Source organism: Oncorhynchus tshawytscha, linkage group LG25 (genome assembly GCF_018296145.1).
Source record: "Oncorhynchus tshawytscha isolate Ot180627B linkage group LG25, Otsh_v2.0, whole genome shotgun sequence".
Classification (NCBI taxonomy): domain Eukaryota; kingdom Metazoa; phylum Chordata; class Actinopteri; order Salmoniformes; family Salmonidae; genus Oncorhynchus; species Oncorhynchus tshawytscha.
This window is the reverse complement of record NC_056453.1, coordinates 44,898,980-44,971,068: the sequence shown is the minus strand read 5'-3', so window position 1 is coordinate 44,971,068 and position 72,089 is coordinate 44,898,980. Positions and strand designations below refer to the sequence as shown.

The 72,089-nt window shown below is 45.4% G+C and overlaps 1 protein-coding gene across 1 annotated transcript; it reads right to left on the bottom strand.

Annotated features, from left to right (window-relative positions):
- Window positions 1-37,456: 37,456 nt before the first annotated feature.
- Window positions 37,457-63,855, bottom strand: LOC112237545 (isthmin-1). Its single transcript, XM_042305790.1, has 6 exons — window positions 62,580-63,855; window positions 58,367-58,591; window positions 53,635-53,950; window positions 43,377-43,520; window positions 41,354-41,443; window positions 37,457-39,821 (listed from the first exon to the last, which is right to left on the bottom strand). Exons 1-6 carry the CDS (start codon window positions 62,718-62,720, stop codon window positions 39,304-39,306), a joined length of 1,434 nt encoding a protein of 477 aa, XP_042161724.1. The 5' UTR covers window positions 62,721-63,855; the 3' UTR covers window positions 37,457-39,303.
- Window positions 63,856-72,089: the final 8,234 nt, after the last annotated feature.

The following is a 72,089-nucleotide window of genomic DNA, read 5'->3' as shown; positions in this document are numbered from 1 at the left end:
ACAGAGAGAGATGCAAACACACACACAGAGAGATGCAAACACACACAGAGAGTGATGCAAACACACACAGAGATGCAAACACACACAGAGAGAGATGCAAACACACACACAGAGAGAGCTGCAAACACACAGAGAGAGATGCAAACACACACACACAGAGAGTGATGCAAACACACACAGAGAGAGATGCAAACACACACAGAGAGAGATGCAAACACACACAGAGAGAGATGCAAACACACACAGAGAGCTGCAAACACACACAGAGAGAGATGCAAACACACACAGAGAGAGAAGCAAACACACACACACACACAGAGATGCAAACACACACACAGAGAGAGATGCAAACACACACAGAGAGAGAGATGCAAACACACACAGAGAGAGATGCAAACACACACACACAGAGAGTGATGCAAACACACAGAGAGAGAGATGCAAACACACACAGAGAGAGATGCAAACACACACAGAGAGAGATGCAAACACACACAGAGAGAGAGAGAGATGCAAACACACACAGAGAGAGTGATGCAAACACACACACAGAGAGATGCAAACACACACAGAGAGAGAATGCAAACACACACAGAGAGAGATGCAAACACACACACACACAGAGTGATGCAAACACACAGAGAGAGAGATGCAAACACACACAGAGAGAGATGCAAACACACACAGAGAGAGACGCAAACACACACAGAGAGAGATGCAAACACACACAGAGAGAGAGAGATGCAAACACACACAGAGAGAGATGCAAACACACACACAGAGAGTGATGCAAACACACACACAGAGAGTGATGCAAACACACACAGAGAGATGCAAACACACACAGAGAGAGATGCAAACACACACAGAGAGAGATGCAAACACACAAACAGAGAGAGCTGCAAACACACACAGAGAGAGATGCAAACACACACAGAGAGAGATACAAACACACACAGAGAGAGAGATGCAAACACACACAGAGAGAGATGCAAACACACACAGAGAGAGATGCAAACACACACAGAGAGAGATGCAAACACACACACAGAGAGAGCTGCAAACACACACAGAGAGAGATGCAAACACACACAGAGAGATGCAAACACACACAGAGAGAGAGATGCAAACACACACAGAGAGAGCTGCAAACACACACAGAGAGAGATGCAAACACACACAGAGAGTGATGCAAACACACACAGAGATGCAAACACACACACACACAGAGATGCAAACACACACACAGAGATGCAAACACACACACAGAGATGCAAACACACACACAGAGATGCAAACACACACAGAGAGAGATGCAAACACACACACAGAGATACAAACACACACAGAGAGAGATGCAAACACACACAGAGAGAGATGCAAAGACACACACACAGATGCAAACACACACACACACAGAGATGCAAACACACACACATAGATGCAAACACACACACAGAGACGCAAACACACACACAGAGATGCAAACACACAGAGAGAGAGATGCAAACACACACAGAGAGATGCAAACACACACACAGAGATGCAAACACACACACAGAGATGCAAACACACGCAGAGAGAGATGCAAACACACACACAGAGAGATGCAAACACACACACGAGAGAGATGCAAACACACACAGAGAGTGATGCAAACACACAGAGAGATGCAAACACACACAGAGAGAGATGCAAACACACACACACAGAGAGTGATGCAAACACACACAGAGAGAGATGCAAACACACACAGAGAGAGATGCAAACACACACAGAGAGTGATGCAAACACACACAGAGAGAGATGCAAACACACACAGAGAGAGATGCAAACACACACACAGAGAGAGCTGCAAACACACACAGAGAGAGATGCAAACACACACACACAGAGAGTGATGCAAACACACACAGAGAGAGATGCAAACACACACAGAGAGAGATGCAACCACACACAGAGAGAGATGCAAACACACACAGAGAGCTGCAAACACACACAGAGAGAGATGCAAACACACACAGAGAGAAATGCAAACACACACACACAGAGAGATGCAAACACACACACAGAGAGAGATGCAAACACACACAGAGAGAGAGATGCAAACACACACAGAGAGAGATGCAAACACACACACACAGAGAGATGCAAACACACACACAGAGAGAGATGCAAACACACACAGAGAGAGATGCAAACACACAGAGAGAGATGCAAACACACACAGAGAGAGATGCAAACACACAGAGAGAGAGATGCAAACACACAGAGAGAGAGATGCAAACACACACACAGAGAGTGATGCAAACACACACAGAGAGATGCAAACACACACAGAGAGAGATGCAAACACACACACAGAGAGAGCTGCAAACACACACAGAGAGAGATGCAAACACACACAGAGAGAGATGCAAACACACACAGAGAGAGATGCAAACACACACAGAGAGAGATGCAAACACACACAGAGAGAGATGCAAACACACACACACAGATGCAAACACACACACACACAGAGATGCAAACACACACACAGAGATGCAAACACACACACAGAGACACAAACACACACACAGAGATGCAAACACACACAGAGAGAGATGCAAACACACACAGAGAGATGCAAACACACACACAGAGATGCAAACACACACACAGAGATGCAAACACACGCAGAGAGAGATGCAAACACACACACAGAGAGATGCAAACACACACAGAGAGAGATGCAAACACACACAGAGAGTGATGCAAACACACACAGAGAGAGATGCAAACACACACACACAGAGAGTGATGCAAACACACACAGAGAGATGCAAACACACACAGAGAGAGATGCAAACACACACAGAGAGTGATGCAAACACACACAGAGAGAGATGCAAACACACACAGAGAGAGATGCAAACACACACAGAGAGAGATGCAAACACACACAGAGAGCTGCAAACACACACAGAGAGATGCAAACACACACAGAGAGAGATGCAAACACACACACACACAGAGATGCAAACACACACACAGAGAGAGATGCAAACACACACAGAGAGATGATGCAAACACACACAGAGAGAGATGCAAACACACACACACAGAGAGTGATGCAAACACACAGAGAGAGAGATGCAAACACACACAGAGAGAGATGCAAACACACACAGAGAGAGATGCAAACACACACAGAGAGAGAGAGATGCAAACACACACAGAGAGAGTGATGCAAACACACACACAGAGAGTGATGCAAACACACACACAGAGAGATGCAAACACACACAGAGAGAGAGATGCAAACACACACAGAGAGAGATGCAAACACACACACACACAGAGTGATGCAAACACACAGAGAGAGATGCAAACACACACAGAGAGAGATGCAAACACACACAGAGAGAGATGCAAACACACACAGAGAGAGATGCAAACACACACAGAGAGAGATGCAAACACACACAGAGAGAGATGCAAACACACACAGAGAGAGAGATGCAAACACACACAGAGAGAGTGATGCAAACACACACACAGAGAGTGATGCAAACACACACACAGAGAGTGATGCAAACACACACAGAGAGAGATGCAAACACACACAGAGAGAGATGCAAACACACACACAGAGAGAGCTGCAAACACACACAGAGAGAGATGCAAACACACACACACAGAGAGCTGCAAACACACACAGAGAGAGATGCAAACACACACAGAGAGAGATGCAAACACACACAGAGAGAGATGCAAACACACACAGAGAGAGATGCAAACACACACAGAGAGAGATGCAAACACACACAGAGAGAGAGATGCAAACACACACAGAGAGAGATGCAAACACACACAGAGAGACACGTGACGATATACAAATGTAAGCAAGGTTTGAAATTATTACATTTTAGTCAAATATATCTGTTTGGGGTTCTTGCGGTCAATTTGCAGTCTAGAATTTATTTGTAATTATGTTGTGGCCCTCCGACCATCCGCTCAAGAAAAACATCATCCCACAGATGAATCTAGTTGTTTTAGTGTTTCACCATAGTGAAGGAGTAGGCTCAGGTTTTCTGGGTCTCTATGTTTTTGGTTGGACAGGTTTCTACATTTCTTTCTTAGGTTTTTGCATTCTTCATCACTGTACGATAATTTTTGGTAGGAAATATTCTCTTACGTCTGAGTATTTGTCCCCTGGAGCAGAGTGAGCACAGCCTGTCCTCTCTGGGCAGCCAGGTTTGTCTGTGATGACCGGTCTCTACAGCCAGACTGTGCTCACTGAGTCTGTACCTAGTCAGTGTTTTCCTCAGTTTTCTATCAGTCACAGTGGTCAGATAGTCTGCCACTGTGTACTGTACCTCTCTCTCTGTCTCTCTCTCTCTGTCCCTCTCTCTCTCTCCCCCTCCCCCTTTCTCTCTTACTCTCTCTCTTTCTCTCTCTCTCTCTGTCCATCTCTCTCTCTCCATCCCCCTCTCTCTCTCTCTCTCCGTCCCCCTCTCTCTCTCTGTCCCTCTCTCTCTCCCTCCCCTTTTCTCTCTTTCTATCTCTCTCTCTGTCCCTCTCTCTCTTTCTCTCTCTCTCTCTGTCCCTCTCTCTCTCTCTCTGTCCCTCTCTCTCTCCATCCCTCTCTCTCTCTCTCTCTCTCTCTCTCTCTCTCTCTCTGTCCCTCTCTCTCTCTGTCCGTCTCTCTCTCTCCCCCTCCCCCTTTCTCTCTTTCTCTCTCTCTCTGTCCCTCTCTCTCTGTCTCTTTCTCTCCGTCCCTCTCTCTCTCTGTCTGCTCTCTCTCTCCATCCCTCTCTCTCTCTCTCTCTCCATCCCTCTCTCTCTCTGTGCCTCTCTCTCTCTGTCCGTCTCTCTCTCTCCCCCTCCCCCTTTCTCTCTTTCTCTCTGTCCCTCTCTCTCTCTCTCTGTCTCTCTCCGTCCCTCTCTCTCTCTGTCTGCTCTCTCTCTCCATCCCTCTCTCTCTCTCTCTCCATCCCTCTCTCTCTCTGTGCCTCTCTCTCTCCCCCTCCCCCTTTCTCTCTTTCTCTCTCTCTCTGTGTCCCTCTCTCTCTCCGTCTCTCTCTGTCTCTCTCTCTCTCCGTCCCCCTCTCTCTCTCTCCGTCCCTCTCTCTCTCTGTCTCTCTCTCCCCCTCCCCCTTTCTCTCTTTCTCTCTCTCCCCCTCCCCCTTTCTCTCTTTCTCTCTCTGTCTCTCTCCCTCCATCCCTCTCTCTCTCTCTCTCTGTCCCTCTCTCTCTCTATCTCTCTCCATCCCTCTCTCTCTCTCTGTCCCTCTCTCTCTCTCTCCCCTCCCCCTTTCTCTCTCTCTCTCTGTCTCTCTCTGTCTCTCTCTCTCTCCATCCCTCTCTCTCTCTCTCTCTCTCTCCGTCCCTCTCTCTCTCTCTGTCCCTCTCTCTCTGTCTCTGTCCCCCTCTCTGTCCCTCCCCCTCTTTAACAGTATATTTTCTCTCCCCCCTGGTGTTGTTTGATCTGAACCAGTTAGGAGATGATTTGTGTCTGAAGTTCTCCCGAAGGAAATATTCACCTCGTCCACAACAACGACGACACAAATACACAACAACAACGACACAGACTTTGAGCAGGACAGTCCGCAAATAGACTGATAGTGTGACCCCTGACCTCTGCACTGAGAGAATGTTATGGCAGTTCCATACCAACAGGGGATAGCCATACGTCCCAATAATTTGTCATTTACCCCAAAGTGTGCACTCCTCCCCACAAATTTAAAATCATTGGATTGGTGTAAACATGGGCGAGAGAGTATCCACCATTTTGTCTTGTACCAGTCCATAATGGGAAGTGAACATGTCACACAAGGACAGATTGTTGGGACACTGGGTGGGCCTCTGTCTTCCCTGCCAGTCCAATACACTGAGAGAGTGGGGGTCTTATCCCTACCAGTCTGTTACGCACGCCTCTATGAAGAGGGAACGCAACACCTTGCTACAACTAAACTCTATGTGAAGCGAAAAAGGTATGGACTGTAGGTGCAAGTAAGAATGACAACAGGCAGAATGTGGTACCGTTTACAAGGACTTTATTCCTTTACACGGTAATATGGGGAAAAGGGGCTGGACGGAACCAAAGCAAAGAAAGTAAATCTCAAAGTCCCCCCCTCTCCTATTTTACCTGCCTACCCACTACTTACCTAATTTAGCACCACCTGGTGCCCTAACCAAAATACAAGGGGTGGTCCACCCAGGTCTTACCTAGTGTGTCTAGACAGTGAATATACTACGGGTATATGTATGCCCGCGGGCCTCTTGCCTAAGCACTCCCTAGGTGCCTTCCCCTTCCCCCTGGGAACAAATGAAACAGAATATTAAACAATTTCAAACAAACTAAGAAACAAAAGGATGTCAAATAAGCTCTATCTGAGCAACAAACTCACAGAACATACCACTTTCCAGCAAAATCAACCTCTATCACAATCAATCTCAGCAATCCCTACCTCCAGCAAAATCTCTACCTCCAAAAAGATATCTTCCCCCCTGAACAGAACACTGGCTTTTATATAGTGTCAGAAGGAATGGGTAATTGGAGACAGCTGCGTCTTGACGAGGGGGCGGGGTCAGCTCTCCAATTAGCCCTGGAGTCGACCAATCAGCTGCTTGAGGGATTTCAGGAAGCCATTTCCTGAAATAAACACATGCAAATACACAATCTACAACACATAATCTGGGGAACGTAACACAGTCCAATACACTGAGAGAGTGGGGTCTCATCTCTACCAGTCCAATACACTGAGAGAGTGGGGTCTCATCCCTACCAGTCCAATACACTGAGAGAGTGGGGTTCTCATCTCTACCAGTCCAATACACTGAGAGAGTGGGGTTCTCATCTCTACCAGTCCAATACACTGAGAGTGGGGTCTCTACCAGTCTAATACACTGGGAGAGTGGGGTCTCTACCAGTCTAATACACTGGGAGAGTGGGGTCTCTACCAGTCCAATACACTGGGAGAGTGGGGTCTCTACCAGTCCAATACACTGGGAGAGTGGGGTCTCTACCAGTCCAATACACTGAGAGAGTGGGGTCTCTACCAGTCCAATACACTGGGAGAGTGGGGTCTCTACCAGTCCAATACACTGAGAGAGTGGGGTCTCTCTCTACCAGTCCAATACACTGGGAGAGTGGGGTCTCTACCAGTCCAATACACTGAGAGAGTGGGGTCTCATCTCTACCAGTCCAATACACTGAGAGAGTGGGGTCTCATCTCTACCAGTCCAATACACTGAGAGAGTGGGGTCTCATCTCTACCAGTCCACTACACTGAGTTATAACAAGTTATAATATTCCTAATATAAGTCTTCACATATTTTAATATCTGATCAATTAGTCTTCAAATGAATGAATTGTTCTTTACCTCACGTTAGTCTCATTCCAAACATTATAAATTGTTTATCTGCACAAACCCAGTTTTTACTATGAATCGTCCATACATTAATTGTCTCAGTAAATAAATGATTTAACTAAATAATCACAGAAATGCATAAACAAACAGTAGATATGGTTACAAGGAAATGATAGGTGTTGTTTCCTAGTGGGCTAAGCCGATATGGCGACTTGGTGGACACAGGGAAGTGGGACTGAGAAGGGCGGGAATGACAAGAGTCACTACAGAGTGATAATTATAACAATTGAAATGCTAATCCTTTGCAACGCTCACTCATTTGGGAATAATTGCAATCAATATATATTTACGCTCAGTGTGTCGTTGTGATCTCTGTTGGAATCGTTCGTCTTTCTGTTGGAAAGTTCATCTGATCGTTTCTCGTGGTTAGACTGAATACCTCAGAGTAACATTCAGAAATGTTCTTATAGAATAGATGTTTCGGTGGTTGGTGGTCTTCGCGTTCAATGCTGCAGACTAGTAATTAGTATCGAAGAGTTGCTCTTATTCTGTCGGAATCGCTAGTCTCAGAGTTTCAACGACCGTTACAACCTTAGCTTCTACTGAGATTTGTGTGATCTCTACTCAACCTGGGCTCCCTCAGCTGACAGAGGTAGGCATGGTCTGAAGGGATTTCCTTTTATTCCTGTTATAGTAACAGTAGAAAAGGGCTGTCCCATGACGCCAGATCGATGTCTGTGCTCATGGGGGCAGGCCAATGACTTAGTTATTAAACTTTAAACAGAAATACAATTCTGAGATAACAGAACCTGGGTGTAAGAGGGAGAGAGGGGAAAGGCACTCACTATACCCAAAGAGGGCCACGTCATGATACATTAATGAATGCATCTGATTTAAATAAATGACACATTAATGAATGCATCTGATTTAAATAAATGACACATTAATGAATGCATCTGTGTCCGTTGGGACCATGACGTGATCTACTAAACTCATTTTACTTTCTGTAGGAGCAGAATTTCACTCTCCTCTCTCGCTCGCCTCTCTCCTTCCCTCCCTCACTCCCTCCCTCGCTCTCCTTCCCTCCCTCCCTCATTCTCTTTCCCTCCCTCTCTCCCTCCTTCCCTCCCTCTCCCCTTCCCTCCCTCTCTCTCTCCTTCCCTCCCTCCCTCTCCCCTTCCCTCCCTCCCTCTCTCCTTCCCTCCTTCTCTCCTTCCCTCCCTCGCTCTCCTTCCCTCCCTCCCTCACTCTCCTTCCCTCCCTCTCTCTCTCCTTCCCTCCCTCCCTCTCCCCTTCCCTCTCTCTCCTTCCCTCCCTCCCTCTCCCCTTCCCTCCCTCCCTCTCTCCTTCCCTCCCTCCCTCTCCCCTTCCCTCCCTCCCTCTCTCCTTCCCTCTCTCCCTCTCTCCCTCCCTCTCCCCTTCCCTCCCTCTCTCTCTCCTTCCCTCCTTCCCTCTCTCCTTCCCTCCCTCCCTCCTCTCCTTCCCTCCCTCTCTCTCTCCTTCTCTCCTTCCCTCTCTCCCTCTCTCCTTCCCTCTCTCCCTCACCCCTTCCCTCCCTCTCTCTCTCCTTCCCTCCTTCCCTCTCTCCCTCTCTCCTTCCCTCCCTCCCTCTCCCCTTCCCTCCCTCCCTCTCTCCTTCCCTCTCCCTCTCTCCCTCCCTCTCCCCTTCCCTCCTTCCCTCTCTCCTTCCCTCCCTCCCTCACTCTCCTTCCCTCCCTCTCTCTCTCCTTCTCTCCTTCCCTCTCTCCCTCTCTCCTTCCCTCTCTCCCTCACCCCTTCCCTCCCTCTCTCTCTCCTTCCCTCCTTCCCTCTCTCCCTCTCTCCTTCCCTCCCTCCCTCTCTCCTTCCCTCCTTCCCTCTCTCCTTCCCTCCTTCCCTCTCTCCTTCCCTCTCTCCTTCCCTCTCCTTCCCTCCCTCTCTCTCTCCTTCCCTCTCCTTCCCTCCCTCTCTCTCTCCTTCCCTCCTTCCCTCTCTCCTTCCCTCCTTCCCTCTCTCCTTCTCCCCTTCCCTCCCTCCCCTCTCTCTCCTTCCCTCCCTCCCTCACTCCCTCCCTCACTCTCCTTCCCTCCCTCCCTCGCTCTCCTTCCCTCCCTCTCTCTCTCCTTCCCTCCCTCCCTCTCCCCTTCCCTCCCTCTCTCTCTCCTTCCCTCCCTCCCTCTCCCCTTCCCTCCCTCCCTCCCTCTCTCCTTCCCTCCCTCCCTCCCCCCTTCCCTCCCTCCTTCTCTCCTTCCCTCTCTCCCTCTCTCCTTCCCTCCCTCCCTCTCCCCTTCCCTCCCTCTCTCTCTCCTTCCCTCCTTCCCTCTCTCCCTCTCTCCTTCCCTCCTTCCCTCTCTCCCTCTCTCCCTCCCTCACTCCCTCCCTCGCTCAGTAGGGGATGATCATTAGTCTCCTACGGAATGTTTCCCGTTTCTACATCAGTCACCTCTGTCGTGTCTTTGGCTATGCCGGATTAAGTGATATGACATGCTTTTCTTATTCTTTTTATTTTTTTATGCTATTCTATAAAATCGTTTCTCCGTAATGAATATTACCTGATTGAGCTAATCATGTAAATGTAATTAACTAGAGAGTCGGGGCACCACAAAATAATATTTATAGAGCTGCTATCTTCCGAATAAACTCTTAAAGACCTAGTAATATTTTACATCAATAGCAGTCAATATTAATCGTCACCTTATTTCAGTCTCATCTGAAAGTTGTAAATTCTTGGTTATCTTCACGAACCCTGGCTAACAAGTTGAAACAAGTTGAATCAGTAATACAAAATTAGGTTTAATTATTTATTTACTAAATACCTAACTAATTACACAGAATTACATATACACAGAATGAATCATACCTTGATTACAAATTACATCATAAAGGAAAACGTCCCTAGCGGGCGGAACAGATATGACAGCTGGTTACACAAAGAAAAGGGGCTGGGTTTGAGTGAAAGAGCGGGATGACTGTGGGACACAGGGAGAAGCTGTGCTATCATAAATACAGTATCTGATGCATTCTAAATTACCGCCCATTTGGAAAAGGGAAAATACAATAACTATTTACTCTGAGCTGCGCTTCGGTAGGTTGGTGGTAGATGGAAGGCCATGTTGCCCAACTGGGTCCTTTGCCCTTTGAAGAATGTCTTTGCTGGTAAATTGGTTACGTTGTAGTAACGTTGTTGTGTGGTAGATGGTATACTCTGTCTATTCCTTCCTAACCTGCGTTTGCAGCTGCTGTTGCTAACTCAACGGCTAGGAGGTATCACTTCTGTAGTGAATAAGAGTTCAAAGTTCATACCATTCGCAACCAAAGCTCACGCTGATGTTGGCTTCGTTCTGTAGTTATTATCTGAACCATTCTGACATAGGACCGTCGTCCTACATCCTCAATGGCTTATATAGGAAGGGAGAGGAGGGCGTGTTTGAAATGTTTTATAACCCATGACTCTTCACAGGGGCGGGCCACTGATTGAGCAGAGCCCTAACCTTATGAAAACCCAATTCTCACATTTTAGAAGCTAAAATCACATTTCATCCCATCACGAATAATTTTATATTCAAACATTTAAATTGAACAACAATTCCACGTGAATCCGATAACTCTGATGTGTAGACTTTCCACTGTAGAGTTTATATCATGCTATCATTGATGAGAATGTCTCAGATGACAACCAAACTGACATCATATTCATTAAGTACCACCGCATATGTTCAATTGGTCGGATTACCAGAATATAGTTCATTTCCCCACCTTCTGACGTTCCCAGAATGTCTATGTTAACCAAGACAGAGAAGTGTGGGGGGGAGGTGGGGAGGGAGTGAGACGGGGGAGGAGGGATGGATGGAGGGGGAGGGAAGGACGGGGGGAGGGAAGGATGAGGGAGGGATGGATAGAGGTAGAGGTTGGGAGGGAGGTAGGGAGGTAGAGGGATGGAGGGAGGTAGAGGTGGGGAGGGAAGGATGAGGGAGGGATGGATAGAGGTAGAGGTTGGGAGGGAGCTAGGAAGGTAGAGGGATGGAGGGAGGTAGAGGTGGGGAGGGAAGGATGAGGGAGGGATGGATAGAGGTAGAGGTTGGGAGGGAGGGAGGTAGAGAGATGGAGGTAGAGGGATGGAGGGAGGTAGAGAGAGATGGAGGGAGGTAGAGAGATGGGGAGGGTGCATGTGTCCCTTTATAGTGCACTCCTTTTGACCAAGACCTGTGAATAGAGAATCGTGTGCCATAGGGCTGTAGTCTAAAGTAGTGCACTACATTGGGAATAGGGCTGTAGTCTAAAGTAGTGCACTACATTGGGAATAGGGCTGTAGTCTAAAGTAGTGCACTACATTGGGAATAGGGTTGTAGTCTAAAGTAGTGCACAACATTGGGAATAGGGCTGTAGTCTAAAGTAGTGCACTACATTGGGAATAGGGCTGTAGTCTAAAGTAGTGCACTACATTGGGAATAGGGCTGTAGTCTAAAGTAGTGCACTACATTGGGAATAGGGCTGTAGTCTAAAGTAGTGCACTACATTGGGAATAGGGCTGTAGTCTAAAGTAGTGCACTACATTGGGAATAGGGAGCCATTTGGGTTGCTGCCTGGGCAGTACTCCTCCTCCCTTCTCAAGGCTTGGTTTCTTCTAATCCTCTAAACCTGCAGATCTGGCGTCCATTAGTCTGGTCTGACATTTCACTATATAGTCCCGTTGTCCTTGTTCTCATTGTGTCTCCTCACATTGCCTGTTAACCACTAAAAACAACTACTCTTTTTTTCAATGGAGCGGTTCTGTTTTGTGTTGAGGTTTTCTTTTATGTCGCTCTCATAAACTGAGATGGGTTAGCTGAGCAGAGCTGGCAGAGGGAAAGGAGCGAGGGACAAAGAGGGGTGTGAGAGATGGGAAAGTGAGGGAGGAACAGAAAGGGAGAGAGAAAGAAATCAAGAGAGTAAGATAGAAAGAGAAATCAAAGTTTATTTGTCACATGCGCCAAATACAACAGGTGTAACCTTACAGTGAAATGCTTACTAACAAGCCCTTAACCAACAGGTGTAAACCTTACAGTGAAATGCTTACTAACAAGCCCTTAACCAACAGGTGTAGGTAGACCTTACAGTGAAATGCTTACTAACAAGCCCTTAACCAACAGGTGTAGGTAGACCTTACAGTGAAATGCTTATTTACAAGCCCTTAACCAACAGGTGTAAACCTTACAGTGAAATGCTTACTAACAAGCCCTTAACCAACAGGTGTAAACCTTACAGTGAAATGCTTACTAACAAGCCCTTAACCAACAGGTGTAAACCTTACAGTGAAATGCTAGAAGCCCTTAACCAACAGGTGTAAACCTTACAGTGAAATGCTTACTAACAAGCCCTTAACCAACAGGTGTAGGTAGACCTTACAGTGAAATGCTTACTAACAAGCCCTTAACCAACAGGTGTAGGTAGACCTTACAGTGAAATGCTTATTTACAAGCCCTTAACCAACAGGTGTAGGTAGACCTTACAGTGAAATGCTTACTAACAAGCCCTTAACCAACAGGTGTAGGTAGACCTTACAGTGAAATGCTTACTAACAAGCCCTTAACCAACAGGTGTAGGTAGAAATGCCTTCCAGTGAAATGCTTACTAACAAGCCCTTAACCAACAGGTGTAGGTAGACCTTCCAGTGAAATGCTTACTAACAAGCCCTTAACCAACAGGTGTAGGTAGACCTTACAGTGAAATGCTTACTAACAAGCCCTTAACCAACAGGTGTAAACCTTACAGGTAGACCTTCCAGTGAAATGCTTACTAACAAGCCCTTAACCAACAGGTGTAGGTAGACCTTCCAGTGAAATGCTTACTAACAAGCCCTTAACCAACAGGTGTAGGTAGACCTTACAGTGAAATGCTTACTAACAAGCCCTTAACCAACAGGTGTAACCAACAGGTAGACCTTCCAGTGAAATGCTTACTAACAAGCCCTTAACCAACAGGTGTAGGTAGACCTTACAGTGAAATGCTTACTAACAAGCCCTTAACCAACAGGTGTAAACCTTACAGTGAAATGCTTACTAACAAGCCCTTAACCAACAGGTGTAAACCTTACAGTGAAATGCTTACTAACAAGCCCTTAACCAACAGGTGTAAACCTTACAGTGAAATGCTTACTAACAAGCCCTTAACCAACAGGTGTAAACCTTACAGTGAAATGCTTACTAACAAGCCCTTAACCAACAGGTGTAAACCTTACAGTGAAATGCTTACTAACAAGCCCTTAACCAACAGTGCAGTTTTAAGAAAATACCTAAAAAAAGGTAAGAGATAAGAATAACAAATAAATAAAGAGCAGCAGTACGGGGGCACCGGTGGCCAGGTAATCAAGGTAATATGTACATGTAGGTAGAGTTTTTAAAGTGACTATGCATAGGTAATAACAGACAGTAGCAGCAGTGTAAAACAGGTGGGGACCTTACAGTGAAATGCTTACTAATGCAAATAGTCTGGGTATGCATTTGATAAGCTGTTAACCAACAGGAGTCTTGTGCCTTGGGGTAACCAAGCTGTTTAGAAAATCTTTGACATAGAATAACTAAATAAAGAGCAGCTCCGGTACCACAAGGTAATGCTGTGTGGACTAGCAGAGGTAATAACAGTCTATGGGTGGCTGCAAATAGTCTGGGTCCCCATTTGACACCGCCTGGTATAGAGGTCCTGGATGGCAGAAAGCTTGGCCCCGGTGACGCTGTGCACTACCTTCTGGGTGGCACCTTCCTCTGACACCGCCTGGTATAGAGGTCCTGGATGGCAGAAAGCTTGGCCCCGGTGACGTATGCACTACCTTCTGTAGCACCTTCCTCTGACACCGCCTGGTATAGAGGTCCTGGATGGCAGAAAGTTTGGCCCCGGTGATGTATGCACTACCTTCTGTAGCGCCTTCCTCTGACATCGCCTGGTATAGAGGTCCTGGATGGCAGAAAGTTTGGCCCCGGTGATGTATGCACTACCTTCTGTAGCGCCTTCCGTTCAGATGCCGAGCATATGAGAAAGTGTAGCTTTGGTAAGTACATGCCAGCTACAGTAGTACAATACCACAGTATAGCAGTATCTCACTGTAGTGTCTGGGGTCTACGGTCTGGGTGTACGGTCTGGGTCTACGGTCTGGGGTCTACGGTCTGGGGTCTAGATTCTGGGGTCTAGAGTCAAATCAAATCAAAGTTTATTTGTCACGTGCACCGAATACAACAGGTGTAGACCTTACAGTGAAATGCTTACTTACAGGCTCTAACCAATAGTGCAAAAAAGGTATTAGGTGAACAATAGGTAAGTAAAGAAATAAAACAACAGTAAAAAGACAGGCTATATACAGTAGCGAGGCTATAAACAGTAGCGAGGCTGCATACAGACACCGGTTAGTCAGGCTGATTGGTGATGGGTGGCGGGACACAATGCAGATAGCCCGGTTAGCCGATGTGCGGTAGCACTGGTTGGTCGGCCCAATTGTGGTAGTATGTACATGAATGTATAGTTAAAGTGACTATGCATATATGATAAACAGAGAGTAGCAGCAGCGTAAAATAGGGTTTGAGGGGGGGCACACAATGCAAATAGTCAGGGTAATCATTTGATTACCTGTTCAGGATTCTTATGGCTTGGGGATAAAACAGTTGAGAAGCCTTTTTGTCCTAGACTTGGCACTCCAGTACCGCATGCCATGCGGTAGTAGAGAGAACAGTCTATGACTGGGGTGGCTGGGGTCTTTGACAATTTGTAGGGCCTTCCTCTGACACCGCCTGATGTAGAGGTCATTGATGGCAGGCAGCTTAGCCCCAGTGATGTACTGGGCCATACGCACTACCCTCTGTCGTGCCTTGAGGTCAGAGGCCGAGCAATTGCCGTACCATGCAGTGATGCAACCATGGTGCAGCTGTAGAACCTTTTGAGGATCTCAGGACCCATGCCAAATCTTTTTAGTTTCCTGAGTAGGAATAGGCTTTGTCGTGCCCTCTTCATGACTGTTTGGACCATTCTAGTTTGTTGTTGATGTGGACACCGAGGAACTTGAAGATCTCAACCTGCTCCACTACATCCCCGTCGATGAGAATGGGGGCGTGCTCGGTGCTCCTTTTCCTGTAGTCCACAATCATCTCCTTAGTCTTGGTTACATTGAGGGATAGGTTGTTATTCTGACACCACCCGGCCAGGTCTCTGACCTCCTCCCTACAGGCTGTCTCATCGTTGTCTATGATCAGGCCTACCACTGTTGTGTCATCTGTAAACTTAATGATGGTGTTGGAGTCATGCCAGGCAATCGTTTTATGGTCTGGGTCTAGAGTCTGGGTCAGGGTCAAAGGTCTGGGTCTAGTATAGTGTTTCAGACTGAAGGACAAACCATGATCTTCCTTCCTTCTTATTTTCATCCCTAAATACCCTGCTATTATTTTGGGATCATCTGTTAATCATGAGTTAAATGCCCTCTAGATGTTGTCACCCCCTGCGCCATCATCCTCTAGTTGGCTATTCCTTTCACCTGAGTCGACATCAAACTCTTTCCTTATGAGGATAGATGTAGAAGAAAAGCCTGCGTTCCTAATGACACCCTATATCCCTTTAAAGTGTACTATTGTGAATCAGGGCCCCTCGGGGATATGGTCAAAAGTAGTGCACTATATAGGGGTAGGGGTCATTTGGTACGCATTCTAAATGTGTCTTCCAGAACACATGTTTTGAATTTCCCCCAAAACTTGAAAGGCATTCTCATCAAACGAAGCTGAAAAACAATAATTTGGGTTCTGAGTTCTGCTACAGGGAGAGGAGTTCTCTGCTTGGTCCTCTTTACCCTCCCCTCTCTCTCCTCCTCCCTTCTCCTCCCCTCTCTCCTTCTCCTCCCTTCTCTCTCCTCCTCCCTTCTCTCTCTCTCTCCGGTCCAGTTAATATGCTAGTCTGTCTTCATACGTTGGTCTCTGTTGACTTTTTAGTTTCCTCGTTCTGTTGCTGCGGTCGCCGCCAGCACGCTTCACAAGTCGGCAGTGTTTCCTCCATCCCCTCCGTGGCTGGATGTCACACACACACACACACACACATTCTCAGTTTTATACTATTTACATCAAACTTTATTTGTCACATACGCCAAATTCAACAGGTGAAATGTACCGTGAAATGCCCTTAACCAACAATGTAGTTCAAGAAATAGAGGTAAGAAAATATTTACCAAATAAACTAAAGTTTAAAAAAATGCTTTCAAGTAAGACAATAAAATAACATTAAATGAGGCTACAGTTGAAGTCGGAAGTTTACATAAAGTTGAGTTGGAGTCATTAAAACTCGTTTTTTCAGTCACTCCAATAATTTCTTATTAACAAACTATAGGTTTGGCAAGTCGGTTAGGGCATCTACTTCGTGCAGGACACAAGTAACTTTTCCAACGATTGTTTACAGACAGATTATTTCACTTATAATTCACTGTATCACAATTCCAGTGGGTCAGATGTTTACATACAACAAGTTGACTGTGCCTTTAAACAGCTTGGACAATTCCAAAAAATGATGTCATGGCTTTAGAAGCTTCTGATAGGCTAATTGACATCATTTGAGTCAATTGGAGGTGTACCTGTGGATGTATTTCAAGACCTACCTTCATTCTCTGGTGCAAAAAGTGCAAATCAATCCCAGAACAACAGCAAAGGATCTTGTGAAGATGCTGGAGGAAACACGTGAAAAAGTATCTATAAATAAAAAGATTACGGTTTGCAACTGCACATGGGGACAAAGATCATACTTTTTGGAGAAATGTCCTCTGGTCTGATGAAACAAAATAGAACTGTTTGGTCATAATGACCATCATTATGTTTGGAGGAAAAAGGAAGAGGCTTGCAAGCCGAAGAACACCATCCCAACCTTGAAGCACGGGGTCATGTTGTGAGGGTGCTTTGCTGTAGGAGGGCCTGGTGCACTTCACAAAATAGATGGCATCATGAGGGAGAAAAATTGTTATATATTGAAGCAACATCCCAAGACATCAGTCAGGAAATTAAAGCTTGGTCGCAAATGGGTCTTCCAAATGTACAATGACCCCAAGCATAGTTCCAAAGTTGTGTCCAAATGGCTTATTAAGGACAACAAAGTCTTGGAGTGGCCATCACAAAGCCCTGACCTCAATCCTAAAGAAAATTTGTGGGCAGAATTGAAAAAAGCGTGTGCGAGCAAGGAGGCCTACAAACCTGACTCAGTTACACCAGCTCTGTCGGGAGGAATGTGTCAAAATTCACCCAACTTATTGTGGGAAGCTTGTGGAAGGCTACCTGAAACGTGTGACCCAAGTTAAACAATTTAAAGGCGATGCTATCAAATACTAATTGAGTGTATGTAAACTTCTGACCCACTGGGAATTTGATGAAAGAAATAAAAGTTGAAATAAATCATTCTCTCTACTATTATTCTGACATTTCACATTCTTAAAATAAAGTGGTGATCCTAACTGACCTAAGACAGGGAATCTTTACTAGGAATTGTGAAAAACTGAGTTTAAATGTATTTGGCTAAGGTGTATCTAAACTTCTGACTTCAACTGTGTATGCAGGGGGGTACCGGTACCGAGTCAATGTGCAGGGGTACAATAAACAGCTAGTAGCAGCAGTGTAAATACTTTGTAAATTGTCTGGGTGGCCACTTGATTAATTGTTCAGCAGTCTTATGGCTTGGGGGTAGAAGCTGTTAAGGAGCCTTTTGGTCCTAGACTTGGTACCGCTTTATGTGTTAGCAGAGAGAACAGTCCATGACTAGGGTGATTGGAGTCTTTGACAATTTTTGGGGCTTACCTCTGACACCGCCGAGTATATAGGTCCTGGATGGCAGGAAGCTTGGCCTCAGTGATGTACTGGTCCGTACACACTACCCTCTGTAGCGCCTGATGGTCAGATGCCGAGCAATTACCATACCAGGCGGTGATGCAACCCGTCAGGATGCTCTCGATGGAGAACTTTTTGGGACCCAAATCTTTTCAGTCTCCTAAGGGGAAAGGGTGTTGTCGTGCCTTCTTCACGACTGTGTTGATGTGTTTGGACCATGATAGTTCGTTGGTGATGTGGACACTAAGGAACTTGAAACTCTCAACCCGCTCCAGCCCAGTCAATGTTAATGGGGGCCTGTTCGGTCCGCCTTTTCCTGTAGTCCACGATCAGCTCATTTGTCTTGCTCACATTGAGGGAGAGGTTGATATCTCATCATTGTCGGTAATCAGGCCTACCACTGTTGTGTGTTCAGCAAACTTAATGATTATGTTGGAGTCGTGCTTGGCCACGCAGTTGTGGGTGAACAGGGAGTACAGAAGGGGACCAAGTTCCAACTCCTAAGGGGCCCCAGTGTGGCAGACGTGTTGTTGCCTACCCATACCACCTGGGGGCGGCCCATCAGGAAGTCCAGGATCCAGCTGCAGAGAGAGGCATTTATTCACAGGGTCCTTAGTGATGGGCTTTGTGGGCACGATGGTGTTGAACGCTGAGTTGTAGTCAATGAATAGCATTCTCACATTGGTGTTCCTTTTGTCCACGTGGGAAAGGGCAGTGTGGAGTGCAATAGAGATTGCGTCATCTGTGGATCTGTTGGTGCGGTGTACAAATTGGAGTGGGTCTAGGGTTTCTGGGATAATGGTGTTGATGTGACCCATGACTGCCTTTCAAAGCATTTCATGGCTACAGATGTGAGGGCTATGGGTCGGTAGTCATTTAGGCAGGTTACATTCTTGGTCACAGGGATTATGGTGGTCTGCTTACAACATGTTGGTATTACAGATTCGTTCAGGGAGAGGTTGAAAATGTCAGTGAAGACACTTGCCAGTTGGTCAGCGCATGCTCTGAGTACCGGTCCTGGTAATCCGTCTGGCCCTGCGACCTTGTGAATGTTTACCTGTTTAAAGGTCTTACTCACATCGGCTGCGGAGAGCGTGATCACACAGTCATCCGGAACAGCTGATAATCTCATGCATGTTTCAGTATTACTTGCCTCGAAGCGAGCATAGAAGTTATTTAGCTCGACTGGTAGGCTTGTGTCACTGGGCAGCTCTCAGCTGTGATTCCTTTGTAGTCTGTAACAGTTTGTTAGACGACGTCCTCGATGCACTTATTGATAAAGCCAGTGACTGATGTGGTGTACTCCTCAATGCCATCGCAAGAATCCCGGAACATTTTCCAGTCTGTGCTAGCAAATGTGATAGCAAAACAGTCCTGTAGTTTAGCATCTGTAGTTTAGCATCTGCTTCACCTGACCACTTTTTTATAAACCGAGTCACTGGCGATGCCTGCTTAAATTTGTGCTTGTAAGCAGGAATCAGGAAGATAGAATTATTGTCAGATTTGCCAAATGGAGGGCGAGGGACACATCTCTGTGTGTGGAGTAAAGGTGGAGTAAAGGTGGTCCAGAGGTTTTTTTTACATTTAACATGCTGATAGAAATTAGGTAAAACTGATATATGTTTCCCTGCATTAAAGTCCCCGGCCACTAGGAGCGCCGCCTCAAGTGTTTTCCTGTTTGCTTATGGCGGTATACAGCTAATTTAGTGTGGTTTTAGTGCCAACCTCGCTCTGTGGTGGTATGTAGACAGCTACGAAAAATAAAGATACAACTCTCTAGGTAGATAGTGTGGTCAACAGCTATGATGAGATACTCTACCTCAGGCAAGCAAAACCTCAAGACTTCCATAGATATTGTGCACCAGTTATTTACATAAATGCATAGGCCCCTGGAGGCTGCTGTTCTGTCTTGCTGGTGTATTATGTAGTGTTGTGGTGTCTCTCTCTTTATGTAGTGTTGTGGTGTCTCTCTTTATGTAGTGTTGTAGTGTCTCTCTCTTTATGTAGTGGTGTGGTGTCTCTCTCTTTATGTAGTGTTGTGGTGTCTCTCTTTATGTAGTGTTGTGGTGCCTCTCTCTTTATGTAGTGTTGTGTCTCTCTTTTATGTGTCTCTGTCTTTTTATGTAGTGTTGTGGTGTCTCTCTCTTTATGTAGTGGTGTGGTGTCTCTCTCTTTATGTAGTGTTGTGGTGTCTCTCTCTTTATGTAGTGGTGTGGTGTCTCTCTTTATGTAGTGGTGTGGTGTCTCTCTCTTTATGTAGTGTTGCAGTGTCTCTCTTTATGTGTGGTGTCTCTCTCTTTATGTAGTGGTGTCTCTCTTTATGTAGTGTTGTGGTGTCTCTCTTTATGTAGTGGTGTGGTGTCTCTCTCTTTAGTGTCTCTCTTTATGTAGTGTTGTAGTGTATCTCTTTATGTAGTGTAGTGTTGTCTCTCTCTCTATGTAGTGTTGTCTCTCTCTATGTAGTGTTGTCTCTCTCTTTATGTAGTGTTGTAGTGTCTCACTCTCTATGTAGTGTTGTCTCTCTCTTTATGTAGTGTTGTCTCTCTCTCTATGTAGTGTTGTCTCTCTCTTTATGTAGTGTGTCTCTCTCTTTATGTAGTGTTGTGGTGTCTCTCTCTCTATGTAGTGTTGTCTCTCTCTTTATGTAGTGGTGTCTCTCTCTCTATGTAGTGTTGTCTCTCTCTTTATGTAGTGGTATAGTGTCTCTCTCTCTATGTAGTGTTGTGGTGTCTCTCTCTCTCTATGTAGTGGTGTCTCTCTATGTATGTAGTGTTGTCTCTCTCTATGTAGTGGTGTCTCTCTCTCTCTATGTAGTGGTGTCTCTCTCTCTATGTAGTGTTGTCTCTCTCTTTATGTAGTGTTGTGGTGTCTCTCTCTATGTAGTGGTGTCTCTCTCTTTATGTAGTGGTGTAGTGTCTCTCTCTTTATGTAGTGTTGTCTCTATGTAGTGTGTGGTGTCTCTCTCTTTATGTAGTGTTGTGGTGTCTCTCTCTTTATGTAGTGGTTGTGTCTCTATGTAGTGTTGTCTCTCTATGTATGTAGTGTTGTCTCTCTCTTTATGTAGTGGTGTCTCTCTCTCTCTATGTAGTGGTGTCTCTCTCTCTATGTAGTGTTGTCTCTCTCTTTATGTAGTGTTGTGGTGTCTCTCTCTATGTAGTGGTGTCTCTCTCTTTATGTAGTGGTGTCTCTCTCTTTATGTAGTGGTGTCTCTCTTTATGTAGTGTTGTAGTGTGTATAAACCCGCCAGCTGTATGTTATCAATGTCGTCGTTCAGCCACGACTCGGTGAAACATAAGATATTACAGTTTTTAATGTCCCGTTAGTAGGATATACGTGCTTTCAGTTCATCCCATTTATTTTCCAGTGATTGAATGTTAGCTAACAGTACGGATGGGAAGGGCAGATTAGCCACTCATCGCCTGATCCAAGGCACCCTGATCTAATGCCTCTAAATCTCCGTTTCCTTCTCCAGCGAATCACGGGGATCGGGGCCTGGTCTACGGTATATCCGTTGCATCCGACTCATTGAAGAACTCCTCGTCCAATTTGAGGTGAATATTCCCAGTTCTGATTTCCAGAAGCTCTTCTCGGTCATCAGAGACGGTAGCAGCAACATTATGTACAAAAGAACGCTAAAAAAATAGCATGATTGGTTGAGAGCCGATAAGACGGGTTGTTTTGATTATATATATTGAGATGTATTGATATATATGGAGGTGTGTTGAGGTGTGTTGAAGTGTGTTGAGATGTGTTGATATATATGGAGGTGTGTTGATATATATGGAGGTGTGTTGAGGTGTTTGATATATATGGAGGTGTGTTGAGATGTGTTGATATATATGGAGGTGTGTTGAGGTGTGTTGAGATGTGTTGATATATATGGAGGTGTGTTGAGGTGTGTTGAGGTGTGTTGATATATATGGAGGTGTGTTGAGATGTGTTGATATATATGGAGGTGTGTTGAGGTGTGTTGAGGTGTGTTGATATATATGGAGGTGTGTTGAGGTGTGTTGAGGTGTGTTGATATATATGGAGGTGTGTTGAGGTGTGTTGAGATGTGTTGATATATATGGAGGTGTGTTGAGGTGTGTTGATATATATGGAGGTGTGTTGATATATATGGAGGTGTGTGTGTTGAGGTGAGATGTGTTGATATATATGGAGGTGTGTTGAGATGTGTTGATATATATGGAGGTGTGTTGAGGTGTGTTGAGATGTGTTGATATATATGGAGGTGTGTTGAGATGTGTTGATATATATGGAGGTGTGTTGAGATGTGTTGATATATATGGAGGTGTGTTGAGATGTGTTGATATATATGGAGGTGTGTTGAGGTGTGTTTATATAAATGGAGGTGTGTTGAGGTGTGTTGATATATATGGAGGTGTGTTGAGATGTGTTGATATATATGGAGGTGTGTTGAAGTGTGTTGAGATGTGTTGATATATATGGAGGTGTGTTGAGGTGTGTTGATATATATGGAGGTGTGTTGAGATGTGTTGATATATATGGAGGTGTGTTGAGATGTGTTGATATATATGGAGGTGTGTTGAGGTGTGTTGAAGTGTGTTGATATATATGGAGGTGTGTTGAGATGTGTTGAGATGTGTTGATATATGGAGGTGTGTTGAGGTGTGTTGAGATGTGTTGATATATAGGAGGTGTGTTGAGGTGTGTTGAGATGTGTTGATATATATGGAGGTGTGTTGAGGTGTGTTGAAGTGTGTTGATATATAGTGAGGTGTGTTGAGATGTGTTGATATATAGTGAGGTGTGTTGAGGTGTGTTGAAGTGTGTTGATATATAGTGAGGTGTGTTGAGATGTGTTGAGATGTGTTGATATATAGTGAGGTGTGTTGAGGTGTGTTGAGATGTGTTGATATATATGGAGGTGTGTTGAGGTGTGTTGAAGTGTGTTGATATATAGTGAGGTGTGTTGAGGTGTGTTGAGATGTGTTGATATATATGGAGGTGTGTTGAGGTGTGTTGAGATGTGTTGATATATATGGAGGTGTGTTGAGGTGTGTTGATATATAGTGAGGTGTGTTGAGATGTGTTGATATATAGTGAGGTGTGTTGAGGTGTGTTGAAGTGTGTTGATATATAGTGAGGTGTGTTGAGATGTGTTTTGTTTGTATCTGTAGATGGTGTAGATAAACAAATCGTAACAGGGAAATTTCATCCGACCCATCAGCCCCCTTTCTTGTCTTTTGGGGCTTCTTGAGATGCCAGTGACATTGTAGAACCATAAACAGCAGCCCTATATCCACTTTATTTAAAGGATAAGGAGTTCAAACACAATAGATTCATAAACATCTCACCCCTGTCTTCCCTTCCTGTCTTGTCCTGTGGGTGTGGGAGGTTGTGGGGAGCTTCTAATCCAGCCTAGTGCAGGAGTGATCTTTTGCCAATGCAGTCTGAAGATGTTCACAGCTGGAGGATGCAGTTGATCAGTAAGTAACACACACCCTCAGTTTCAGCCATGCATCTGTGTACAGAGAGACACGTCTCAGTTTGGCATGGAGCAGGAAAATACAATACAGAATAAAACATTTAAGAGAAAAACAACTGGAAACAGTGTAGCAACAAAGAGATCCAACCAGAACGCCTTGTGATTTATAGATGGCTTACATCTGTGGAAAACAGGTCCTGCAAACAGCCCACATATTCATAGTTGGCAGACAGCTGCAGTTATTTTCAGGCCACATACATATTTTGTTGACATCTAATTTGAAGACGATGTTGAGGTATTTTCACGCTCAAAGGGATTTATTGGCATGGGAAACATTTGTTTAAATCGCTCAAAGTAAGTGAAATAACCAGAAGAATCTGAAATTAACATTAAACATTACGCACAACAGTTTCAAAAGAATAGAGACATTTCAAGAGTTATATTATGTCTATATACAGTATTGTAACAATGTGCAAATAGTTAAAGTACAAAAGGGAAATATCAATCAAGATAAATATGGGTTGTATTTACAATGGTGTTTGTTCTCCACTGGTTGCCCTTTTCTTGATGTTTTGTTATTTAGCTAGGCAATTCAATTAAGAACACATTCTTACTAACGAGGCAAAAGGCCTCCTGCAGGGACGGAGACTGAGGAATAAAATGTAGTACAAAACACACATCACGACAAGAAACACTACAACACTACATAGAGCGACACTACAACACTACATAAAGAGAGAGACACTACAACACTACATAAAGAGAGAGACACTACAACACTACATAAAGAGAGACACTACAACACTACATAAAGAGAGACTACAACACTTCATAAAGAGAGAGACACCACAACACTACAAAGAGAGAGACACTACAACACTACATAAAGAGAGAGACACTATACCACTACACAAAGAGAGACACTACAACACTACATAAAGAGAGACACTATACCACTACATAAAGAGAGACACTACAACACTACATAAAGAGAGACACTATACCACTACATAAAGAGAGAGACACTATACCACTACATAAAGAGACAACACTATACCACTACATAAAGAGAGAGACACTACACCACTACATAAAGAGACAACACTATACCACTACATAAAGAGAGAGACACTATACCACTACATAAAGAGACAACACTATACCACTACATAAAGAGAGAGACACTACAACACTACAAAGAGAGAGACACTATACCACTACATAAAGAGACAACACTATACCACTACATAAAGAGAGAGACACTACAACACTACATAAAGAGAGAGACACCACACCACTACATAAAGAGAGAGACACCACACCACTACATAAAGAGAGAGACACCACACCACTACATAAAGAGAGAGACACCACACCACTACATAAAGAGAGAGACACCACACCACTACATAAAGAGAGACACCACACCACTACATAAAGAGAGAGACACCACACCACTACATAAAGAGAGAGACACTACAACACTACATAAAGAGAGACACCACAACACTACATAAAGAGAGAGACACTACACCACTACATAAAGAGAGAGACACTACAACACACACCACTACAAAAGAGAGAGACACTATACCACTACATAAAGAGACAACACTATACCACTACATAAAGAGACAACACTATACCACTACATAAAGAGACAACACTATACCACTACATAAAGAGACAACACTATACCACTACATAAAGAGAGAGACACTACAACACTACAAAGAGAGAGACACCACACCACTACATAAAGAGACAACACTATACCACTACATAAAGAGAGTCACCACACCACTACATAAAGAGAGAGACACTACACCACTACATAAAGAGAGAGACACCACACCACTACATAAAGAGACAACACTATACCACTACATAAAGTGACAACACCACAACACTAGAGACAACACCACAACACTACATAAAGAGACAACACCACAACACTACAGAGACAACACTATACCACTACATAAAGAGAGACACTACACTACATAAAGAGAGACACTACAACACTACATAAAGAGAGACACTACAACACTACATAAAGAGAGACACTACACCACTACATAAAGAGAGAGACACTAAATAAAGAGAGAGCTGTAATGAAGACAGTGTGTGTTATGTTATGCAGAAGGAAGACGTCCCTGAGGGGTGTGACGCAGAGCTGGAACGTGCTGCGACCTGCTGCTGGCGAAAGGCAGTGACAAGAGAGACAGGACCCTGATACAGCAACCCAGCTGAGGCTCAGACACACAACACTAAAGGCAGGCAGGCTCTAAGGAATGAGGCCAGCATTGAATGGCTTTCTGTAAGACAATGACTACAGCACAGAGGGTATGTTCTCTTTCATCACAGGGAATGGTCAGAGGGCCCCACCTGCACCAACTGTGTGTGTGGGTGTGGTGTACATTCTCAGAGAAATGACTCAGACAATCCAAAGATAAAGAGTGTGAGCCATGTTATGTTTCGGGGGCCACCTTCCTCCCCCTTACAGAATATCACAATCCTATCAAAAAGGACCAGCTGCGTCTCATACTGAATGGATCTAAATGGGAGTCTTGTACGCTGGGCCTTCTTGGGATGGTTTTGTTATTGATGATTATCCCCAGATTAGAAGGAAGGTGAATAGCAGCAGGTGATTCAAAACATCCTGGTGTAAAATACCTTTCAACAAATTATAATGCCAGGAGTTACACCCTTGTTATTGTGCCTCACTGATATGCTGTTACATCAAATTATTATGGCTATATACTATCTAATTGAACCTCTAGAGTCGGTGTCCGCGCCCCTTAGCATAATACTGTAACGACTCTGGGTTTATAAGCTAAGGATATCGATTCTGCCGCCCGCTTTTGTGGCACAGTCGACAGCGCGCTGGACTTCGTCGCCTGTTTCATTATGTTCGTCAGTTTAAGAGATACGTTTCTTTGTACTAGATCCATTGCCGATGTCACATGTATGGACTCCTGAGTGGCGCAGCGGTCTAAGGCACTGCATCTTAGTGCTAGTCGTCGTCACTACAGACTATGGTTCGATTCCAGGCTGTATCACAAACCGGCTGTGATTTGGAGTCCCATAGGGCGGCGCACAATTGGCCCGTAGAGTCCGAACCGTTTTTGCTCGTCTTGGGACCAGTCTGAAGACATTATAGCCTATCAGCCAACTTCTCTCTGCAGCGTCCCAACAGTTTGGGCTACACACTAACATGACCCCTCTGTGGAGGGGAACATGTCAGTGTTGCTCTAGAACTCCCACAGGCCCCCCAGGCTCCACAGAACATGACCCCTCTGTGGATAGGTGAGAGACTCACCTGTTTTGTTCACAGGCCCCACAGGCCTCACAGGCTCCACAGAACATGACCCCTCTGTGGATAGGTGAGAGACTCACCTGTTTTGTTCACAGGCCTCACAAGACCCCCATGAATGTCCCTCAGTACCATTTCAAAATGAGTGAAAGTATATATGGAGACTTTTTTGTACCAAAAATATGGGGTTAAATACATGTAAAAATATATATATAATTAAACAAACTATTGTGTCTCCTGATATAGGTCAGACACTTCAGAACAAACTGTTATTTTATTTGGGGGGGGGGGGACTATCTCTTGTTAAATGTAGTAAATCTGTAATTCAATACGTCCATATGGGCTAACAGCAGTAAGGCCAAAAATATGATTTTCATGAAATAATTTTGTATAGATTTTTGATACTTTAATGGGTTCTTCAAATTCAAAACCACATAGCTAAATTATGACCTTAAAACAATTCCATATAGCTTAGCAGAACTCCCTCCCCCGGCTTAGACTATGGGTTAACCACTCAGGCCCAGGGCGGTGTGGTATAAGGCCGATATACTGCGGCTAAGGGCTGTTCTTATGCTCCATGCAACACAGAGTGTATCCTTAGCCGTGGTATATTAGCCATATACCACAAACCCCCGAGGTACCTCATTATAAACTGGTTACCAACGTAATTAGAGATGTAAAAATAAAGGATTCTGTCATACCTGTGGTATACGGTCTGATATAACACGCCTGTCAGCCAATCAGCATTCAGGGCTCAAACCACCCAGTTTATAATAATATATACGTACATTGAGTGGACAAAACAATAAGGACATAACAATGAGTTACATCCTCCCCATTTTGCACTCAGAACATCCTCAATTTGTCAGGGCATGGACTCTTAATTAAAATATTAAAAACTAACCTTTATTTAACTAGGCAAGCCAGTTAAGAATAAATTATTTTTTACAATGTCGGTCTAACGGGGAACAGAGGGTTAACTGCCTGTTCAGGGGCAGAACAACAGATTTTTACCTTGTCAGCTCAGGGATTCGATATAGCAACCTTATGTTTAGAGGCCCGACGCTCTAACCACTAGGCTACCTGTCGTCTGCCTCTACAAGGTGTTGAAAGCTTTCCACAGGGATGCTGGCCCATGTTGACTCCAATGCTTTCCAACAGTTGTGTCAAATTGGCTAGATGTCTTTTCGATGCTGGACCTTTCTCACACGGGAAGTGTGAAAAGCAGCGTTGCAGTTCTTGACACAAACCGGTGCGCCTGGCACCTACCACCATACCCGTTCAAAGGCACTTGCCCATTCATCCACTGAATGACAAATGCACAATACATGTCTCAAGGCTTAAAAATCATTCTTTATCCTCTTCTCCTCCTCTTCATCTGCACCGATTGAAGTGGATTTAACAAGTGACATCAATAAGGGATCATAGCTTTCACCTGGATTCACCTGGTCAGTCTCTGTGTGGATTTCATGTCACATGTCGACAGGCACAACAAACATTAAAGCATAAAGATAGGATGCACGTTTTCTCTGAAATGCTACTTCATGTTTTCTTATTTAAAAAAATGTATATCACAACAACTGCATTGACATATTGCATCCTCTATTACTGGGCTGAATCCTAACTTGAGATGAGGGGCTTTGGCACAAAGATCGACATTAAACAATGATTTAAGCTAAAGTTTGAGTGTTGCTAGGTGTTTCTGACTTGAGTGTTTCTAGATGCATCCCAAGTCAGCATTCAACCATTAACTAATCAGAGACCATAATAAGCACACCCAACACTGGTAAATGAAGGGACAGCTCAATAAATACTTTAGAAAATAGATGCAGCTTTGTTTTACACCGGAGATATTGGTCTGGAGAGCAGATCCATAGGACAGAGTGGAGGGCAGATCCATAAGGCAGAGTGGAGGGCAGATCCATAGGGCAGAGTGGAGGGCAGAGTGGAGGGCAGATCCATAGGGCAGAGTGGAGGGCAGATCCATAGGGCAGAGTGGAGGGCAGATCCATAGGGCAGGGCAGAGTGGAGGGCAGAGTGGAGGGCAGATCCATAGGGCAGAGTGGAGGGCAGAGTGGAGGGATCCATAGGGCAGAGTGGAGGGCAGATCCATAGGGCAGATCCATAGGGCAGGGCAGATCCATAGGGCAGAGTGGAGGGCAGATCCATAGGGCAGAGTGGAGGGCAGATCCATAGGGGCAGATCCATAGGGCAGAGTGGAGGGCAGATCCATAGGGCAGAGTGGAGGGCAGATCCATAGGGCAGAGTGGAGGGCAGATCCATAGGGCAGAGTGGAGGGCAGATCCATAGTGGAGGGCAGATCCATAGGGCAGAGTGGAGGGCAGATCCATAGGGCAGAGTGGAGGGCAGATCCATAGGGCAGAGTGGAGGGCAGATCCATAGGGCAGAGTGGAGGGCAGATGGAGGGCAGATCCATAGGGCAGAGAGGGGCAGATCCATAGGGCAGAGTGGAGGGCAGATCCATAGGGCAGAGTGGAGGGAGTGGAGGGCAGATCCATAGGGCAGAGTGGAGGGCAGATCCATAGGGCAGAGTGTGGAGGGCAGAGTGGAGGTGGAGCAGATCCATAGGGCAGAGTGGAGGGCAGATCCATAGGGCAGAGTGGAGGGCAGATGGAGGGCAGAGTGGAGGGCAGATCCATAGGGCAGAGTGGAGGGCAGATCCATAGGGCAGAGTGGAGGGCAGATCCATAGGGCAGAGTGGAGGGCAGATCCATAGGGCAGAGTGGAGGGCAGATCCATGGGCAGAGTGGAGGGCAGATCCATAGGGCAGAGTGGAGGGCAGATCCATAGGGCAGAGTGGAGGGCAGAGTGGAGGGCAGATCCATAGGGCAGAGTGGAGGGCAGATCCATAGGGCAGAGTGGAGGGCAGATCCATAGGGCAGAGTGGAGGGCAGATCCATAGGGCAGAGTGGAGGGCAGATCCATAGGGCAGAGTGGAGGGCAGATCCATAGGGCAGAGTGGAGGGCAGAGTGGAGGGCAGATCCATAGGGCAGAGTGGAGGGCAGAGTGGAGGGCAGAGGGAGGGCAGATCCATGGGAGGGCAGATGGAGGGCAGATCTAGGGCAGAGTGGAGGGCAGAGTGGAGGGCAGAGTGGAGGGCAGATCCATAGGGCAGAGTGGAGGGCAGATCCATAGGGCAGAGTGGAGGGCAGATCCATAGGGCAGAGTGGAGGGCAGATCCATAGGGCAGAGTGGAGGGCAGATCCATAGGGCAGAGTGGAGGGCAGAGTGGAGGGCAGATCCATAGGGCAGAGTGGAGGGCAGAGTGGAGGGCAGAGTGGAGGGCAGATCCATAGGGCAGAGTGGAGGGCAGATCCATAGGGCAGAGTGGAGGGCAGATCCATAGGGCAGAGTGGAGGGCAGATCCATAGGGCAGAGTGGAGGGCAGATCCATAGGGCAGAGTGGAGGGCAGATCCAGAGTGGAGGGCAGAGTGGAGGGCAGGGGTGGAGGGGTAGATCCATGGAGGGCAGAGATGGATAGGGCAGAGTGGAGGGCAGAGTGGATCCATAGGGCAGAGTGGAGGGCAGATCCAGGGCAGTGGAGGGCAGATCCATAGGGCAGAGTGGAGGGCAGATCCATAGGGCAGAGTGGAGGGCAGAGTGGAGGGCAGAGTGGAGGGCAGATCCATAGGACAGAGTGGAGGGCAGATCCATAGGGCAGAGTGGAGGGCAGATCCATAGGGCAGAGTGGAGGGCAGAGAGGAGGGCAGATCCATGGAGGGCAGAGTGGAGGGCAGATCCATAGGGCAGAGTGGAGGGCAGAGTGGAGGGCAGATCCATAGGGCAGAGTGGAGGGCAGATCCATAGGGCAGAGTGGAGGGCAGATCCATAGGGCAGATCCAGAGGGAGGGCAGATCCATAGGGCAGAGTGGAGGGCAGATCCATAGGGTGGAGAGTGGAGGGCAGATCCATAGGGCAGAGTGGAGGGCAGATCCATAGGGCAGAGTGGAGGGCAGATCCAGGGCAGAGTGGAGGGCAGATCCATAGGGCAGAGTGGAGCAGATCCATAGGGCAGAGTGGAGGGCAGATCCATAGGGCAGAGTGGAGGGCAGAGTGGAGGGCAGATCCATAGGGCAGAGTGGAGGGCAGAGTGGAGGGCAGATCCATAGGGCAGAGTGGAGGGCAGATCCATAGGGCAGAGTGGAGGGCAGAGTGGAGGGCAGATCCATAGGACAGAGTGGAGGGCAGATCCATAGGGCAGAGTGGAGGGCAGATCCATAGGGCAGAGTGGAGGGCAGATCCATAGAGGGCAGATCCAGGGCAGAGTGGAGGGCAGATCCATAGGACAGAGTGGAGGGCAGATCCATAGGGCAGAGTGGAGGGCAGATCCATAGGGCAGAGTGGAGGGCAGAGTGGAGGGCAGAGGGCAGAGTGGAGGGCAGATCCATAGGGCAGAGTGGAGGGCAGATCCATAGGGCAGAGTGGAGGGCAGAGTGGAGGGCAGATCCATAGGGCAGAGTGGAGGGCAGAGTGGAGGGCAGATCCATAGGGCAGAGTGGAGGGCAGATCCATAAGGCAGAGTGGAGGGCAGATCCATAAGGCAGAGTGGAGGGCAGATCCATAAGGCAGAGTGGAGGGCAGAGTGGAGGGCAGATCCATAGGGCAGAGTGGAGGGCAGAGTGGAGGGCAGAGGGAAGGGCAGAGTGGAGGGCAGATCCATAGGTGGAGGGCAGATCCATAGGGCAGAGTGGAGGGCAGAGTGGAGGGCAGAGTGGAGGGCAGATCCATAGGGGGCAGATCCATAGGGCAGAGTGGAGGGCAGATCCATAGGGCAGAGTGGAGGGCAGATCCATAGGGCAGAGTGGAGGGCAGATCCATAGGGCAGAGTCCATAGGGCAGGTGGAGGGCAGATCCATAGGGCAGAGTGGAGGGCAGATCCATAGGGCAGAGTGGAGGGCAGATCCATAGGGCAGAGTGGAGGGCAGATCCATAGGGCAGAGTGGAGGGCAGAGAGTGGAGGGCAGATCCATAGGGCAGAGTGGAAGGCAGAGTGGAGGGCAGATCCATAGGGCAGAGTGGAGGGCAGAGTGGAGGGCAGATGGAGGGCAGAGTGGAGGGCAGATCCATAGGGCAGAGTGGAGGGCAGATCCATAGGGCAGAGTGGAGGGCAGAGTGGAGGGCAGAGTGGAGGGCAGATCCATAGGACAGAGTGGAGGGCAGATCCATAGGGCAGAGTGGAGGGCAGATCCATAGGGCAGAGTGGAGGGCAGAGAGGAGGGCAGATCCATAGGGCAGAGTGGAGGGCAGAGTGGAGGGCAGATCCATAGGGCAGAGTGGAGGGCAGAGTGGAGGGCAGATCCATAAGGCAGAGTGGAGGGCAGAGTGGAGGGCAGATCCATAGGGCAGAGTGGAGGGCAGAGTGGAGGGCAGATCCATAGGGCAGAGTGGAGGGCAGATCCATAGGGCAGAGTGGAGGGCAGAGTGGAGGGCAGAGTGGAAGGCAGAGTGGAGGGCAGATCCATAGGACAGAGTGGAGGGCAGAGTGGAGGGCAGAGTGGAGGGCAGATCCATAGGGGAGAGTGGAGGGTAGAGGGAGGGTAGAGTGGAGGGCAGATGGGGGGCAGAGTGGAGGGCAGATCCATAGGGCAGAGTGGAGGGATCCAGAGTGGAGGGCAGATCCAGGGCAGAGTGGAGGGCAGAGTGGAGGGCAGATCCATAGGGCAGATCCATAGGGCAGAGTGGAGAGCAGATCCATAGGACAGAGTGGAGGGCAGATCCATAGGGCAGAGTGGAGGGCAGATCCACAGGGCAGAGTGGAGGGCAGATCCACAGGGCAGAGTGGAGGGCAGAGTGGAGGGCAGATCCATAGGGCAGAGTGGAGGGCAGAGTCCATAGGGCAGAATGGAGGGCAGATCCATAGGGCAGAGTGGAGGGCAGAGTGGAGGGCTGATCCATAGCGCAGAGTGGAGGGTAGAGATGGAGGGCAGAGGGCAGAGTGGAGGGCAGATCCATAGGGCAGAGTGGAGGGCAGATCCATAGGGCAGAGTGGAGGGCAGATGTGGAGGGCAGAATGGAGGGCTGATCCATAGGGCAGAGTGGAGAGCGGATCCATAGGGCAGAGTGGAGGGCAGATCCATAGGGCAGAGTGGAGGGCAGAGTGGAGGGCAGATCCATAGGGCAGATCCATAGGGCAGAGTGGAGGGCAGATCCATAGGGCAGAGTGGAGGGCAGATCCATAGGGTAGAGTGGAGGGCAGATCCATAGGGTAGAGTGGAGGGCAGATCCATAGGGCAGAGTGGAGGGCAGATCCATAGGGTAGAGTGGAGGGCAGATCCATAGGGTAGAGTGGAGGGCAGATCCATAGGGCAGAGTGGAGGGCAGATCCATAGGGCAGAGTGGAGGGCAGATCCATAGGGCAGAGTGGAGAGCAGAGTGGAGGGCAGATCCATAGGGCAGATCCACAGGGCAGAGGGAGGGCAGAGTGGAGAGCGATCCATAGGGCAGAGTGGAGGGCAGATCCATAGGGCAGAGTGGAGGGCAGAGTGGAGGGCAGATCCATAGGGCAGATCCATAGGGCAGAGTGGAGAGCAGATCCATAGGGCAGAGTGGAGGGCAGATCCATAGGGTAGAGTGGAGGGCAGATCCATAGGGTAGAGTGGAGGGCAGAGTGGAGGGCAGATCCATAGGGGGCAGATCCACAGGGCAGAGTGGAGGGCAGAGTGGAGAGCAGATCCATAGGGCAGAGTGGAGGGCAGATCCATAGGGCAGAGTGGAGGGCAGATCCATAGGGCAGATCCATAGGGCAGAGTGGAGAGCAGATCCATAGGGCAGAGTGGAGGGCAGATCCATAGGGTAGAGTGGAGGGCAGATCCATAGGGTAGAGTGGAGGGCAGATCCATAGGGCAGAGTGGAGGGCAGATCCATAGGGCAGAGTGGAGGGCAGATCCATAGGGCAGATCCATAGGGCAGAGTGGAGGGCAGAGTGGAGGCAGAGTGGAGAGCAGATCCATAGCGGCAGAGTGGAGGGCAGAGTGGAGGGCAGATCCATAGGGCAGAGTGGAGGGCAGATCCATAGGGCAGAGTGGAGGGCAGAGTGAAGCGCAGAGTGGAGAGCGGATCCATAGGGTAAAGTGGAGGGCAGATCCATAGGGCAGAGTGGAGGGCAGATCCATAGGGTAGAGTGGAGAGCAGATCCATAGGGTAGAGAAGAGGGCAGATCCATAGGGTAGAGTGGAGGGCAGATCCATAGGGTAGAGTGGAGAGCAGATCCATAGGGTAGAGTGAGAGCAGATCCATAGGGTAGAGTGGAGGGCAGATCCATAGGGCAGAGTGGAGGGCAGATCCATAGGGTAGAGTGGAGGGCAGATCCAAAGGGTAGAGTGGAGAGCAGATCCATAGGGTAGAGTGGAGGGCAGATCCATAGGGTAGAGTGGAGGGCAGATCCATAGGGAGTTAGAGTGGAGGGCAGATCCATAGGGCAGAGTGGAGAGCGGATCCATAGGGCAGAGTGGAGGGCAGATCCATAGGGCAGATCCACAGGGCAGAGTGGAGGGCAGAGTGGAGGGCAGATCCATAGGGTAGAGTGGAGAGCAGACCCATAGGGCAGAGTGGAGAGCAGATCCATAGGGTAGAGTGGAGGGCAGATCCATAGGGCAGAGTGGAGGGCAGATCCATAGGGCAGAGTGGAGGGTAGAGTGGAGGGCAGATGGGCATAGGGTAGAGTGAGAGAGTGGAGGGCAGCACAGGGAGAGCAGATCCATAGGGCAGAGTGGAGGGCAGAGTGGAGAGCAGATCCATAGGGCAGAGTGGAGGGCAGATCCATAGGGTAGAGTGGAGGGCAGATGGAGGGCAGAGTGGAGGGCTGGGGAGGGCAGATCCAAGGGCAGATCCACAGGGCAGAGTGGAGGGCAGATCCATAGGGCAGAGTGGAGGGTAGAGTGGAGTGCAGAGTGGAGAGGCAGATCCAGGGCAGATCCACAGGGCAGAGTGGAGGGCAGATCCATAGGGCAGAGTGGAGGGCAGATCCATAGGGCAGAGTGGAGGGCAGATCCATAGGGCAGAGTGGAGGGCAGATCCATAGGGTAGAGTGGAGGGCAGATCCATAGGGTAGAGTGGAGGGCAGATCCATAGGGTAGAGTGGAGAGCAGATCCATAGGGTAGAGTGGAGAGCAGATCCATAGGGTAGAGTAGAGGGCAGATCCATAGGGTAGAGTGGAGGGCAGATGCATAGGGTAGAGTGGAGAGACAGTGGAGAGCAGATCCATAGGGCAGAGTGGAGGGCAGAGTGGAGAGCAGATCCATAGGGCAGAGTGGAGAGCAGACCCATAGGGCAGAGTGGAGAGCAGATCCATAGGGTAGAGTGGAGAGCAGATCCATAGGGCAGAGTGGAGAGCAGATCCATAGGGTAGAGTGGAGAGCAGATCCATAGGGCAGAGTGGAGAGCAGATCCATAGGGTAGAGTGGAGAGCAGATCCATAGGGCAGAGTGGAGGGCAGATCCATAGGGCAGAGTGGAGGCAGATCCATAGGGCAGTGGAGGGCAGATCCATAGGGCAGATCCACAGGGCAGAGTGGAGGGCAGAGTGGAGGGCAGATCCATAGGGCAGAGTGGAGAGCAGACCCATAGGGCAGAGTGGAGAGCAGATCCATAGGGTAGAGTGGAGGGCAGATCCATAGGGTAGAGTGGAGGACAGATCCATAGGGTAGAGTGGAGGGTAGAGTGGAGGGCAGATCCATAGGGTAGAGTGGAGGGTAGAGTGGAGGGCAGATCCATAGGGCAGAGTGGAGGGCAGAGTGGAGGGCAGATGCATAGGGTAGAGTGGAGAGCACAGTGGAGAGCAGATCCATAGGGCAGAGTGGAGGGCAGAGTGGAGAGCAGATCCATAGGGCAGAGTGGAGGCAGATCCATAGGGTAGAGTGGAGGGCAGATCCATAGGGTAGAGTGGAGGGCAGATGGAGGGCAGAGTGGAGGGCAGAGGGGAGGGCTGAGAGTGGAGGGCAGATCCATAGGGCAGAGTGGAGGGTAGAGATGGAGGGCAGATCCAAGGGTAGATGGAGGGCAGAGTGGAGGGCTGATCCATAGGGCAGATCCACAGGGCAGAGTGGAGGGCAGATCCATAGGGCAGAGTGGAGGGCAGAGTGGAGTGCAGAGTGGAGGCAGATCCATAGGGCAGAGTGGAGGGCAGATCCATAGGGCAGAGTGGAGGGCAGATCCATGGAGGGCAGATCCAGAGTGGAGGGCAGATCCATAGGGTAGAGTGGAGGGCAGAGTGGAGAGCAGATCCATAGGGTAGAGTGGAGGGCAGATCCATAGGGTAGAGTGGAGGGCAGAGTGGAGGGCAGAGTGGAGGGCAGATCCATAGGGCAGAGTGGAGGGCAGATCCATAGGGCAGAGTGGAGGGCAGATGGAGGGCAGAGTGGAGGGCAGATCCATAGGGCAGAGTGGAGGGCAGAGTGGAGGGCAGATCCAAAGGGTAGAGTGGAGGGCTGATCCATAGGGCAGATCCATAGGGCAGAGTGGAGGGCAGATCCATAGGGCAGAGTGGAGGGCAGATGGATAGGGCAGAGTGGAGGCAGATCCATAGGGAGTGGAGAGATCCATAGGGCAGAGTGGAGGGCAGATCCATAGGGCAGAGGGCAGAGGGAGGGCAGATCCATAGGGCAGAGTGGAGGGCAGTGGAGGGCAGATCCATAGGGCAGAGTGGAGGGCAGATCCATAGGGTAGAGTGGAGGGAGTGGAGGGCAGATCCATAGGGCAGAGTGGAGGGCAGATCCATAGGGTAGAGTGGAGGGCAGATCCATAGGGCAGAGTGGAGGGCAGGGCATGGAGGGCAGATCCATAGGGCAGAGTGGAGGGCAGATCCATAGGGCAGAGTGGAGGGCAGATCCATAGGGCAGAGTGGAGGGCAGATCCATAGGGCAGAGTGGAGAGCAGATCCATAGGGTAGAGTGGAGGGCAGATCCATAGGGCAGAGTGGAGGGCAGATCGGATTCGTCAACAACAACAAAAATAAACAAGTGCATTCTAAATAAACAAGTGTATAATCACATATGGGACCCGGAATATCATATATCTGCCCAAGTCACCTTTAGGAGAGGGCGGTAGAAAGCTAGCCCTGACCACAGCCAGTCTGTGTGTTATGTCTGGCAGTGGGAAACTAGTAGAATGGTCACCCATCCCGCCACAGGTTCTCGATGGGAGCCGTGGTCATGATAATTCACTCTTGACAGACTTAACATGCATGTCATAGCTAACACACAAGATTTGTTTCTGGGTTCTGATGTTGCTCCTCCCCTATACACTCAGCTCCAATAGGATAACTGTATTATCCACAGCACAGAGACCCTTTCCGATTCTGATAGGTCAGGGGTGTCTCTCTATAGCTTCTGATGGGTCAGGGTGGGTGTCACTCAAAACATAGTGTCCAATTGGGCAATGGAGATACCAGAGTTCTCCTTTTGACCAATCAGAAACAATTTAAAATAACATAAAAATCTACAATTTTTTTCTGAATCTACATCAAGCTGTCCTTTTTAACCCCAAAACTTAAAGAATTATCAGACAGAATATTTGCAAAATCCATTATACAGTTTTACTTTTAATCATTACATTGATCATTACAGAGGCATATATCATACAAATGAAGGCTCTGTGCTTGGCTGGCGGTAAGGAGGCTGTGTTGTGATGATACTGTGTTTGGCTGATGGTAAGGAGGCTGTGTTGTGATGATACTGTGTTTGGCTGATGGTAAGGAGGCTGTGTTATGATGATACTGTGTTTGGCTGATGGTAAGGAGACTGTGTTGTGATACTGTGTTTGGCTGATGGTAAGGAGGGTGTGTTGTGATTATACTGTGTTTGGCTGATGGTAAGGAGACTGTTATGATACTGTGTTTGGCTGATGGTAAGGAGGGTGTGTTGTGATTATACTGTGTTTGGCTGATGGTAAGGAGACTGTTATGATACTGTGTTTGGCTGATGGTAAGGAGACTGTGTTATGATACTGTGTTTGGCTGATGGTAAGGAGACTGTGTTATGATACTGTGTTTGGCTGATGGTAAGGAGACTGTGTTATGATACTGTGTTTGGCTGATGGTAAGGAGACTGTGTTATGATACTGTGTTTGGCTGATGGTAAGGAGACTGTTATGATGATACTGTGTTTGGCTGATGGTAATGAGGCTGTGTTATGATACTGTGTTTGGCTGATGGTAAGGAGGCTGTGTTATGATACTGTGTTTGGCTGATGGTAAGGAGACTGTGTTATGATACTGTGTTTGGCTGATGGTAAGGAGACTGTGTTATGATACTGTGTTTGGCTGATGGTAAGGAGGTCGTGTTATGATACTGTGTTTGGCTGATGGTAAGGAGGTTAAGAGTAAAGAGGAATGGTCCAAAATTCCTCCTGGCCGTTTTGCAGGTCTGATCTGCAACTACAGAAAATGTTTGGTTGAGGTTATTGCTGCCGAAGGAGGGTCAACCAGTTATTAAATACAAAGGGTCTCATACTTTTCCCCACCCTCCACTGTGAATGTTTACACATTGTGATTAATAAAGACATGACAACGTATCATTCTTTGTATGTTATTAGTTTAAGCAGACTGTGTTTGTCTATTGTTGTGACCTAGATGAAGATCAGATCAAATCTATGACCAATTTATGCAGAAATCCAGGTCATTCAAAGGGTTCACATACGTTCTCTGTATATCAGTGTGAATGCTATGTTAACAATATATTTGCATATTGAAGCAATTACTGTTCAAAAACATTTACTACAAATGTACTATGTTTAGTATGTTTTGTTTCTGTAGGCTCTTTAACAAACTATAACGGACGAACATTGGAGTTAATGACAATACATAAAATACCATAAATACACAGCTTGAAGAAACCACATAATTTAGCATGGAGCCCATTCTGATTGGCCAGTGAGGAGTCAACAAGCCTTCGACATTCTGTAGCATCAACTTGTTTATTCATCAAATCCCAGCCCTTATGCACCACCGCCTGCCATCAAAACCCAGCCCTTATGCACCGCCGCCTGCTATCAAAACCCAGCCCTTATGCACCACCGCCTGCTATCAAAACCCAGCCCTTATGCACCACCTCCTGCTACTGAGACAATAATTCTGGTTATGAAAATAGCCAAAAATATTTCTGACACGCCCCCGAACCTGTAGCCCTAGCGACAGTGGTTAGATTTACCATTGAGTTAGGTTTTATTAAAATAAAGTCCATAGTCTCTGTTGAGGACAATGATGTGTCCATGTGAGCAATACGTTGTCTCTTTATCACGTTGGCTGATATCAACAGACAGACCTGTTCATTTAGACTCTAGCCTTGGATGGTTTGAAGCAGCAATTGAAGTACAAGATTCATACAAATATTTCATATGTTTTTTCCCTTAATATGTTCATCTCTCCAGCTCTAAAACTCCCATGCCTCCTCAACTTGTTTGAGGTAATCCTCATCCAGGGGGTTGTCTGGGCACTTCTGCCCGTTGTTAGGAGGCCTGACCTGGTTATAGCGACTCCAGTCCCCCTTACAGATGATCCAGGGCAGGACGTCGACCTTGTAGTGGAGGTCAGCAGAGAACTCATTGCTGATGAGGTTGGGTGTTCCTGCTCCTTTACCCCGGGTGATGAGCTTCATGTTGTCATTGTAGCAGCAGTGCTGTGCGGCCAGAGTAGTGGACTCTAGAGTTAACATAGAGTGGATGCAGTACCGGGCCGTGGGTTTGTAGATCTCTAGTTTCTCCTTGGGGCCGCTGGCGTCTTTCCAGCGGAAGTCCCGGTGTGTGGTGGGGTCGGGGACGTCGGCCGTGCTGTAGGCCACCTCGGTGGGGTAGGAGCAGGGGCAGCTGGGGAGGTCGTTGGAGACCTTGGTCATGTATTTCTTCAGGAACTCAGACTTACAGTTCATCCAGCGTTCACAGCTGTCTGTGTCTAGAAGACATTAGAGACAGAGTTAGTCTGGATCTCTCCCTACAGCTGTCTGTGTCTAGAAGACATTAGAGACAGAGTTAGCCTGGATCTCTCCCTACAGCTGTCTGGGTCTAGAAGACATTAGAGACAGAGACAGAGTTAGCCTGGATCTCTCCCTACAGCTGTCTGGGTCTAGAAGACATTAGAGACAGAGACAGAGTTAGCCTGGATCTCTCCCTACAGCTGTCTGGGTCTAGAAGACATTAGAGACAGAGACAGAGTTAGCCTGGATCTATCCTTACAGCTGTCTGTGTCTAGAAGACATTAGAGACAGAGACAGAGTTAGCCTGGATCTCTCCCTACAGCTGTCGGGGTCTAGAAGACATTAGAGACAGAGACAGAGTTAGCCTGGATCTCTCCCTACAGCTGTCTGGGTCTAGAAGACATTAGAGACAGAGACAGAGTTAGCCTGGATCTATCCTTACAGCTGTCTGTGTCTAGAAGACATTAGAGACAGAGTTAGTCTGGATCTCTCCCTACAGCTGTCTGGGTCTAGAAGAGAAAGAGTTAGTTATTCTGGATCTCTCCCTACAGCTGTCAGGGTCTAGAAGAGACATAGTTAGCCTGGATCTCTCCCTACAGCTGTCTGGGTCTAGAAGAGACATAGTTAGCCTGGATCTCTCCCTACAGCTGTCTGGGTCTAGAAGAGACATAGTTAGCCTGGATCTCTCCCTACAGCTGTCTGGGTCTAGAAGAGACAGAGTTAGTTAGTCTGGATCTCTCGCTCTCTTCCTCTCTCGCTCGGTCCCTTTATTTCATTTAAAAACTGGCTTTATTGGTTTGACGTAACAATGTGCATATTCGTATTGGTCCCGTAGACATATTTTGCAGGCGTTATTGCTGGGTTGCTATGTGCAGCATGTTAAGGTTGTAGCAAAACAAAGATGTGCCTGTTTCTCCATGCTGAGGTTATTGGGACCAGATGGCCAAGTGTGTTATTGGGACCAGATGGCAGAGCGTGTTATTGGGACCAGATGGCAGAGCGTGTTATTGGGACCAGATGGCAGAGCGTGTTATTGGGACCAGATGGCAGAGCGTGTTATTGGGACCAGATCACAGAGCAGAGTGTGCTATTGGGACCAGATCACAGAGCAGAGTGTGCTATTGGGACCAGATCACAGAGCATGTTATTGGAACCAGATCACAGTGTGTTATTGGGACCAGGAAAAGACATGGCACTGACTGAATAGACATGGAACTGACTGAATAGACATGGAACTGACTGAATAGACATGGAACTGACTGAATAGACATGGAATTGACTGAATAGACATGGAATTGACTGAATAGACATGGAAATGACTGAATAGACATGGAATTGACTGAATAGACATGGAATTGACTGTATAGACATGGAATTGACTGTATAGACATGGGATCCCAACCCTGAGTTGGACACTAATGCTAAATAGAATCACGTTTGAAGAACCTGACACATAGCTAGAGGGATGAATCTGATGAAAATAAAAAGAGTAAAGAGGGAAGAATCTTACCGACACCAAAGAGCTCTGTAGCGTTGAACTCATTGGTTCCAGCCAGCAGACTGACCTCAGTGGCGGCTGTCTTGAACGCATCTTCAATACCTTTAGACAGACACACGGTCAGTTAATGATGTAACAGACGAGCTTATCACTTCTACATCTATAATAAAGTGCTGGTCTGCCTTCTTAACAACACTATCAACAAAGGCAGGTCCTACAGGCCCCTAGTTGTCGCACCTAGACTACTGTTCAGTCGTGTGGTCAGGTGCCACAAACAGGGCAGCACGGCGAGCTCTTAAATGTGCCAGGAGAGCTGCCATGAATAATATGCATGTCAATCTCTCCTGGCTCAAAGTAGAGAGATTGATTTCATCACTACTTGTATTTGTGTGAAGTATTGACATGTTGAATGCACTGAGCGGTCTTATTTAAACTACTAGCTCACAGCTCAGACACCCATGCATACCCCACAAGACATGCCATCAGAGGTCTCTTCACAGTCCCCAAGTCCAGAACAGACTATGGGAGGTGCACAGTACTACATGGAGCCATGACTACATGGAACTCTATTCCACATCAGGTAACTGATGCAGCAGTAGAATCAGATTTTAAAACCAGATAAAAATACACCTTATGGAACAGTGGGGACTGTGAAGAGACACACACACACACACACACACACACACAGACACACACGTATTTTGTAGATTTCGTAGATATGTGGTAATACAATAGTGGCCTGAGGAAACACAATGAGTTGTGAAAAGTATTGTAATGTTTTAAATTGTATATAACTGCCTTAATGTTGTTGGATAACCGGGAAGAGTAGCTGCTGCCTTGGCAGGAACTAATGGGGATCCTTAATAAACCCCAGGAAGAGTAGCTGCTGCCTTGGCACGAACTAATGGGGATCCATAATAAACTCCAGGAAGAGTAGCTGCTGCCTTGGCAGGAACTAATGGGGATCCATAATAAACCCCAGGAAGAGTAGCTGCTGCCTTGGCAGGAAGTAATGGGGATCCATAATAAAGCTGCTGCCTTGGCACGAACCCATAATAAACTCCAGGAAGAGTAGCTGCTGCCTTGGCAGGAACTAATGGGGATCCATAATAAACTCCAGGAAGAGTAGCTGCTGCCTTGGCAGGAAGTAATGGGGATCCTTAATAAACCCCAGGAAGAGTAGCTGCTGTTTTTGCAGGAACTAATGGGGATCCTTAATAAACCCCAGGAAGAGTAGCTGCTGCTTTGGCAGGAACTAATGGGGATCCATAATAAACCCCAGGAAGAGTAGCTGCTGCCTTGGCAGGAAACTAATGGGGATCCATAATAAACCCCGGGAAGAGTAGCTGCTGCCTTGGCAGGAAGTAATGGGGATCCATAATAAACTCCAGGAAGAGTAGCTGCTGCCTTGGCAGGAAGCAATGGGGATCCATAATAAACCCCAGGAAGAGTAGCTGCTGCCTTGGCAGGAACTAATGGGGATCCATAATAAACTCCAGGAAGAGTAGCTGCTGCCTTGGCAGGAAGTAATGGGGATCCATAATAAACTCCAGGAAGAGTAGCTGCTGCCTTGGCAGGAAGTAATGGAAGGAGCTGCTGCCTTGGCAGGAACTAATGGGGATCCATAATAAACCCCAGGAAGAGTAGCTGCTGCCTTGGCAGGAAGTAATGGGGATCCTTAATAAACCCCAGGAAGAGTAGCTGCTGCCTTGGCAGGAACTAATGGGGATCCATAATAAACTCCAGGAAGAGTAGCGATAGACTTTTAAAGACAATTTACCCCGACGTTCACAAAGATCACGTTGGCTGTAAATGCTGTAGATGTCGATTCAAGTAGAAAACAGCTTTAAAAAGAACATTTAACTGATGACCAGGCATTCACTAGGAACCAAACACAACCAAATGGGGAGGGACCTACCTGAATTTGTCCAACATAAACTCTTGCTTTCATCACAACTGTTTTCTACGGTTTGGACTAATGATTACAACCCTGGATCCACACACACACACACACACACACACCCTCCCTCCTCACCTGGGCAGGGTGGCATGTCACAGGTGCGTGACTCTGTGGCGCTGCAGGCGTAACCACATGACCTGGTCCTCTTCTGGTTCCTGTTCCCACAGGTTACACTGCATGGAGACCAGTTACTCCAGCCACCGTCTCCATCTATATAGTCTGGAGTGGGGGGGGGAGCAGAAAGAGAGAGAAAGAGAGGGAGAGAGAGGGAGAAGGTGAAAGTGGGAAACAGAGAAAACTCTGTCAATATAAGGCAGCACACAGAGTAGCCAGCCAAATAGAAAAGGTAGCTAGTCAGGGCGTTCTGGGCTGTCTAAGGGGTTGTCTAACAAGCTCTCTTTTGGTGGCCTCTGATAAATTCTAACGCCTTGATTCCATCCTAAATACACAGCTAAATGTTTAAATACTTTAATGAGTTTACCCCCCAGATTGGTGAAATTAGTTGTGATTTTACAAAAAAATGACTGAAAATGTATGAATTCAGTGTATTGTTAGTTGTTTTGGATATGGTCCAGGTCACTATGTTCAGGACTATTTTCTAAGTAAGAAAACATTAATCCTTTAACATTAAATCCATCTTCTCTTGAGATTAAAGTACAGTACATGTACAGTTTTACTGAATTAATTGACACAATTTGTTCTTTATATTATGCATTTTTTAAAATATCATTTCGAGTATTTTCGAATCTCTTCGTGAATGGCAGTATGTCATTTATTCATAAAATGTTTAGCAACTGAGCTACAGATTTCTTTTTGAAGAGTCTGCTAACTAAATGAACAGCAGTCGACTACTCCATTGTCGACACTTTAACCAGTTGGCCTATATCAATATCTCAATATCTATATCAATATTATATAATATATCAATAATATATCAATAATATATATCAATATCTTTAACAATACCACATAAGTATTATTTTAGAACTTTCAATATATTTAATTTTATCATTTATTAATTATGAATAATAATTATTATATATATGTTTTAATAATATTACAAAGTACGCCATTGCCCCTTTAAAGATGTCATTCTGCCTAAACCTCGAAACTCTGGTTGTAGCTGATGTGCATGTTTAAAATGATGCCACGCCTGCAACTGCAGGAGTTGAGAAATAAACGTGGTAGCACTGGAAAGCTGAAATCTCCCTCTTTTTAACGATGGCAATTAAACGTCTGTCTGATTTCCTGTTTGTCACACATTTTGATGGCAGAGGAAAAGTACACGTGGGCAGGTCTAACGTATTCAAAGTGCGCCTCAGCAGAAATATTTTTTTCATGTTCCATGTTCTTTTAAATGAAAAGAAGCCTAGTCAATTTATGAAGTGGGAAAAAATGTTGCCGGAAAATATGTTTGTGACCGTCTGTTTAGTCACCGGGAAAAACACTGAAAAGGCTGCGGCCACATTGAGATTTTCTGTCCAAAATTCCGGGTTCAGATTAGAGGTTAATAGTCAGTAGCTGGTGGCTATTCAGGGCAGGAGGAGGACGAGGGAGATCCTCCGAGATGAGTCCAATGAGGAACTTGATATTTTTGACCGTCTCCGTGGCAACCCCGTTGATGAGGATGGGGGTGTGTCCAGCCTGGTTCATCCACAATCAGATCCTTTGTATTGCTGATGTTGCGGAAGAGGTTGTTTACTTGGCACCACGTCCGTCAGAGTGCCTACCTCCTCCCTGTAGGCTGTCTCGTCGTTGTTGGTGATCAGGCCTACTACTGTCATGTCGTCAGCTACCTTGATAATGGAGTTGGAACTGTGAGGCCAGTCAGTTGTGGGGAAACAGGGAGTAAAAGAGGGGGCTGAGGACACACCCTTGTGGGGCCCCTGAGTTGATAATCAGTGTTGGAGGTCATTTTGCCTACCTTCCCCACCTTGGGGTGGTCTGTCAGGAAGTCTAGGACCCAGTTGCATAGGGAGGAGTTCAGACCCAGGGCCGTGTGCTTTGTGCTAAGACGACACTATGGTATTGAAAGCCGAGCTGTAGTCGAAGAAAAGCATCCTCACATATGCATTCCTTTTGTCCAGGTGGGTGAGGGCAGTGTGCGGTAATATGGCGATTGCTTCGTTCGTGGATCTGTCAGGGCAGTAGATGAATTGGAGAGGGTTGAGTGTGTCAGGGAGGGAGGAGGTGATATGGTCTTTGATTAGCCTCTCTAAGCACTTCCTGGTGAAGGAAGTGAGGGCTACGGGTCAGTAGTCATTTCGGTTACTTTCCCTTTCATGGGCGCTGGGATGATAGTGGACATCTTGAAGCAGGATAATGGCCTTCACTAGAGAGAGATTGAAAATGTCAGAGAACACAACAGCCAGCTGGTCTGTACATGCTCTGGAGGACACGGCTAGAGATGCCATCTGGCCCGGCAGACCTTAAGAGAGGGCTAACACGTTTGAAAGACTTCCATACGTCCTCTGTGGAGACCGTCAGTATGTAGCGCTCATTATCCTCAAGGGGCTTCGGCTGCTCAGTCGTTGTTGTGCTTGAAGTGTGTGAAAAAGGTGTTTAGCTCGTCTGGTAGGGTGGTGTTGGTGACCACGATGTAGCTAACTTTCTTTTTGTAATCCGTGATCGTTAGGAGCCCAAGCCACATGACCGACCCGCTGAATTCTTCTTCCACTTTGTCCCTATATTTGTGTTTCGCCATCTAGATCGATCTGCGTAGGTTGTATTAGTACTTTTAACTATCGTCCCGTCGCCGTGTTTATTTTCCTGTTTATATTTTCATATATATATATATATACACACTTTTTTTATATATACACACTTTTTTTTTTTAAAAATACAAACATACGAACAACTTACAGACTAAAACAAAGATTACATCTCCTCTGTCCACATGCTCCATTCCTAGTACCTGGTCACTCCTCCATCCCCCAGTGTGGTCGTAGTCTAACTATAGTCCAGGGCAGAGTGAGTGAGTTTCAGTGTTATCAATTACAAACATACCTGGAAGTATTTGGCAAGAAAATAGATTTTCCAGGAAAGCTTCTGACGCAACGCAACTTAATATGCTGCTTTGCCAAGTTCTACCTTGGGAGGTTGGTGGGTCCTGGGCACTTAAATCTCTGTAATACTCTCAAATGAAGTGTAAAAAAAAAGTCATCAAATACTCGTCTTGGCACAAGTCACATTCAAATGAGTCCCGGGGCTGCTTTTTTCTGACTGTTAATGTGTTGTTTGGAAATGGGGCTGAAATGGCAAGAAATTCCCTTTTGTTCCAATGATCATTGAAGTTTAATGAAAATAAATGGAAACATTTCCTGAACTGAGTACTAAACTATTACATTAAACGTATGGCGCACACACACACACACACCACCCCCTAACCAACATCTGCCACACATTGTCTTCATTTCACAGATTAAAGTCTAGATAGCAGCGTAGCCCCTTCCTCTACCCCCCTGCCACTACACCCCCATACACAAATTACACTTAAAGCGCACTAGTCACAGCTCTCACAGAAACACAGAACAGCCCACTCAGCAAGACCAGCAGCACAGAACCATATTTTATAAGAGCTTAGTGAGAGCGGGGTCATTTTTCATACAACCTTCCCACAATGTTCTGGGAAAGGTGCAGGATACCAAGTTAACACATAACGTTCTGAGAACCATATGTTTCTGATGTGGGAATTTCAGTACAACAACTTAACGTTTCCTACAGGTTTCCACATGGTTCTATTTAAAGTCATGTTCTCAGAACATTAAGAAAACATTCTATAAAAACACAAGAAAACATTAGTAACGTTCAAAGACCTAAGATTCTAAGAATGTTATTTAAAAACATATACATTCTGTCCTCAGCGTCAACACATCTCGATCCTCTATCTTGTTAAGTGTGTTAATCTTAATGAGTGCTGGGTGGCAGGTAGCCTAGCGGGTTAAGATCGTTAGGCCGGTAACTGAAAGGTAGGCGGTTCGAATCTCTGAGACGACTTGGTGAAAACTCTGACGATGTGCCCTTGAGCATGGCACTGAACCCTAATTGCTCCTGTAAGTCGCTCTGGATAAGAGTGTCTGCTAAAATGATTAAAACGTAAATGTAGTGTGTCTCCTTTGAAATGTTTGAATAGACAAAAATGAACATGTCATGCTAGTTCCATCCTGGTTGTTGCAGTGGACTGAATCCATTAATATAGAATAGAAGATTATAGGTTTGAATCTCACTGACGCTGTGCCGCAATAAAACAAAATAAAAAGGTAATGTGCTTGCATGATTAATCCCTAAGACAATTAATTTCTATGTGTCAAATCGAATCAAATTTTATTAGTCACAAGCGCCAAATACAACAGGTGTAGACCTTAGTGAAATGCTTACTTACGAGCCCCAAACCAACAATGCAGTTTTTGTGATAGGGGACAGCATTTTCACTTTTGGATGAATAGCGAACTGCCTCCTACTCTGACCCAGATGCTAATATATGCATATTATTATTACTATTGGATAGAAAACCCTCTGAAGTTTCTAAAACTGTTTGAATGATGTCTGTGAGTATAACAGAACTCATATGGCAGGTGAAAACCTGGGAGAAATCCAACCAGGAAGTAGGACATCTGAGGTTTGTAGTTTTTCAAAGCTTGGCCTGCCGAATACACATTGAGATATTGATAAAGTTGCACTTCCTACGGCTTCCACTAGATGTCAACCGTCTTTTGAAACTTGAATGAGGATTCTGCTATAAAGGAGGGGCTCATTAGACCTCTTTGAGTCAGTAGTCTGGCAGAGAGCCTTGGTCTCATGACGCGCGCTCCCTACAGAGTTACCTCTCGTAACTCTCGTAAGGCATACTCCGGTTGGAACATTATTGATGTTTTATGTTAAAAACATCCTAAAGATTGATTCCATACATTGTTTGACATGGATGATGTGCCTGCGCCTCGTGAAGATGGATTACTGGGCTGAACATGCTAACACCAAGTGGCTATTTGGACATAAATGATGGAACTTTATGGAACAAATCATTAATTTATTGTCGAATTGGGATTCCTGGGAGTGCCTTCTGATGAAGATCATCAAAGGTAAGTGAATATTTATGGTGTTGTTTCTAACTTTGTTGATTGCAAAATGGCAGATTCCTCTGGCTGTTTTGGGTTCTGAGCACCGTTCTCAGATTATGCTTTTTCCATAGAGTTTTGAAAAAATCTGACACATTAAAGAGAAGTCTATTTTTAATTCTGTGAATAACACTTGTATCTTTTATCAATGTTTATTATGAGTATTTCTGCAAAATCACCAGATGTTTTGGAATCAAAACATTACTGCACGTAAGGCGCCAATGTAAACAGATGTTTTTATATAAATATGCACATTATTGAACAAAACACAGTGAGGGAAAAAAGTATTTGATCCCCTGCTGATTTTGTACTTTTGCCCACTGACAAAGAAATGATCTGTCTAATTTTAATGGTATGTTCATTTGAACAGTGAGAGACAAATAACAACAACACAAAAAAAAAAAAAAAAAAAAAAAAAGCATGTCAAAAATGTTATAAATTTATTTGCATTTTAATAAGGGAAATAAGTATTTGACCCCCTCTCAATCAGAAGGATTTCTGACCCCCAGGTGTCTTTTATACAGGTAACGAGCTGAGATTAGGAGCACACTCTTAACCTATTGAAACTAGGAGGCACTATTTTCATTTTTGGAAAAATAACGTTCCCAAAGTAAATGGGCTATTTCTCAGGACCAGATGCTGGAATATGCATATAATTGACATCTTAGCACATTCTAAAGTTTCCAAAACTGTAAAAATGTTGTCTGTGAGTATAACAGAACTGATATTGCAGGCGAAAGCCTGACAAAAATCCAATCAGGAAGTGACTCTTATTTTGAAACCCCTGTCTTTCTATGCATCTCTATTGCCCATGGAAAGGGATATCAACCAGATTCCTTTTTCCATGGCTTCCCTAATGTGTCTACAGCCACTAGACATAGTTTCAGGCTTTTATTTTGAAAAATGAGCGTGAACGACAACATTGCGTCAGTGGTCAGGTGGTGACTCTCAGAGTGATTTGTGCATAATAGACAAAGGCGGCCATTGTTCCTCTCGCTGAAAAGCCATGTTTGCCATGTTTCTGTCGATACTATGGATCTAATTTGGAGTTTTTTTCGGTGTTGTCATGACCGTAATTTCCGGTGGATTTCTCAACAAAACGTGGACAAGAAACGGAGATATTTCGGCTATAAAAATATTCTTTATGGAACATTTGCTGTCTAACTGGGAGTCTTGTGAGTGAAAACATCCGAAGATCAAAGGTAAATGATTTAATTTGATTGAAAAAATTGAAAAATGGCTGTGTTTTTTCGACTTGGCTGTGATCTAACATAATCATATGTTGGGCTTTCGCTATAAATCATTTTTGAAATCAGACATGATGGGTAGATTAACAAGATGTTTATCTTTCATTTGCTGTATTTGTTAATGTTTGAAAGTTCCATATTTCTAAAAAATATTTTTGAATTTCGCGTGCTGCCTTTTCACCGGAATGTTGTCAAGGGGTTCCGCTAGCGCTAGAAAGGTTAAAAAAATATATGAATAAGAGATAATAGTAATGAGTAATTAAAGAGAAAGAGCAGCAGTGAAATAACAATGTACAGTTGAAGTCAGAAGATTAAATTACAACCCATTTTCTTGGTAACAAACTATAGTTTTGGCAAAGTCGGTTAGGACATCTACTTTTGTGCATGACACAAGTAATGTTTCCAACAATTGTTTACAGACAGATTATTTAATTTATAATTCACTGTATCACAATTCCAGTTGGTCAGATGTTTACATACACTAAGTTGACTGTGCCTTTAAACAGCTTGGAACATTTCAGAAAATTATTAATCGTTATGTTTGGAGGATAAAGGGGGAGGCTGGCAAGCCGAAGAACAACATCCCAACCACAGGGGTGGCAGCATCATGTTGTGGGGGTGCTTTGCTACAGGAGGGACTGGTGCACTTCACAAAATAGATGGCATCATGATAATAATGTGGATATATTGAAGCAACATCTCAAGACATCAGTCAGGAAGTTAAAGCCTGGTCGCAAATGGGTCTTCCAAATGGACAATGACCCCAAGCATACTTCCAAACTTGTGGCAAAATGGTCAAGGTATTGGAGTGGCCATCACAAAGCCCAGACCTCAATCCTATAGAACATTTGTGGGCAGAACTTAAAGAGTGTGCGAGCAAGGAGGCCTACAAACCTGTCTGTCTCAGTTACACCAGCTCTGTCAGGAGGAATGGGCCAAAATTCACCCAACTTATTATGGAAAGCTTGTGGAAGGCTACGAGAAACGATTGACCCAAGTTAAACATTTTAAAGGCAATGCTATCAAATACTAATTGAGTGAATGTGATGAAAGAATGCTCATCATTGAGTGTATGTAAACTTCTGACCCCTTGGGAATGTGATGAAAGAAATAAAAGCTGAAATAAATCATTCCCTCTACTATTATTCTGACATTTCACATTCTTAAAATAAAGTGGTGATCCTAAATGACCTAAGACAGGGAACTTTTTACTAGGATTACATGTCAGGAATTGTGAAAAACTGAGTTTAAATGTATTTGGCTAAGTTGTATGGACTTCAACTGTATACAGGGGGGTGCTGGTACAGAGTCAATGTGCGGGGGCTCGGGTTAGTTGAGGTAGCACATGTAGGTAGAGTTAATTAAAGTGTCCTATCTGTGTGTGGCGTTCCAAAGAGCTAACCTAAACTAGCAGTGTTATTAAAAAAAGTCAAATAACCTACAATTGCAATGAATAAAAACCTCCCAGGAAAACCTTCAAGGAACCAAAGTAAAAGGTTCTCACAATCTCAAAATGAACGACTACAGACCTGGCTCAGTCACTGCTGAGTGACAGTCACTACTACAGACCTGGCTCAGTCACTGCTGAGTGACAGTCACTACTACAGACCTGGCTCAGTCACTGCTGAGTGACAGTCACTACTACAGACCTGGCTCAGTCACTGCTGAGTGACAGTCACTACCACAGACCTGGCTCAGTCACTGCTGAGTGACAGTCACTACCACAGACCTGGCTCAGTCACTGCTGAGTGACAGTCACTACCACAGACCTGGCTCAGTCACTGCTGAGTGACAGTCACTACCACAGACCTGGCTCAGTCACTGCTGAGTGACAGTCACTACCACAGACCTGGCTCAGTCACTGCTGAGTGACAGTCACTACCACAGACCTGGCTCAGTCACTGCTGAGTGACAGTCACTACCACAGACCTGGCTCAGTCACTGCTGAGTGACAGTCACTACCACAGACCTGGCTCAGTCACTGCTGAGTGACAGTCACTACTACAGACCTGGCTCAGTCACTGCTGAGTGACAGTCACTACTACAGACCTGGCTCAGTCACTGCTGAGTGACAGTCACTACTACAGACCTGGCTCAGTCACTGCTGAGTGACAGTCACTACTACAGACCTGGCTCAGTCACTGCTGAGTGACAGTCACTACTACAGACCTGGCTCAGTCACTGCTGAGTGACAGTCACTACTACAGACCTGGCTCAGTCACTGCTGAGTGACAGTCACTACTACAGACCTGGCTCAGTCACTGCTGAGTGACAGTCAGTACCACAGATACAGTAACATGAGTTCCTGTGACCTGATTAAGTCCTAAATAGTCAGTAACATGGGCTTAGGGTTTGAATAAGAATGTAACAATTTATGAACCTGCTCATTCATTCCTGACAGCCGTACCCAGATGGATAAAATGACATTTCTCCTCTCTCTCTCCATAGCACCCACATTCCTGTTTAACAGTGTTATGTTTGAGCTGCTGGACAAGCTGAGACATGGTGTGGATGGATACTGTACGAACCATGGGGAGGGTGAATTATTCTACATCAAATGTATCTATCTAGCAGGCCAGCTGTGGGGCGGTGGGGGGGCGCGAGAGAGAGAGGGGTGTGTATATAGACAGTTATTGAGAATGATATGAACTGGTCTGCTATTCCCCCATGTAGTGCAATTCTTTTGACCAGAAAAGTACCTAGCTAGCACATTGGTTCCTTGGAAGTTGTGGGAATGTATGATTTTGGTTTCACATTGGTTGTGGTAATGAAGCCATATGTTTCCTGACCGGTAAAACAGACAGTGTATTAAATGTTCTGGGAATGTTTATTTTTAGGTTGCAGGGAGAACATCTGAGAACATTTTACTCTGGTTCCTTGAAAGCTTACCTTGTAGATTTTATTAATGTTCTGATAACAGAAATTTTAGGTTCCTTAAAAACTTTGACTGAATGTTTCAATGCTAGTGTACTATAGTGTTCTTGTGTTTAACATCCTCGTAATAATTTGAGAAAATGACTTTAAATAGAACCTGAGGAAACACTGAAGTACTGAAATTCCTACAGAAGAAAGTCGTTTCTTAACGTTCTCTGAACTATTTGAGAACATTCCCAATGTCAAACCAGTTGGAGAACGTTCCTGGAACATTACCAAAATTGAAACAAAATTGAAATGAAATTAACTATGTTCAAACGTTCAGGAAACATTCTGTTAAAGTAATGAAATGCTAAGAAAATAAAATGTGCCGAGAATGCTTGGCTTTGGAACAACTATCCTGCACCATTCTCCAGAACGTTGTGGGAAGGTTGTATGCAAAATAACCATAGGACAAACCACGCTCTAAGAAACATATGGTTCTCAGAACATTATGTGCTAGCTGGGTAGTGCACTATATAGGGAATAGGGTGCCATTTAGGAAGCATCCTGATTTGGCCCTGTTCCTGTCGGAGGACTTTGATGTTCGAGAGGTGTCTAATCTGTCACGCACACACACAATGGACAAATCCATCTGATGAAACTAAAGAGTCTTTCATTTGACCCTGCTGGTCATCTATGAACGTTTGAACATCTTGGCCATGTTCTGTTATAATCTCCACCCGGCACAGCCAGAAGAGGACTGGCCACCCCTCAGAGCCTGGTTCCTCTCTAGGTTTCTTCCTAGGTTCTGGCCTTTCAAGGGAGTTTTTCCAAGCCACCGTGCCTCTACATCTGCATTGCTAGCTGTTTGGGGTTTTAGGCTGGGTTTCTGTACAGCACTTTGAGATATCAGCTGATGTAAGAAGGGCTATATAAATACATTTGATTTAAGGCTTCAATCATACACCCGCTTTCTGTGTCAAACACACTTGCACACTTAGAATACACATGCACATATATACACATAAACACAGCCCTTAAACACACACACACACACAACCCTTAACAAACACACACACATACTCTTGCAGTCAGTCCTCCTCACACTACACTCACCATATTCAGCCTGAACCTTGCTGGCACGTCCTCCTCCTGCGCCTCCTCTCCTCTCCCAGCCCCCTAGTGGTTTTAGGAAGTTACTATCCTCTGTGTTACTGCCACTTGCTACTCCTCCTCTGTAGGTGGGCTGCTGCTCCCTAGCCTGCTCCTTGGGTCGACGTGGGGTCAAGACCGAAGAAGAAGAGGAGGTGGATGAAGAGGTGGTTTGCCACCAGTTTCTCCAGTTGGGAGCGGCCAAACCTGGTTTGTTCTCCTTCTTCAGGCCTTTCTCATGCTCCGCCCCGTCTAGATCGTCCACCACCTCTATGGTCACCTGGAGAGGAGGGGAAGGAGAGGGAGAGGGAGGAGCAGGGTCCAAGGTAAGTGTGTCTGTCTGGAGTGTATCTGTATGTCTGTTGGGAGGGCAACAACATTCTCTCAGATCTAACATTAAAAATAACTTTTATTGCATGCTGCGACTTGATTTAGACGTGAAATCAGTCTTGATACAATTGTACATGGTTTACTTCTCATGTGTTACCATCCAGCCTGTTATCCTCACTAGGGTATGTGGGATGGTAGCGTCCCACCTGACCAACATCCAGTGAAATTGCAGAGCGCCAAATTCAAAAACAGACATACTCATATTACAAATTCATAAAACATACAAGTGTTATCCATCAGTTTAAAGATTAACTTCTTGTTAATCCAGCCGCTGTGTCAGATTCAAAAAGGCTTTACAGCGAAAGCAAACCATGCGATTATTTGAGGACAGCGCCCAGTAGACAAATCATTACATACAGTTACCAGCCAAGTAGTAGTAGTCACAAAAGTCAGAAATAACGATAAAATGAATTACTTACCTTTGATGATCTTCATATGGTTGCACTCACAAGACTCCCAATTACTCTTTAAAGTCCCTCTTTATATCCAAAACTCTCAGTTTTGTTCAGTAATCCACAGGCTCAAAGGCAGTCACAACAGGCAGATGAAAAATCCGAAAAGTAAAGTTTGTAGAAACATGTCAAACGATGTTTATAATCAATCCTTAGGTTGTTTTTAGTCATAATAATCAATAACATTTCAACCGGACAAAAGCTTCGTCAATATAAAAAGGAAAACAAGGCAGACATGCTCTCGGTCGCGCACGTGAAAAACCTCTGGGACACTGCAGTGCCCACTCATTCAGAGTGGTCTTACTCCCTCAATTTTCAGAATACAAGCCTGAAACAATTTCTAAAGACTGTTGACATCTAGTGGAAGCCATAGGAAGTGCAATTTGAGTCCTAAGTCATTGGAATCTGTATAGGCAGTCTATGGAAAAACTACAAACATAAAAAAATCCCACTTCCTGGATGGATTTTTCTCAGGTTTTCGCCTACCATATCAGTTTTCTTATACTCACAGACATTATTTTAACAGTTGTGGAAACTTTAGAGTGTTTTCTATCCAAATCTACGAATTATATGCATATCCTAGCTTCTTGGCCTGAGTAACAGGCCGTTTACTCTGGGCGCACATTTCATCCGGATTTCAAAATACTGCCCCCTACCCTAGAGAAGTTATATTCCAGACACAAAACACCAGTCTGTCTAGCCTGTCTCTGCCTAGCCTAGCCTGTTGCATTCCAGACACAAAACAACAGCCTGTCTGGTCTAGTTTTGATACTCTGAGGAATAAAATACAAATCAAGAGTAAAAAGGTCAACTCCCTGAGCAGTCCCACTGAGCTTATAAGCTTGGTATAGTCCTGACTCATTGGCTCATTCCCCTCGTTTTCAAGTGTACCTCATGACTCACTGGTCTGGTATCTCTGGTAAAATGGGAGGTTAGCTTCCTTGTCAATTAGGCTAGCTAGCTTCCTAAAAAGGAGATAGTCACAACACTGCCACATAGCAACAAACAAATTAGTTTTCATTTCATTCAAATAAGAGCAACTTGAAGCATTTCGATCTGTTGTGCGAGGGGAGGATATATTGGCATTTTTTGCTAGCTAGCTAGTTTTAGTCTTCAAGAAGCTAGGAAAACAACCTCAAATTCTGACAGTTGTGTCCCCACTAAAGGCTGTGGTGGACAGAGGAACAAATCCGCGAGGCTACAGCCCTGGGTCTCAGAGTGATGGTTGTGAAGGAAGACAAGAACGTTATATGGGAGGGTGCATGATACCTTTTCTTCGGAAGTCTGGAGAGCTGGTTGGGGAAGATCGGGAGAGATGGGTTTGGCCTCAGGCCTATACAGCTCCAAAACCATCTGAATTGTTGTGGATTAAGTCCATATGACCTACATATGGTATACTCTTACCAAAAAAGGTTATGTATGGAACCAACATTTTGCAGGTTTTCCTACTTACAAAGCATGTAGAGGTCTGTAATGTTTTATCATAGGTACACTTCAACTGTGAGAGACGGAATCTAAAACAAAAATCCAGAAAATCACATTGTATGATTTTTAAGTTATTAATTTGCATTTTATTGCATTAAAAGCCGCGGCTTTTCTGGAGCGATGGGTAACGATGCTTCGAGGGGTGACTGTTGTTGATGTGTGCAGAGGGTCCCTGGTTTGCGCCCGGGTATGGGCGAGGGGACGGTCTAAAGTTATACTGTTACTGTTACATCAACAACAGTCACCCACGAAGCATCGTTACCCCTCGCAGAGCAAGGGGAACCACCACTTCAAGGTCTCAGAGTAAGTGACGTCACCGATTGAAACGCTATTTAGCGCGCACCGCTAACTAAGCTAGCCGTTTCACATCCGTTACACTCACCCCCGTTTTGACCTTCCTCCGTTTCCGCAGCAACCAGTGATCCGGGTCAACAGCATCAATATAACAGTAAAAAAACACGACTCGTCAGTGAAGAGCACTTTTTGCCAGTCCTGTCTGGTCCAGAGACGATGGGTTTGTGCCCATAGGCGACATTGTTGCCGGTGATGTCTGGTGAGGACCTGCCTTAAAGCCTATTGTGGACAGCCTGAGCACTGATGGGGCGGCAGGGTAGCCTAGTGGTTAGAGCATTGGACTAGTAACCAAAAGGTTGCAAGTTCAAATCCCCGAGCTGACAAGGTACAAATCTGTCGTTCTGCCCCTGAACAGGCAGTTAACCCACTGTTCCTAGGCCGTCATTGAAAATAAGAATTTGTTCTTAACTGACTTGCCTAGTTAAATAAAGGTAAGTAAAATCATTTTAAAAAATGGAGGGATTGTGCATTCCCAGTGTAACTCGGGCAGTTGTTGTTGCCATCCTGTACCTGTCCCGCAGGTGTGATGTTCGGATGTACCGATGCTGTGCAGGTGTTGTTACAAGTGGTCTGCCACTGCGAGGATGATCAGCTGTCTCCCTGTTGCGCTGTCTTAGGTGTCTCAGTACGGACATTGGAATTTATTGCCCTGGCCACATCTGCAGTCCTTATGCCTCCTTGCAGCATGCCTAAGGCACGTTCACGCAGATGAGAAGGGACCCTGGGCATCTTTCTTTTGGTGTTTTTCAGAGTCAGGACACTAAAGAGACCTTTCTACTAAGTTTTCATAACTGTGACCTTAATTGCCTACCGTCTGTAAGCTGTTAGTGTGTTACCGACCGTTCCACAGGTGCATGTTTATTAATTGTTTATGGTTCATTGAATAAGCAGTGTTTAACCCCTTTATAATGAAGATCTGTGAAGTTATTTGGATTTTTACAATTTATCTTTGAAAGACAGGGTCCTGAAAAAGGGACGTTTTTTTTTTTGCTGAGTTTATATTCATGTTTATTTATTTTCCCTTTTTGTACATTAACTATCAATGTAAAAATATGTTTCCCAATAAAGCTCTTTGAATTTCATTGAATTGTTGAGAGAGGGTAGTGATGTCCACCAGGGTATCCTGCCTCTTCCTGTTTGCTCTTCCTGCCTCTTCCTGTTTGCTCTTCCTGCCTCTGTTTACAAGGAGGGACAGTGTTACCTGTCTGTTTACAAGGAGGGACAGTGTTACCTGTCTGTGTACACGGAGGGACAGTGTTACCTGTCTGTTTACACGGAGGGACAGTGTTACCTGTCTGTTTACACGGAGGGACAGTGTTACCTGTCTGTTTACACGGAGGGACAGTGTTACCTGTCTGTTTACACAGGAGGTCTGTTTACAAGGACAGTGTTACCTGTCTGTTTACACGGAGGGACAGTGTTACCTGTCTGTTTACAAGGAGGGACAGTGTTACCTGTCTGTTTACACGGAGGGACAGTGTTACCTGTCTGTTTACACAGTGTTACCTGTCTGTTTACACGAGGGACAGTGTTACCTGTCTGTTTACACGGAGGGACAGTGTTACCTGTCTGTTTACAAGGAGGGACAGTGTTACCTGTCTGTTTACAAGGAGGGACAGTGTTACCTGTCTGTTTACACGGAGGGACAGTGTTACCTGTCTGTTTACAAGGAGGGACAGTGTTACCTGTCTGTTTACAAGGAGGGACAGTGTTACCTGTCTGTTTACAAGGAGGGACAGTGTTACCTGTCTGTTTACAAGGAGGGACAGTGTTACCTGTCTGTTTACAAGGAGGGACAGTGTTACCTGTCTGTTTACAAGGAGGGACAGTGTTACCTGTCTGTTTACACGGAGGGACAGTGTTACCTGTCTGTTTACAAGGAGGGACAGTGTTACCTGTCTGTTTACAAGGAGGGACAGTGTTACCTGTCTGTTTACACGGAGGGACAGTGTTACCTGTCTGTTTACAAGGAGGGACAGTGTTACCTGTCTGTTTACACGGAGGGACAGTGTTACCTGTATGTTTGGGTTCTGTCGGTTTATATCAGCCTTGGAGAGGTCAGGGAAGTTGCTGAGGTCCAGGAGGAAGGCCCCAGGCCTGTCTCTCTGCAGGCTGCCTCCGGTAGCCTGACTCGGGGCCCAGGGGAGGGCAGCAGGCCTCTGGGCTGACTGGGGCTCTGATCCTCTCCGCTTCCCTGGACCCTTCTGGGCTAACAAACTGCTCTCTGTTCTGACATTATTCTAGATGGGGGGAGAGAAAGAGAGAGAGAAAGAGATATTTGAGTATTATGATATTTGTGCGTCAGTAACTTTCACACTCATCATTATTCATGATTCATTCAGAATTATTTGTAGTCATGGTAGCATCCACATTAATGTAGAAGTGTTTAGAAATATATTATATTCTTATTTACAATAAGAGCGACTCCAAAATGACACAATACATTATTTACCATTCATTTCTGTTTGGCTAAAAAGAATCTGAAACACAGCAAATGCAACCAACAAGTTGTGTGGTCACAAGCTTGATGAAGTCTTTATTTTAGGTAAACTCATATTTGAAACACACAGTGAAAATAAAATATTTCAAGAATCCTATTAAAATGAATGTAATCAAACCAAACTGCGCCAAATACAACAAGTGTAAACTTCACCGTGAAATGCTTACTGACAAGCCCCTAACCAACAGTGCAGTTCAAGAAGAAAATATTTACCAAATAGACGATAATAAAAAGTAACACAATAAGAATAACGAGACTATATACAGGGGGCACTGGTACTGAGTCGGTGCGCGGGGGTACAGGTTAGTAGAGGTAATCTGTACATGTAGGTGGGGGGTGACTGCATACTGTGCTAGGACATAATCATTGTGTCCTGGGATTATGGGAGCAAATATTACACTTTTTACTACTTTAATACACAAGTGAATTTGGCCCAATACTTTTGGTCCCCTAAAATGGGGGAGCTGTGTACAAAAAGTGCTGTCATTTCTAAATGGTTCACCCAATATGGATAGAAATACCCTCAAATGAAAGCTGACAGTCTGCAATTTAACCTTACAGTCATTATATCATTTCCAATCCAAAGTGCTGAAATACAGAGCCAAAACAACAAGAAATATGTCACTGTCCCCAATACTTTTAGAGCTGACTGTATTTATTTAGGGCAATCAGTTTAACCTTCCTTAAACCAACAGAGAGAACCATATCTCTTATTCTCAGTTGTCCTGTAATTTATGTGCCTGTTTGATGGATGGGGGTCAGTCTGTACCTCTACACCTGGCCCCCCACAGAGACCAGGGCCTGTATGAAGTGTCTCAGAGTAGAAATTATGATCTAAGATCATTTCTGACATTTAGATCAGAATGAATAAGATTATATTTAACAAATCCTCTGAAAAGCTTTGTGGATACAGGCCCTGGGCTCCCCCTTTGGATCTATCTTTACCTCTGTACCCACTATAGAGGACCACTTAGCTACATCAGATTGATCCCCCTCCCCAAGATAGGCCACCTCATTACTCACAACACATCAGCTAAAGCCCACAGAGCCAGTACCTATGACAGGGCTATTCCCAATCGGTTCTCTATCCTAGTCCTGTCCTGTGTTATTTCATTGTTCTTTGATGGTTTCATTTCTGTCTAAAATACTATGGCCCTGCTCTGTCCACACTAATTAGAGTTGGTGGTTTCTACTAGAAGTGGATCTGGTACACTCCACAGAGCAGGGCTTTACAGAAGAGTGGCCAGAAAAAAAGCTATCGCTTAAAGAAAAAATAAGCAAACACGTTTGATGTTCGCCACAAAGCATGTGGGAGACTCCCCCAAACATATGGATGAAGGTACTCTGGTCAGATGAGTCTAAATTGAGCTTTTTGGCCATCAACGAAAATGTCTGGCGTAAACCCAACACCTCTCATCTCCCCGAGAACACTATCCCCACAGAGAAGCATCATGCTGTGGGGATGTTTTTCATCGTCAGGGACTGGGAAACTGGTCAGAATTGAAGGAATGATGGATGGCGCTAAATACAGGGAAATTCTTGAGGGAAAGATTGCATGTCCTCCTGTGCAGGAAAATTGTAATCAATAAAAGAGTGATCAAATTAAGACCCTACATCTGTACTAATATGGTATTTTCAAAGATATTTATATACAGTACCAGTCAAAAGTTTGGACACACCATATGGAATTATGTAGTAACCAAAAAAAAGTGTTAATCAAATCAAAATATATTTGAAATTTGAGATTCATCAAAGTAGCTGCCCTCTGTCCTGTGCACTGTGGCTATTTTAGATGTGCAGCTCAAACCATAGAACTAGAATGACTGATTTTAGAATGGATATAATTCTAATTCTAGAACAGGGTCAGGTCCATTGGTGGATATCAGTTCAATTGATTCTGATGATGGGGAGTCCTAAATATGTCTACGGTAATAAACCATACTGACCTGGTTAAAACAGGTGGAGACAAGGGTCAGCCTGAACAAACAGACACATTTCCAGTCATCAAAGGGGATTAAATGTGATGGATTTGAATTAAAATGGGGAGACAAAAAGAGAGGTTTCATTTTGCCTGTAAAGCTGCAGTATAACAGTGGTTTTAAAGTAAAGGCAGCAACAGTGCGGTGTAAAAGTGTGGAGAGAGAGAGCCCTTCTGTTGGAAAGCTAACTATAAATAGTAAAGTATTAACTAGAAATGTCATGTGAAACCAGAAAGCCAATCAGAGCCGAGTGTTCCTTGCAGGTACAGGCCACACCATAGGGATGTGGTGGGAAGGGTGGGTACCTCTAGCGCTGACCTGACCTCTCTCCCCATCCCCAAGTAGGAGACGAGGGTGACTGTGATGAGGCTGTGATGACAAGAGTAGTGCCTGCAACTAAGGAATGGAATCCCCACGGAACCCCCAACTATGATGAAGGTGAGTGGACTATGACCATGTGACCCCCTCTCTCCATCTTCCATTTCACCTCTTACTACCAGCCACTCCAAGGGGAGACTATTGTGTGTGTGTGTGTATGTACCATTTCACCTCTTACTACTAGCCTCTCCTAGGGGAGACTATTGTGTGTGTGTGTGTGTGTGTGTACCATTTCACCTCTTACTACTAGCCTCTCCTAGGGAGACTATTGTGTGTGTGTGTGTGTGTGTGTGTGTGTGTGTGTGTGTGTGTGTGTGTGTGTGTGTGTGTGTGTGTGTGTGTACCATTTCACCTCTTACTACTAGCCTCTCCTAGGGAGACTATTGTGTGTGTGTGTGTGTGTGTGTGTGTGTGTGTATGTACCATTTCACCTCCTACTACCGGCCTCTCCCAGGGGACTGAGGCTCTATGAATGGACTGATAGATAGACTGTCTCTTTATACTGTATATCAGGGGTACTCAAGTGCTATTTGAGAAGGTCTGGTCCCACACATTTCCTAGGTGGCAGGAGATCTGGATGGATAATGTCATTTACCGCTGTCCCAACAAACCCCCACCTCGCAACCCATGCGACCCCAAACGCAACGAAGAGAAAACGAAACAGTTCTGCCAGGTGAACAGACACAACAGAAGTTAAACACGCACAACCAAAATGGGGAAAACAGGCTACCTAAGTATGATTCTCAATCAGAGACAACGAACGACACCTGCCTCTGATTGAGAACCATACCAGGCCAAACACATAGAAATATAACATAGAAAAAAGAACCTAGACTACCCACCCCAACTCACGCCCTGACCAACCTAACACAAAGACATAAAAACTAAGGTCAGAACGTGACAGTGAAGACATCACTATGAAATAACACATATTATTCTGCAATGTAGAAAATAGTCAAAATAAAGAAAAACCCTTGAATGAGTAGGTTTTCTAAAACTTTTGACTGGTACTGTACAAATATTATTTTGGGACCCGTGGTCCGTTTTGACACCGTTCTGGGTCTGGATCCGATCAGCCAGTTGAGTTTGGGGGCTGTATATCATAAACCCCAAACCTCAATGACCCTCTGGGAATGTGTCCATAATATATCATGTCTGTTATCTGTGGTTAAATAGACCCTTTGCACTTCCCATTTCAGAGCCAATGTGTTACAGAAGCATTTCTGAAAAGGACTGTGGATCCCATAGAATAGAAGTTACAGGCTTATTCCCCATGTTGATATTGAGCCCTAACCCCAAACTCAATAGCCTAGAGTCCCTGCAATGTAAACTGCAGGTTCCGACAGAATATAATAATTAAATAGCACTCACCTCTGCAATCACTGTATACTGCTGATCCTGGCTCAAAGTTAAATTCCCTTGATTCAGCGGGCTGCTCCTTAACACCGTAATGTGTAAGGTAAGAAGTAGAAGTCCAAAAAGCAACAACAGTTCTGCCGCCAATCGAACCATCTTTTTCACCCTACCCGTCTTGGGTCCCTGCTGTGTGACAGGGGGTCCGCCGCCAACTCCTCCCGCTACAGACACTCCAAGCTCCGGATCCGCTGCGGGCGAGGAGTCACAACACCACTTCGGAGCCACTTCGAGGTTCAGAAGTACACTTTTAATGGGAAAGGGGGGGTAGGACGTAATAAAATACAATCTGTCTAAAGTTTGTGTTTGGGATCAGGTTAGGTTGATTTTGTTTATTTTGAATTACATCAGACCAGCCTCGGTGGAGAGCGTTCTTCAAATGTGCCAAAAAGCGAGTCCGGATTCGCTGTGTAAAAAGGATAACGTTAAACCAAACCAAAGTTAAAGGTCCATTCAGCAAGGTTTCCTGTGGTATCCCCTTGAACTATGCTCCTTCTATGTTGGCATGGATCTCCAAAGTTAATTATCCAAATGCTGCCAGGGCGACTGAATAACACTACCCATGAGAAAAGTATTTAAATAACAGCGGGACAATTTTCTTGCGCACAATTTAGTATGTTATAGAAATGTAGGCTATTGCTTGTTGCACTCCAGGTCCTCTCCACGATCAAGAAACGTGCAGCCCAGTTCCAGACCCGTGTTTCCCCCACTGCATTCTCCACTGTTTACACGAATACTTCAGAATCAAACCTCGTTCCCTTCTCTCTCATCTGTGGTATGCAGCACTCCTGGGTTTTGATGCTTTGGACACAAATGATCCCTTATGCATTACATAGGCTATCCCCTATCCAAAAATTGTCATTTTGAATTTGCGTAGAGAGTGAACTTGCTGGTGTGGCTACCTTTCGCACACCATCCAACCGCCAAGAAGTGGATCCCCCCAAAATAATCCTTTCTAGTTTGAATAGTTATCCTTTTCAACCACGAACATTATCCGTCCATTAGTGGCGAATATAGGCGTGGTGGTGATAATTCTGGGCTGAGTTCTGCGCAGTTTAAAACCAGCAGCTATCCAATCCAAGCTCCAAGTGCGTCCCGTTCCTCACCGTGTCCAAAGGGTGTAAACCAAACCGCAGTCAATCCACACTCCTATACTATGGGCATGCTATACAGGCTGTTTTCTGTTGCAGCGCGCTGCCAGTGATTTTTTTAATACGCCCCTCTGCTGGTTTGCTGTCAACTCCCCCTCCCCCTTTCTCTCCCTTCAGCGCCCGATACGGGTCATGTCTAGAAGGGTCATGTCAAATTGACGTCGAACGTATATATATTGTATTTTATCTAACCCGAACTATTTTCCTAACCTTAAGTTAATTATCCTAACCTGTTACGTTAATTATCTCAACCTGTTACGTAATTCTCTCAATGTACAGCATAAATTCTAACCTGCTATGAAAAATCACTTCTGACATTTAGTTCATCCCTTCTTGTCAAAACCCTGTGACGCGGGAGGGATGGTGGTAAGTCAAATCACCATGGCTCTAATTCACAATCACAAGTCACAATTCACAAGTCACAGGCCACCTACTCTGTAGGGTAGGTATTTGCACATGTGCCCGATGTATGTTATTACAGGAACTGGACATATCGACTTCAAACATGAATATATTTCAAATTAACATTATACTTTTAAGGACTTTGTTTATTGCCCTCTTCAAAGGACCTGGTCACTGATCACCCAGTGACATCTCCATCTGTTCCCAATAGTACAGTTCCCTAAAACAAATGGAAACGTTAAAGGGTGACTGCACTTCCTGATTTACCCTTGTTTTTCCATTAATGCTCATTAAGAAATGCTAGCTGCCATGACTGAATGCAAACAACCATTATCTTGGGGGTGTGGTTTGATGTGGGAGTTTCTTGGGTGTGTCTTTGCCATTCAATAACAACAAATGAGGCCATTAGTGAGTACAGCCATATTATCTAATGTAATGGATGTGAAACGGCTAGCTTAGTTAGCGGTGGTGCGAGCTAAATAGCATTTCAATCGGTGACGTCACTTGCTCTGAGACCTTGAAGTAGTAGTTCCCCTTGCTCTGCAAGGGCTGTGGCTTTTGTGGAGCGATGGGTAATGATGCTTCGTGGGTGACTGTTGTTGATGTGTGCAGAGGGTCCCTGGTTCGCGCCCGGGTATGGGCGAGGGGACGGTCTAAAGTTATACTGTTACACTAAGCTTTGCTATAGAGAGAACAAAGTTTTGAAGTTGAAGACTTTTCAAAATGGTCAGCTAATTCAATTGTATGTGTAGGCTAAAGTTTACCGTGTGCTTCCCAGCATATATTATGGCAACATTTTCTGAAGTTCGTTTTGGTCTTTGGCAGGGTTTTTTTTTGCTATGTTTGTGCACACAAAACATTTTCTAGAGGTAAGTCAATTTTTTTGTAGCTGAAGTCTACACCCCTTCGTCAGTGATTGGTTAATAGTACTACTGTTAGTAGGAGTGGGAACATTAAGTGTTTGTTGTCATCGAACAAGAGATGACTAGTTTTCATGCAGAATTTTTAACTTGAGAAATACTGCACCAAACAGCTTATCTAGATTTAAAATTGCACGACTAAGACCTCCTTGGAAAAAACATCATTACAGATGTCTTCAAAAAGAACGGAGAACCAAGGCATCCAAGACACAACCATTTTTCCAGACAAAGAGAGGAGTCACAAAAAGCAGAAATAGAGATAAAATTAATCACTAACCTTTGATGATCTTCATCAGATGACACTCATAGGACTTCATGTTACACAATACATGTATGTTTTGTTTGATAAAGTTCATATTTATATACAAAGATCTGAGTGTACATTGGTGAGTTATGTTCAGTAGTTCCAAAACATCCGGTGATTTTGCAGAGAGCCTCATCAATTTACAGAAATACTCATCATAAATGTTGATGAAAATACAAGTGTTATGCATGGAACTTTAGATAAACTTCTCCTTAATCTTGAAACTACCCATCCCGGATCCGGGAGAATTGTCATCAACTACACTAATTAGCATAGCGCAACAGTCAAAAAATATTACTAGAAAATATATTTTCTATATATTATATATGTTTCCCTCACATCAAACTAACTATGGAGTACAGCAAGGATAACATTCATTTTTTGGACCTCGACATTAGTAAAAATGACAAAGGTTGTTTGCACACATCAATCTTTAGGAAGCCTACAGATGGGAATACCATTCTGAGGGCAGACAGCTTTCACCCCAAAAGGCTAAAAGAGAATATTCCAAATTCCAAAGAGTCCGCAGAATTTGCGATCAGGAAACAGACTACAGTGTCAAATCTGCTGAATTACTTGACAGAGAGAACTTGTGGCGAAGGGGAGTGCCTCGTGACACATCAGAGAGAGTGTATTTTGTTACAAAATATAGCACTGAAGCAGAGAACATTAAAATAATCATTAAAAACAATTGGGGAATCATCCAAAGTGATACGCTTCTACGCCAAGTCTTTCCTGAGCCACCAGTCATAAGCTTTAAGAGATGTCCTACCCTAAATGTCAAATTAGTCCACAGTTATCTTCCGGGTGACTCTCAAAACACTTGGCTTGACCACAAACCCAAGGGCTCTTTTAATTGTAACCATTGCAACCATTGCAGAAATATTGCACAGAATAAGTATTTTGTTGACACAGCTTCCAAAATGGAGTATCACGTCAAGCATTTCATTAACTGTAACACCACTCATGTCATCTATAGATTGGAATGTCCACAGTGCAAGGTGTTCTACATTGGACGGACAAAGAGACGCCTTCAAGACCGCTTAGCGGAACACAAGTACGCCATATGGGTAGGCAATGAAGACTACCCCATGGCAAGGCTCTACAAGTCCTTACACCATGGCAACCCTGCCTCCCTACAAGCTATAGGTATTGATCATGTTCCGGCCTCTGTTAGAAAAGGGGACCGTCTTAAACAGTTAAACCAAAGGGAAAGTTTTGGGATTTACAAACTACAGGCCACTATGTACCCTGGTTTAAATGGGGATATGGATTTACAAACTGCAGGCCACTAAGTACCCTGGTTTAAATGGGGATATGGATTTACAAACTACAGGCCACTAAATACCCTGGTTTAAATGAAGATATGGATATAAAAACTACAGGCCACTAAATACCCTGGTTTAAATGGGGATATGGATTTACAAACTACATGCCACTAAGTACCCTGGTTTAAATGAAGATATGGATTTACAAACTACAGGCCACTAAATACCCTGGTTTAAATGAAGATATGGATTTCTCACCCTTCCCGTAGGGTCGTGATGGGTCCATTTGCTGTCATCTAGTGGACATTTTGCTCAATTGCCCTCAGCTATGGTTAGACTGTTGTTGTTCATGTTTTGCTGTGTTCTAGTATTGCTTTCTTATTCTTGACACTTCTGCCAGTCATATTTAAGGTTAGAACTACCTTTCTAAGTGTTCTGATATTTCTAGCTTGGAGTTGTATCTTTATGATAACATAGCTACAGCATTTCACCTTTTAATGTGTATATTATTGCTTATTTGGTGTGTCCAATCAATTTTGTAACCACTCCTTCTTTCAATTAGGGCTAATTGGAAAAGCTGTTCAAAAGAGGACATTGTATTCCTTTTTTTTGTACTCCCTGACAAAGGCCATGCAGCCGAAACGTGTTGTTTAAAAAAAAACCTTTGTTTCTATTGAACATGCCATACTAATAAAGGCATTTTAATTAATTATATGAAGAGTGCCTTGGTCCTCCTTTCTTTTTGATGACCAATTTACCCCTTTTACCAAAGAGCACCTTCTATCTACCAAATTTACTCTTGTGTACCTTAGTAGCTCTTCCCTCCCTCCTCTTTCTACTATTACAGATGTCTTCATTGATCTTGAAGGAGTGTTTCCGGCAATGTTAAAGTGGCTCAAGAAGGACAAACAACAGTAATATTGTGTAGAAGTCCTTAGACTCAAGATGGCGCCGATAGAGATGGCAGCTTTGCTCCTAGTCCTTAGGAAACTGTGCAGTATTTTTTTTTTTTTTATGTTTTATTTCTTACATTGTTAGCCCAGAAAACCTTAACTTCTTATGGCTGGGGGTAGTATTGAGTAGCTTGGATAAATAAGGTGCCCAGAGTAAACTTCCTGCTACTCAGGCCCAGTTGCGAATATATGCATATCATTAGTATATTTGGATAGAAAGCACTCTGACCTTTCCGAAACTGTTTGAATGATGTTTGTGATTACAACAGAACTCATATGGCAGGCAAAAACCTGAGAAAGAAATCCAACCAGGAAGTGGGAAATCTGAGGTTTGTAGTTTTTCAAGTCATTGCCTATCGAATATACAGTGTCTATGGGGTCATATTGCACGTCCTAAGGCTTCCACTAGCTGTCAGCAGTCTTTAGAACCTTGTTTGATGCTTCTGTGAAGGAGGGGGGAATGGAAGCTGAATGAGTCAGAGGTCTGCCAGAGTGGCATGAGCTGGTCACGTGCGTTCACGTAAGAGTTGGCTTGCGTTCCATTACATTTCTGCAAACAAAGGAATTGTCCGGTTGGAACATTATTGAAGATTTATGATAAAAACATCCTAAAGATTGATTCTATACATCGTTTGACATGTTTCTATGGAACTTTTTACTTTTCGTCTGCTCGCGTCTCATGAATTTGGATTACTGGGCTAAACACGCAAACAAAAAGGAGGTATTTGGACATAAATGATGGACTTTATCAAACAAATCAAGCATTTATTGTGGAACTGGGATTCCTGGGAGTGCATTCTGATGAAGATCATCAAAGGTAAGTGAATATTAATCATGCTATTTCTGACTTCTGTTGACTCCACAACATGGCAGATATCTGTATGGCTTGTTTTGTTGTCTGAGCGCTGTACTCAGATTATTGCATGGTGTGCTTTTTCGGTAAAGCTTGTTTGAAATCTGACACAGCGGTTGCATTAACCTCTTGAAACTAGGGGGCACTATTTTTATTTTGGGAAAAATAACGTCCCCAAAGTAAACCGCCTATTTCTCAGGACCAGATGCTAGAATATGCATATAATTGACAGCTTAGGATAGAAAACACTCTAAAGTTTCCAAAACTGTCAAAATATTGTCTGTGAGTATAACAGAACTGATATTGCAGGCGAAAGCCTAAGAAAAATCCAATCTGGAAGTGACTCATGTTTTGAAACCGTTGTGTTCCTATGTACCCCTATTGGCCATTGAAAGGGATATCAACCATATTCCTTTTTTTCTACGTATTCCCTAAGGTGTCTACAGCATTTTGACGTAGTTTCACGCCTTTATGTTGAAGAATGAGCGTAAACGACTACATTGCGTAAGTGGCCAGCTGAGGGCTCTCAGAGTGATTCTTGCCTAAAAGACAGAGGTAGTCATTTTTGCTCTCGCTCCTACTGAAAAGCCAATTGTCCCGGTTGTAATATTATCGAATAGATATTTGAAAAACACCTTGAGGATTGATTATAAAAAACGTTTGCTATGTTTCTGTCGATATTATGGATATAATTTGACATTTTTTCCGGCGTTGTCGTGACCGCTATTTCCGGTGGATTTCTGAACATAACGTGACAAGCAAATGGAGGAATTTTGGGTATAAAAATCATCTTTTTGGAACAAAAGGAATATTTGCTGTCTAACTGGGAGTCTCATCAGTGAAAACATCCGAAGATCATCAAAGGTAAACATCAGCATATTGAATGAGGTCCACGAGTGAGTAACACGCTTGGCTTCCGCGAGGCCCTCCCCTGCCCTCCTTTTGGAAAATCTGACCATGACTCCATCTTGTTGCTCCCTTCCTATAGGCAGAAACTAAAACAGGAATCTCCTGTGCTTAGGTCTATCCAATGCTGGTCTGACCAATTGGATTCCACGCTTCAAGATAGTTTTGATCACGTGAACTGGGATATGTTCCGGGTAGCCTCAGAGAATAACATTGGCGTATACGCTGACTCAGTGAGTGAGTTTATAAGGAAGTGTATAGGAGATGTTGGACCCACTGTGACTATTAAAACCTTCCCTAACCAGAAACCGTGGATGGGTGGCGGCATTCATGCTAAATTGAAAGCATGTTCCACCATATTTAATCGTGGCAAGGAGACTGGGAATCTGGCTGAATACAATCAGTGTAGTTATTCCCTCCATGAGGCAATCAAACAAGCAAATTGTCAGTATAGAGACAAAGTGGAGTCGCATTTCAACGGCTCAAACACGAGACGTATGTGGCTGTTTCTACAGACAATCACAGATTACCAGCCCCGTCACGGACATCTATGTCTTGCATCCAGACAAACTAAATACCTTCTTTGCCCGCTTTGAGTATAACACAGTGCCACCGACGCGGCCCCCTACCAAGGACTGTGGGATCTCCTTCTCCATGGTCGACATGAGTAAAACATTTAAACGTGTTAACCCTCGCAAGGCTGCTGGCCCAGTCGGCATCCCTAGCCACGTCCTCAGAGCATGTGCAGACCAGCTGGCTGGAGTGTTTATGGACATTGTCAATCAATCCCTATCCCAATCTGCTGTCCCCACATGCTTCAAGATGGCCACCATTATTCCTGTTCCCAAGTAAGCAAAGGTAACTGAACTAAATTACTATCGACCCGTAGCACTCACTTCTGTCATCATGAAGTGCTTTGGGAGACTAGTCAAGGATCATATCACCTCCACCCTACCTGTCACGCTATACCCACTTCAATTTGCTTACCGCCCCAATAGGTCCACAGACGATGCAATCGCCATCACACTGCACACTGCCCTATCCCATCTGGACAAGGGGAATACTATGTAAGAATGCTGTTCATTGACTACAGCTCAGCTTTAAACCCCATAGTACCCTCCAAACTCATCATTAAGCTTGAGACCCTGGGTCTCAACCCCACCCTGTGCAACTGGGTCCTGGACGTTCTGATTGGCTGCCCCCAGGTGGTGAAGGTAGGAAACAACATCTCCACTCCGCTGATCCTCAACACTGGGGCCCCACAAGGGTGCATTCTCAGTCCCCTCCTGTACTCCCTGTTCACCCACGACTGCGTGGCAATGCACACCTCCAACTCAATCATCAAGTTTGCAGACAACACAACAGTAGTAGGCTTGATTACCAACAACGACGAGACCGCGTACAGGGAGGAGGTGAGGGCCCTCGGAGTGTGGTGTCAGGAAAATAACCTCTCACTCAATGTCAGAAAAACAAAAGAGATGATCGTGGACTTCAGGAAAGGGAGCACCTCCCTATCTACTTCGACGGGACAGCAGTGGAGAAGGTGGACAGTTTTAAGTTCCTCAGTGTACAAACTGTATCACCGACAAACTGAATTGGTCCACCCACACAGACAGCGTGGTGAAGAACGCAAAACAGGGCCTCTTCAACCTCAGGAGGCTGAAGATATGTGGCTTGTCACCGAAAACACTCAAACTTTTACACATGCACAATTGAGAGCATCCTGTCTGGCTGTATCACCGCCTGGTACGGCAACTGCACGGCCCACAACCGCAGGGCTCTCCAGAGGGTGGTGCTGTCAGCACAACGCATCACTGGGAGCAATGTAACACGAAGGCAAAAAAGATCATCAAGGACAACAGCCACCCTAGCCATTGCCTGTTCACCCCGCTATCATCCAGAAGGCGAGGTCAGTACAGGTGCATCAAAGCTGGGAAAGAGAGACTGAAAAACAGAAAAACAAGAACATCAGATTGTTAAATAGCCATCACTAGAACAGAGAGGTGGCTGCTTACCTACAGACTTGATATCATTGGCCACTAATAAATAGATCACTTGTCGCTTTAATAACGCCACTTTAAGAATGTTTACATATATCGCATTACTCATCTCATATATATATACTGTATCCTTCTATCTATTCTTTACTATCTATTGCATCTTAGCTACTCTGTCACTGCTCATCCATATATTTTATACTTATATATTCTCATCCCATTCCTTTACTAGATTGTGTGTATTAGGTTTTGTTGTAGAATTGCTGATATTATCTGTTAGATACTGCTGCACTGTCGGATCTAGAAACACAAGCATTTCACTGCACCTGCAATAACATCTACTAACCATGTGTATGTGACCAATAAAATGTGATTTGATTTTGCTGCTTTTTCCTTGTTTTTTTAAAAGGGAAGATCTTAAGGTAGTATACGAGCCTAGCCGAGTTCTGCTGGGAGCAAACCCAACCTAAGAATGCGGACACCATAAAGCCTGCGCTGACCTTGTGTTTAGCCAACAGCAGCGTTCACCCTAATGCTAAGAACTATCCAGTTCACATGGGCCTAGGGCGAAAGGGTTCGAGTTTCTTCTATTGAATGTGACAGTAGGGGTCTCCTCTATCGGACCTTTGAACCCGGGCCACCAATGACAAATGCCCTAACTGCTGTCTCAATAAGGGATATCTCTAGGTCATGTGCTTATTGGGCCAGAATAGT

What these genes read in the sequence shown, in the direction of transcription:
- LOC112237545 (XM_042305790.1), bottom strand. Translation starts at nt 62,720, where the DNA reads ATGGTTCGATTGGCGGCAGAACTGTTGTTGCTTTTTGGACTTCTACTT. An exon ending in CAAGGTTCAGGCTGAATATG is followed by an intron (nt 43,521 to 53,634) that starts GTGAGTGTAGTG and finishes CCCCCACTCCAG; the next exon opens with ACTATATAGATGGAGACGGT. An exon ending in TACAGAGCTCTTTGGTGTCG is followed by an intron (nt 39,822 to 41,353) that starts GTAAGATTCTTC and finishes AATGTCTTCTAG; the next exon opens with ACACAGACAGCTGTGAACGC.